General features: G+C 28.4%; 1 protein-coding gene across 5 annotated transcripts; it reads left to right on the top strand.

Moving 5' to 3' along the window:
• The first annotated feature begins 17118 nt into the window (after positions 1-17118).
• Positions 17119-40468, top strand: LOC111675057 (protein split ends). 5 transcript variants are annotated; one of them, XM_046952282.1, is made up of 10 exons: positions 17119-17595; positions 20778-20858; positions 20921-21009; positions 21079-21695; positions 25095-25319; positions 26745-27952; positions 28010-28301; positions 29890-30657; positions 31028-31152; positions 31218-40468. In XM_046952282.1, exons 2-10 carry the CDS (start codon positions 20831-20833, stop codon positions 39554-39556), a joined length of 11691 nt encoding a protein of 3896 aa, XP_046808238.1. In that variant the 5' UTR covers positions 17119-17595; positions 20778-20830; the 3' UTR covers positions 39557-40468. The 5 variants fall into 5 exon arrangements, with proteins under 5 accessions (XP_046808238.1, XP_046808237.1, XP_046808239.1 ...); XM_046952281.1 differs by having other exon boundaries at positions 17119-17587; positions 20588-20858; positions 26745-28301; XM_046952283.1 differs by having other exon boundaries at positions 26745-28301; positions 30520-30657.
• Positions 40469-72089: the final 31621 nt, after the last annotated feature.

The raw sequence follows: 72089 nt of genomic DNA, 5'->3' as shown, positions 1-72089 counted from the left end.
GTATTTTAATGTGGTGCTTAGCACCTCCCATATCCTTTTATCTGGGAAACTATTACAAAAGGATAGTGAGACAAAATAAACGAAAATTACATGGGAAGTGATACTATTTATCTGAAAGATGGATCCAAGTAGAACAAGAATATGTTTTTAAAATTTGCCAAACACCTCCAAAATCTTGAGTTACGGGTAAAAAAAAACGCGGTTTCATACCTTTAAGCACTTATAAGTCAATTACATTGCTGAATCTGAACCGATCTTAAGTTTCTCCACGAATTTAGAAAGCAGAAGCTGAAGCCTTTATAATAACATATATAACCTTTAAGTAACCTGGAGAGATATATTTATTATTTGAGTTTTGCACCGTTTGGATATGTTTTTTAAAGTACTTCATATAAGAACTGTATTACTTATAAACCCATATTAATGCATGAGTAAAAAGCAACTTTGATTTCAAAAATCCGTTAGCAACTAAAGACGTTATTGATCTTTTTCTTAATGCAAAATTTTTCCAAAACTGATTTTCCGAAAGATGTTTCATACAAGGACCTTAATATAGGCCAATCCTCCCTCATACAATTTGGTGCAAGGATTAAAATTTATACAAAAATTATTTACGCTAAATTTTATCGTAATATTAACATTAAGAGAAGAATAACACAAATAAAAGGACAGACGAACTTTGCTAAATCGACCAAGAAAATGATTCTGAGGCGACTTGTATACTTTAAGATGGATATAAGATCAACATGTATAGGTGTTACAAACATCAGCAACAACGTATAATACCCTCCCCCGCTATAGGTGAGTAGGGTATAACAAATTTAAACATGTTTTAACAAATTATAATTTTGTAAAATTTTTAATATAAAAATTTTCTATTTAACAAATTTCTGTATGTATTTATTAAAAAAGGTTGTTTCACCTTTCTCCTCTAACAAACCACGTTGCCATATTTCTTGCACAATTATTAACACATCATAAACAAAAACATGCGTTCGATTGTCGGCATTTTTCAACATTATTTTCTTGTCAAGACATTGATTTCAATTTTGCATGACGTTTATTATTAGTTTTAAATTGAAAAAAATAAATAAATAAACTTAAGTTGTTTTTATAGAGCGTCTATTTGATAAAAAATTAACTAAAACACTTTTTAAGAGAAATTTGTGTTGTTGAGATGTTTCTCATGTTAATATTGTGTTGAATTTTTGTTAAAAATTTAACATTTCTACTTACGTTTACTAGATACAATTTTATTTAACGGATCAAAAGTTAACGAACCTTTAAATTGTTATTATATGTATTGTGTTGTTATTGTTGTTAGTTGTTGCTTTCTTTCGCTTTAATTTAATATGAATTTTATTATTATGTTTTGATGGGATTTTTAATTTATTGATGTTTGTGTTACGTTTCATAATGGCAATATTTTTATTTTCATTTTTTGTTATTTTAATTTTGATAGATCAAAAGGTACAAAGAAAAATTTTATATTAAATAAATGAATCGACATCATCATATAACATTATATTACTTTAGCTTATAAAACTCCTGTCTATAAGTAGGGGTATTCACAGTTTTAGGAAATTTCTAAAAAGATGTTTGAAATGATGATAAGTATGACTTGTACTTAATTTTCAAATCTAAACAGGTAAGAAAGTAAAGTCGGCCTTGGTCGGCCTACACGATAAACAAATTTCTGAAAAAGATTTTATAAGGGGACTGTGGGTAAATATGGTCCGATCTCGATAAAATTAAATTATCAGATTTCTATCTGTATCATTATAGCCTACAACACTATAGTGGCGACGTCCTACACACTCCTTTAAGTATATCAATCGGCTCACTATCACTTTAGTTATCCGTCTTCTTTAGACCCAACGATGAAACCTATTGCAAATGGTTAAAATCTGTTTATTTATATAGCCTCCATACAAAAGTATCCCCGAATAGGGCTTTTAAGCTCATACATATGTTAATGTACTTGTATCACTTAAAAAATCGCTAAACTTAGTTTTATATCATGATATTGCTAATTTTCGTTATAATCGGACCTTATTTGACCCCATCCCCTTATTAATGTTTAAAGATTCATACAAAGTTTCTGTGGGGTATTAAAACTGTGAATACCATAAAATATATTAAATCTTTTCACTTTAATTCTTTTTCCAACTATTCAACACTTAAGCATCGTATCAAGTAAAAGAGAGAGAGAGAACTACAACCAATCGTTTACACCTTAAAACACTTTAAACCATGATTTACTATAAATAAAATTAACTATAAAACAAAATAAAGAAATTATGACAATAGGTTGATTTCTTTAATGTGGTTAGACATACGGTCTTTCGTTCATTGGGTCGGTCAGTTTATCCATACAAAGCTTTTATATGGTTATGTATAATGACATTGAGTTAGTTATAACATGTGTGAACGATGGATGATGTTAAAATATTATGAGGAGTTATGACATGCGTGCCTGGAAGAAATATTTCTTATTGAGCAAATTGTTTGAATATTGTTTAGTGATTTCTTTTTCGCAACAATATTTATTAATATTTACTATGGTTTTTGTTATAATTAGCACGAACGCCAATGATTGGTTTTGTTGTTTTATTTTTCTTTACAAACATTATTAATTGCACACTATTGATGAACGAACACACACACACACTAACACTCACATAAAAAAAAATTAAATATTTGTATAAATTTCATAAATTAATACGTTAATAATTGGGGACAATGAAATTAGCGTGTGTGTTGTATTTACAAGAGTCAATAACCAATTGGCCAACTTGTTTATAGTTTGGGGTGAAAAGCTAGTGGAGGGGAAAAGTTATTTCTTTGCTATTAATAATATTGTATATCTAAACTCAAGTATAATTATTTTATTGAAAATTAGTGAAAATTTTAAATTTTAGAAATTTTTGAAAAATTTTGAAAATTTCGATATTAACTTTGAATTTTAGAAATTAATTGGAATTAAACCAAATGCAAAAACTAATAAATTGTTTTGTCAATTTTGAATTATTAAATTCAAATTTACTTAAAATTTTGAGCATTTAAGAAATTTCGAAATTAAGTTCGAATTTTCGAAATTCCAAAATTATGCTCAAAAAACAAAAAAAAAAGTTGTTATAATTATATAACAATGAAATAAAAAATTTTAATTTTTAAGATTTTTATGAAATTTTAAAAATTTCGAAATTAAGTTCGAATATTCGAAATTTGAAAATTGTGCTTAAAATATAGAAAAATATTGTTTTTTCAATAAAATTAGCATAAAAATTAATTAAAATATATTTTTAGCTAATTTGAGAAATTTCGAAGTAAAGTTCGAATTTTCGAAATAAGAAAAGTAAGCCAAAAATTAAGAAAAAAAACTTTAGTTTTGCAAAAAGAAAAATTTTAATTTGCTAAATTTTTAGTAGTTTTAAGTAATTTCGAAATCAAAGTTCGAATTTTCGAAATTAGGAAATTGTACATAAAATGAAGGAAAATCATTAGTCTTACAATAAGAAATGAAAAAAATTTAAATTTATTATATTTTTTTCACCATTTTAAAAGTTTCGAAGTAATATTCGAATTTTCGAAATTATAAATTATGATCAAAATAAAGGAAAAATATTGATGTTTTAATAAAACAAGCATACAAATTACATAAAATACATTTTTCGATAATTTAAAAAAATTTCGAAATTAAGTTCGAATTTTCGAAATAAGAAAATAAGGCCTAAAATTAAGGCAAAACATAAGTTTTACAATAAGAAATTATAAAATTTTAATTTGCAAACATTTTTTGTAGTTTAAGGTAATTTCGAAGTTAAGTTCGAATTTTCGAAATTAGTAAATTGTATGTAAAATAAAGGAAAAGCATTAGTTTTACCATAATAAATTAGAAAATTTTATATTTATTATGTTTTTTAACCATTTTAAAACTTTCGAAATTATGTTCGAATTTTCAAAATTTGAAAATTATGCCTAAAATGAAGAAAAAATTATTGGTTTTAACATTAAAAGCATAAAAATATAATTTAAAACATATTTTTAGTAATTTCGAAAATATAACGACTTTTTAGGAAACAACGCCCTTGAACAACAATTCCTTTTTCTAAAAAAAAACAACGAACTAGAATTTATTTCTACCCTTAACCAATACTAATTAATGCCGCGATATTAATTTTCATTTCCTTGATAAACAATAACAACAAATTTATTATTTTCGTATAAAATATAATGTGTTGCAAGAAAAATCAATATAAATTAACGAAAAAATAAAACCAGAGCAGTTTTTGTTTTTTTTTTTTGTGTTTACACACAACAATCATATTAAACAAATAAGAAATGAGAAAAAAAATTAGAAATAAAATAGTAACAGAAAACTAATGAAACTAAATAAGGTTCATTGACTTGGATTGTTTAGTTTTCTTGTACAACAGCAATAGCACTTTTAAAAGTGGTTTAATATCCATTATTTCTTTATTTTTTATTTTTTTTTCTTATTAGATTTTTTTTGTTGTTAAATTTTAGTAGCAAAAAACAAAAAAAAACACCCAAAAAATAATTTAATTTTATTTTAAATGTAATTGTTGTTAAACAACCACCACAGTTTGTCTTTTAATTTCTATTACTTTTTATTTTTATTTTTTGCTTAAAACTTTTGTTTGTAGTTTTAAATGACGTCATTTGAAGTGTCTTGTTGTTGGGTGATAACAAACACTAAGTGTTTGTGGACCTTCCCTCCTCCATATGTTTCTTTTGTAATTATTTATCTGTGTAAGGGCGTTAAATCATTTGTTGTTGCTGTTGATTTTTTACATGTTTCTGTTTGCTCCTCTTAGAAATCGATTAAATTTAAAGCGCTTCCTTATATGATTTTTCTATTATTATAAATCTAGTAAAAAGTGTGATTAAAATCAAAATACAATAAAATTGTAATACAATACTCAACGAATCGAAAATAACTTAAATTTAAAACTAAAAACAAAATCACTAACTAAAAATGATATTTTTTATAAGAACAGTTCAATTAGTTGACGCAAACAATCAACTATTTTTAGTTGAAATCTTTCTTATTATCTACATCTATATGTATGTAGTTTAAAATCAACCATGTAAATTTCTCTTTTAATAACTGTAGAGTACATGCCAAATATAATTAAAATTGTCATTTATTTATTAATAGAAAAAATTTATACACACATAGAGACAGTTTTTCAAACATTTTATAATAACTTTTGCGGTTTACTACACTGTCGCAGTTGAGAGTATTAATCACATTTTTTTGCGCATTTATTATTAAAAATATTTTATTATTTATTTTTTATACTTATTATGATTTGAGATGAGATTTATCTTTGTGGCGGTTTTTATTATAATCGGTTCTATGATTTTGTTGTTGTTGAATTGTGTAGGAGAAAAGTTATTAAGTTATTTTTGCCATATTTGTGTTGCTACAAGTACTTTATGAATAATTATTAGAAAAAATGGTGTAATGTTAATGGTAGTAGTACCAATTCGGAAGGCAAGTAATTATGTAGATTTCAAAAAAAATATGTATTAATAACTTTATGAGAGTTGGGATATTTAATGATCTTTTTAACAAGTTTCAAATTCATTATTTTTTTGAAGCCTTGTTCTAGTTCAGTTCAGTTCTAGTTCAGTTCTAGTTCTAGTTCAGTTCAGTTCTAGTTCAGTTCTAGTTCAGTTCTAGTTCAGTTCTAGTTCAGTTCTAGTTCAGTTCTAGTTCAGTTCTAGTTCAGTTCTAGTTCAGTTCTAGTTCAGTTCTAGTTCAGTTCTAGTTCAGTTCTAGTTCAGTTCTAGTTCAGTTCTAGTTCAGTTCTAGTTCAGTTCTAGTTCAGTTCTAGTTCAGTTCTAGTTCAGTTCTAGTTCAGTTCTAGTTCAGTTCTAGTTCAGTTCTAGTTCAGTTCTAGTTCAGTTCTAGTTCAGTTCTAGTTCTGGTTCAGTTATCATTAAAAAATTTTAAAATTTATCTTCCCTCAATTATATTCCACTCAGGTTTAAACATTTTATAGTCTACAATTAATATTATATATATTTTTAAAGTCTAGACAACTTCTTTCAAAAAAATTATACCCACAAAACCTTTAAAAATTTTGCGTGGTTGTCATACTAATATCATTTTGTACCTATTTCTAAAATTAAACCATATTTTAATGTCGCATACCTAACTCAATAATAAAAAAAGTTCTTTCATAAAAATGTCAAGTACCTTACATGAATGTGTATTATTACTTTTACCTAGAATATTTATGAATGTAGGTTTCTTTGCCACAATTTATAGCATTGCACTTTTTTCATAAACTGCGTTTATATTTTTTGTAGATTAAATACCTCATAAAAACTTCATTTAACTATTTCTTTATCATTTAGTTTACTTTGTAAATGAAAAAAAAGTTAATCTTTTCTTAAACAAAAACTTTCTTTTAAAAATCATAAAAATTTAGTTTAACGACAAATAAATATATAAGTATGAAGTGAGTATTATTTGTATATTGTACAAGTATTATTTTAAGTTGTATATTTCCATAATATTTTAAACAAATACAAATGTCTATAAAAGTCTTCAATATTTTTGTTGTTGGGAAATACTGAGTACCTTATCATTCTTTAAAAAAATGTTTTTATAAAAGTCAACTATTTTTATATTAACAATATGCAATCTTATGTTTATTTAATAGAAACAATATCAAATCAAAATTCAAACGTATAAGAAATCACCACTACACTGAGAGAATTAAGTTTATTTTTTGAAAATATTGGAACTTATAGAGGGAATTGAAAATAAAATTAAACCATCGTCTCGTCTAAAGTCCTGTCTACAGTCTAGTAGACATTCTAGTAGCTGATAGTCTAATCTATAGACTAGTCCAGTTTAGATTATCTATAGTGTAGTCTATAGCCTCGTCTATATTTGAAATAATTCGTTAAGTGTATTTTCCTATCTCCTTCATATGTATTGTATATGTTTGATAGAATGTAATCCATTGTTCTACTTCAGTAGACATTTTTATAAAGAAAAATGCTGCTGCCTACTTCTTCTCCTCAGCCGTTTATTTTGTTAAATTTGATATAAAAATTTTGTTTTAAATTTATATTATAAACACATTATCAAATGTCAATAAATATTTATTCAAGATAATAATTCTTCTATTAACAAAAATAGTTAATAGATAGAATTTTGTGCAATTTTCTGCGGGATAATAGGGGTGTGTGTCTCTTTCTATAAAATTTCAAATTTAATACTTTTTTTAATAATCTTTTACACAGTTTTTTTAATTATCTGTTTTTTAATCTTGACACTTTTATTTGATTAGTTTTTTTGTGTTTTGTAATTTGTTTTAGCAGGTAAACACGACTTTTTGGGTGTGAACAATTATGTGAATGATTTATAGAGATGATCAGCTTAATTAATAGAAAAAAGTTGAAGAGGGGTTAGAAGTGTTGGGAATGATAAAAATATGTTTTTTCATAAGAGAAACTTGAAATTAGTTTTTTAAATAAATTTTTAATTTAGGCCTATTTTTGCTTTTATAATTTTGTGATGAATTGATTTTAGATTAAATTTAAAATTAACATTGTAAATATATAAAACAGCAGAGTTGATGAGGGTCTAGTTGGGCATTGAGTAAAGAGGAATCAATAGAGTGATCAAGGTTAAACATTTACGACAATTTTAAAAAATGTCAATATGTAAAAATTTTGATTTCCTTTAGATATATAATCTATAGTTTAGTCTATAGTCTGGTCTATTGTCTAGTCTAGTCTATAGTCTAGTCTATAGTCTAGTATATAGTCTAGTCTATAGTCTAGTCTATAGCCTAGTCTATAGTCTAGTCTATAGTCTAGTCTATAGACTAGTCTATAGTCTAGTATATAGTCTAGTCTATAGACTAGTCTATAGTCTAGTATATAGTCTAGTCTATAGTCTAGTCTATAGTCTAGTCTATAGTCTAGTCTATAGTCTAGTATATAGTCTAGTCTATAGTCTAGTCTATAGTCTAGTCTATAGTCTAGTCTATAGTCTAGTCTATAGTCTAGTCTATAGTCTAGTCTATAGTCTAGTCTATAGTCTAGTCTATACTTTAGTCTATACTCTAGTATATACTTCAGTATATAGTCTAGTCTATAGATTGTAGTATATATAGTCTATAATCTAGTCTATAGTCCAGTGAAAAATCTAGATGAAAACTTTTCGACAATATTAGCAATTTTTTTAATGTAAATAGTTAACTCGTACTGTTTAACCAAATTTTGAACAGATGCAATTTTCTTGAATTCTTCTTCGAAAGAAATGTGTTTCCCCTCTCAAACTTATTTTATAAAAAATAAACAAATAGTTCTGTATTAATCAATTTCATTACGTTCCCTTTATAGTCATTTAAATAAAATGTAAGTATGTATATCAAGTGCTAAAAAAATTATAAGTTTGCCAGTAAAAAAACGAAAACATTTTTTTGAAATGAAAACGAAATAAAATGTTTGTAATTTTTCTTTTTGCTACAAAAAAATTCAAAAAGGAAAAAAGAAAAACAAACATGTTAAAATGAAGCGAACAAAAAAAAATAACAAAGGGATGGTGCAAGTAGCACATGTTCAACATAATAAAAATGAGTCATACTCACTGACAAATTTGTAGACCCACAAACAAAAATTTTTGGAAATACTTTGTTACACTTACAGACTTTAGATTTTAAGCTTAAAAATGTATAGTGTTCCTTTGCAACCCCTTTCTTTAACTTTTGATATTTTAAAAACCTGTTTCTTTCCAATATTTTTTGCGTTCATTTAATATTATGTCTATTTATTGCTTATAATAAATATTTAAACATTAATATTAGATAGAAGAGTTTTTTTGTATTTAAATTAAGAAGTAGCCGAAAAATACTATACAAAAAAAAAAAAAAAACATGAAAAAGAACAAGAAATTATAAGCAGAAAGCAATTTGCAAAAAGAAATTTTTTTATTTTGCTAATTTTCAAGTAAAAAAAAGCATGAATCATCAACGTCATTATGATGACCAGACCAGTTTGTTGGCCAAAAAAAAAAAAGAAATATAAAAAAAATAAAACAAAAAATTCGTATACTATTTGTATCTATATAATTTATATTTTAGTGTTAGTAGTGATATTTAATATTATACAATAATTTTTATTTGTTTTTTGCAAACGCGTGTTGTATCGTTTAACTATGAAAAAAAAACTTAATTTAAATGTTTACTTTTTTATTTGTTTTCTGATTTTGACTTTTGGCTAATGATATGTGGGTCAATTATGGCGTGTACTTGAAATTAAAAGAAGAGAGTCTTTACATTAAACAAGTGAGAGTTTTTATGGGTAATAAAGTAAACTTTTGTTGCAATATTTTAAGGCTGGGTCAATAGTCAATTTAAGAGGTGTATAAAAAATATTATAGTTTTTTTTTAATAAGGTCAAGCCTTGTGATATATTTTTTTGCAAATATAAAAGATTTATTGAAAATTTTCAGAGAAATGAACAAGAACTTAACTAGAACTGAACTACAACTTAACTAAAACTAAACTAGAACTGATCTAGGACTGAACTAGAACTGAACTAGAATGGAACTAGAACTGAACTAGAATGGAACTAGAACTGAACTAGAACTGAACTAGAACTCAACTAGAACTAGAACTGAACTAGAACTGAACTAGAACTGAACTAGAACTGAACTAGAACTGAACTAGAACTGAACTAGAACTAAACTAGTACTGAAATAGAACTGAACTAGAACTGAACTAGAGTATTATAGTTTTTTTTTTAATAAGGTCAATCGTTGTGATATATTTTTTTTGCAAATATAAAAGATTTATTGAAAATTTTCAGAGAAATGAACAAGAACTTAACTAGTACTGAACTACAACTTAACTAGAACTAAACTAGAACTGAACTACAACTTAACTAGAACTAAACTAGAACTGAACTACAACTTAACTAGAACTAAACTAGAACTGATCTAGGACTGAACTAGAACTGATCTAGGACTGAACTAGAACTGAACTAGAACTGAACTAGAACTGAACTAGAACTGAACTAGAACTGAACTAGAACTGAACTAGAACTGAACTAGAACTGAACTAGAACTGAACTAGAACTGAACTAGAACTGAACTAGAACTGAACTAGAACTGAACTAGAACTGAACTAGAACTGAACTAGAACTGAACTAGAACTGAACTAGAACTGAACTAGAACTGAACTAGAACTGAACTAGAACTGAACTAGAACTGAACTAGAACTGAACTAGAACTGAACTAGAACTGAACTGGAACTGAATTTGAACTGAACTAGAACTGAACTAGAACTGAACTAGAACTGAAATGAAATATTTTTAAAAATATAATTTTGACACAATTTTTATAAAACTTTAAAAAGCAGTAAAATTAGTTTATAATTTATCATTAATTTTTTTTTTTAAATAAAATAAAGTGTATAATAAAAAAGAAGAAAATTTTCATAAAAAGAAAATTTTTTCGATTTTTTTAATATTGTCATTTCTCAACACTTTGACCCAACACACAAAATAATAAAAGTACACAACTATGGCTCCAATAAAATTGCTAAAATTATTAGTTATTTTTTTTAATTTGAACATATTTAAACAATTATAAAGCAAAAGTGTGAATTTATGTTTTTTATTTCACAAAAAAAAATAAACAAAAAAGTACAAGTGAATAAAATCCCAGACAAATATTGATTTTTTTCGCTCTCATTTTGGTATGTCAATTGCAAAAAAAAGCCGCAAGGAAAAAGAGATAATGACAGTTAAATGGCAAACAGCTGTTTTAATAAAATAAAAAAAATAGAATAATGGAAATTTTAGCAAATAAAAAATAAACAACTAAATATAATTTTATTAAAATGAAATACACATAAATAAAGAAAAAGTACACAATATTTAAATTTAATTTAAGTAAAATATACAATTAATACACAAATGTTTGAAAAAAGAGACAAAAATTAAAATAAATTAAAGCATCTTATTAAAATGTCCTTGACTTAAAGACATTCTCTTAAATTAAAACTACAAAAAACAACAAACTCATTAATATGTACAAAAATAAGAAAAAGAGAAAACACAATAGCGGTTTTGTTGTAATAAATATGTTAATACATATGAATGTATGTACATTATACATACATGTGTATGTTTACACATTGCTCTCAATGTACATAATGTAAATATGTATAAATTTTATGTAATTAACTGTTGTAGTAAAATAATATGTACATGGAAAAATTGCACTTGCTGATGTTTTTATTGCAGTAGTTATTTTTGTTGTTGTTTTATTTACTTTTAATGGGGGTTAAAATAATACTAAATGTACATTATGTGAGTGTATGTATGTGTTTAAGTTTTAGCTTTATTTGTGTGTAAATTGAATTCCATAAGAAATCAAATAGTTATATTCGTATACAAAATAAACAATATTTTCATTTTGATTCTACACATCTTAAAATAAAATAAAAAATGCATAAAATTCCAAAAAGAAATACATAAGAATGAAAAAAGAAATCTGTATTTGACATCATGACAAGGGATACAAAAGAGTTGCCATAGTAAAAAAAATGATGTTTTTTTCTTCGATTTCTATAAGATAATAAAAATTGGTTTTATTTCGGAAAAACCTAATATTTTTGAATTAATTATTATATTTATTTGTCGCAAAAATTTTAACTATGACATTTTGTTTACTATTACTGTTTAATAATTTTAAGTCTATTTATCACGCGAATATATTAAAAGCTATGATGTAGCTTTATCAACCTATGCGTCGAACAATATATCTTATCATCATATGAAAAAATAATTTCAACTTCAAACTAATTTAATAATAAATACAGTGATTATATTGAGCAATTGATTAAAGATTTAACAATAGATAAGGTTAAATTACCAAAAAGACCATGTATTTATTGTGCAAAAATTGAAAATAATAAAATAAAATGTATTAACTTTAAGTTGGCGTTCAATGTCATAAATCAAAAAATTTATACTTTGTCCACTTTTTGCTATTTTATCTATTTCTGGGAAAATTGTAAACTACTCTGATATTCAAATAAAAATGAACTTGAAGGGAACTATAGTTAAACTAGAACTGAACATGAAGTGAACTATAGTTAAATTAGAGATGAACTAGAACTGAACCAGAACTGAAATAGAACTGAACTAGGACTGAAATAGAACTGAACTAGATCTTATATAGAATTAGAACTGAACTAAAACTGAACTAGAACTGAACTAGAACTGAACTAGAACTAGAACTGAACTAGAACTGAACTGAACTAGAACTGAACTAGAACTGAACTAGAACTGAACTAGAACTGAACTAGAACTGAACTAGAACTGAACTAGAACTGAACTAGAACTGAACTAGAACTGAACTAGAACTGAACTAGAACTGAACTAGAACTGAACTAGAACTGAACTAGAACTGAACTAGAACTGAACTAGAACTGAACTAGAAATAAACTAGAATTAAATTAGAACTTAACTAAAACTGAACTAGAACTAAATTAGAATTCTCTTCCAAAATTATATTTTTTAAATTTCTAAAATTTTTAGAACAGTTATTTTAGGTCCTTGATTTTATGTATCTATGTTTTTTTATTTTGCATAACATATCTCCCAACAAACTTCTAAATAATTTTTAAATATTGCTCACATATGGTAATTTTTACTTGAAATTATTTAAATTATTGTTAAAATTTACAGGTTCATACATATGAATATATTAAAACTATGAATGTTTTTTATTAATAATTTTTAAACAATTCTAAAGTTGTATCTCAGCTTATTTAATCATCTACAATTGCATCATTTTCACATCACTATCTCATCAAAGTTTAATGTCAAATAAAAACTTACCAACCCTTAGAGGGGAGTTATAAAGGGGGTTATTTCTTTAAAATTTAAGGATGAAAAACATTTTGTAGTAATTGACAGCACTAATTAAAAAATAAATTTCTTGTTTAATTTTTTTTTTTGTAATTAAGGCATTTTGAAAAAGACATAAATATAGCAAAGACAACATCCAGCCACTTTCTTTAATAATATGAATTTATTAACTTTTTAGTAGTTGTGGTAAATTACAACAACATGTATTTTCCTTTTTTAAAATTCAGGTGTTTTTTACTCTCTCGTTTATTTTGTTGCTGTTGTTGTTTTTATCTTTTTTTTAGCAAGTACATACAAGTAATTAGTAAAAATTTCATTTCTTTAAAATTTTTTATGCTGCCGCTGTAGTTGTTGTTTTTGTTTATTTGCAAACTGGTTTAGTAACTGCAGCAGCAACAAAAACAATATGTATTTTTAATATTTCACTTAAATTTTTTCTATATATTATTTTATTATTACCTTTCGCTAAATGAATGAATGCAAAAACAAAAAAACTTATTTCGTTTTGCCTTGGTGCTTCTTTTATTTAATTTTTTTTTGCTGTTTAAACTTTATTTTTATTGTTGTTGTATATTGCTAAAAACCAGCAGGCTGGCAGATTTTGTTTTAATTTATGTTTTTTTATTTATTTATTATAATAGTGTATGAGGGGATTGTTCTTTTTTTGTATTGTGTTTTTGTAGTAGTATTTGTCACACCCGTTAGCAAAAAAAATACAGTATAAAAAAAGTCGTTAATACATATTAACACTTTTGTAAACACTTTATTTAAATAATATTTTATTTATTCGTTTATATTTTTTATTTCGTTATTTTCCACTTGTTTTGAGTTTTTTTATTATCTATTAAATATTTGACAAGTATTAATTCAATTTTTCCATTTATTGTATAGAGAAAAATTAGTAAAACTTTTTTGTTGTTTTTTCTTATTTTTTTCCTTTAATATACAGTGTGAAAATTACTTTTTTCCGCGTTATCTATTACTAACGTCGTTTTCCTCCGGCTTCTGCGTACGAAATAAATTATTTAGTTGTTGGTACGAAAAAATACTACCCTGTTATTGAGATAATTAGCTGCAGAGTTGTATAGGAAAAGTATGTTAAAACAAAGTTGTAGTAAATTGCAATGTCGCCAGATGTGGGGATTTTTTTTAGCAAATTTGAGATTTCAGGTTTTATTTGTGGATTTTCGTGAAATTTGGGGATTTTTATAATTTTGCGCTATTTTTTGGAGTTTCTATATTTTTTTTATTAATATAAATAATTATTTTCATTCTAGTTTAGCATTTTATAACAGAGATAATAAATTCAGAGAATAGTCACGTATATCTTAAAAAGTAAAGTAATTTCGATTTTTCTAATGCTAACACTCAAATTAGTTTATAGTCTCAGCGATCACATATAAAAAAATATAACAAATTTATAATTAATTACCGGCGAACAATTTATTTTTTGTACGAAATTTTGAATACTTTTTGTTCATCAAAATCAAAAATTTTTAAAGGGAGACCATTGCGATTTCTTGTATAACTCAATTTTGATAAAAGCATTATAAAATTTTTAAATTTTTAAGATATCATTGTTTAAGAATTGTTTTCGAATTTGTGTAGATGGGTAAAAATTTGCAAAAATGTTTTTCAAATTAATTTTTAACCAAAAAATCATTTAAATTTATAACAAATATAAAAAATTGCAACCATGAGTACTATAACAAATTGTATGTACCCAACACCACGAAAAACATAAAAAATATATATATTTTTTTTTTCATTTTCATACCAACGAGATATAAACAGCACTGTTTTTGAAACAGACAAACGTCATATCTATTTCTCGTGGCGTTATTTCCATTGATCCCACTGAGCTTAGCAATATTTGCTTGGAAAGACGCACGTACAAGTATTACCGGAACGATTTTGCTGAGATAATCCACCTCTAAGTAGAGTTCTATAAATCGACTTTCGAATAATCGAGCAATCGACTTTAACTCGACTATCGTTTATGAAAAAAGTCGACTTTGTAAGCAAAAGTCAAAATTAGTCGGAAAAAGTAGAAAAAAGTCGGAAAGAGTCGAAAACTCAAAAATAGTATAAAAAATTTAATATATAATCGAAAATTTCAAAAAAGTGGATAAAAGTAAAAAACTCTAAAATAGTCGGAAAAACTCGAAAAAAGTCGAAAGAAGTGGAAAATAGTCAAACAGCTAAAAAAATCGAAAAGTCGGAAAATGACGAAAAAAGTCGGATAAAGTCGAAAAGTCGACTATTTATAAAATATTAAAAGTCGAAAAGTCTAAAAGTCAACTTTTAACTAAATGAAAAAGTCGAAAAGTCTAAAAGTCAACTTTTAACTAAATGAAAAAGTCGAAAAATCGACTTTTCGTTTCAACTATAGAACACTACCTCTAAGTACATAGCATGATCAGTTCATATTAAAAACGGAAATTTGGCTACAGCTACAATAGTAATTAAGAAATACTGAATAAAGAAGCCATTTTGTGTTAGATTTGAATTATTCGAATTTTTAATCAATATTTATTAAATATAAAGTATTAATAATTATAAAGTATTAGAATTAAGATGTATTGAATTCTAAAGTATTAAGTATTTGCAAAAAGCTTTGAAATACCTGTTCAATGATATATAAAATAACCCCATTTATTAACCCATTGAGAACCAATCTCAATATTTCGTATAGGGTTTTTTTTAATAAAAGTGCCTAAGAAATCTATCGATAAAACTTTATTAATATAAGGGAAAATCCCTTTCAATTAATTTCATCAATTAAAATCCGAATGTATTAGAATTTACAAAGATTTATTTAACTTTACAAAATTTACCACTATTTCAATTTATAAAGATTTTGAATTTTAAAATAGTTTTAATTCATCACGATTTTTAAATTGTAATTTCAAATTAATTCGTTTTAAAGATTACATTTTAATCAATTTTACAAAGTTTTTTTACTACAATTTCAAATTCACCACAACATTTCATTTTTTAATTTTAAATAAATGAATTTTCAAACCCTGTGATTTTAAATTTAAAACAGTCAATTTTCTAACATACTCATAGTCATGATAAAAATAAAGAAGGTAGTGTCAATCAAAATTTTTTTTTATCAAATAAGGATTTTTGAAGTTTAGTTTTTTGTGAGCATTATATAAAGCGTTGCCACATTCTTAAAAATGATTTTGATTTTCGAGAAATTTTTTACAAAAAATGTGTAATTTAAAATTTACAATTTAAATAATAATGTATTTGGACTAGCAGTTTAGAAATTTCAGATTTATTTCCAAAAAAATTCGATTGTGATCGGAGATATGTATATACATACCTTAAAACTCAATGTTTGCAGATCAATTAGTATTTTAAAGTTACCTTGTGGTCATTGGCACAGCATTTTTATCCAATCTGACACGTTTTGCATTAACTGAAATATTACTTTTAAGGCAATGGTCGGAGCTCTTTTGGCAAACCTTCTTCGAAAATTTTACATATATCTAGCCAATGTTGTCGTTTGTTGTGTAATGTAGGGACTTTAAAAATATGTTTGCTTAAATTTTTGCAAAAATATTAGGTATTTTCGCAGTTGGGGACTCATTCTTGGTTATTCTTAAAATAATGTTCACAAATTAGCTTTTTAATATTTGAAAATTAAGATCTTCCCTTTAATTCCAATTTAAAAGTAAACGTTTTTATGTTTTTCAACAAATGAATGAAAATTATGTATTAAATTTTTTCTTAAACTTCAAATATATGGGAAAATTTTAAATTAATATGGTACTACTATTTTTTTGAAAACGTCAAAATCCTTAAGCATGTCAGATATAGAATTTTAAAAAATATAGAGAGAATGACACTACCTTCTCTATTTTTACCATGCTCATAGTATAACTTGAAAAAAAACTTATTCCAAATTTAAAGAAATAAGTACAGCGAATATTAGCAAAATACGATAAAAAATAACCCATCACTAATAATTATCGCCGCTTATATGACTACATAATAGCAAAGACAAAAACCAAATAATTTATATTTGGTTTTTGCAACCATGTATTTTCCCTCTTTCGCAAGAAAAACAAGACCAACATTATCCATATTACCATATAACTGTCTCACTCTAACACACTGTATTTACTATGAAAAATGAAAATGTTTCAAAACAACTAGAAAATTTCTTCAGTTTACAAATTGTTCTACGCGGATTCGGTTGTGTGGTCGTTAAAAATAAGTAATATAATAAGAAAAAGTGAAAAATAGTGAATTTTTGTGGCAAATAAAAATTAAGAGAAAAAAGAATCCGACACACACACACGTATTGAACCAATGTAGTGAAGAAAAAATCATTAAAATTGAAAGAAGAAATTTTTTAAATATTGAAAATACAAAAAAAGATAAAATGCTAAATGTTTTTTTAAAGAAAATCAATAGAAATCTAAATAAAAAATATTTAAATAATTTTAGTTTTTAAGTGAAGTTGTGCTGTAGTGTAAGAAGAATTAAACAAAAATTAAACGCAATATAAAATTTTTTCATACTTGCTAAAAGAGGAGTGTGTGTATTGAAGAAGAAGAGGAATAAAAAACAGCCCGTAGAAGAAGTGGACGACAAAAAAGTCAGCAACCTTTTAGACATACAGAGAGGGCAAGAAGTAAGAAGGTACAAAAAGTGTGATGTCAACTTTTGTGTCGGCATATGAAGAGAAAAATCGTTATTTTAACAAAGAAAAAGCTATTATTATTCAGAAATGAGTTTAATAAGATATCGATTTTTTTTTGTAAAATATTCTTATACGCTAAAATTAGCAATTTTAGTTTCTAAAACAAAAATGTTTTAGAATCTAAAGGATTAAGATAAGTTGAATCCGATATCAATATATCAAAATTGTCTCCAAAAATGTCTAAGCCTAAAGTGTAAAAAACAAGATTTCGGCATATTTGAGGCGTTGTTAAAGGAAGTCAACTTTTAAAAATTTGTTTTATCGAGTAGATTAAAACTAAAATGATCTTTGCTTTTTATGAGTTATCTTAAGTTTTAAAACTTGTTTCTTACGCTATTTTTCATTGCGCTATTTAATCCTTAAAAAATAATAATGAATAAAAGGAGAATTTTATATCTTGTCAATTAAAATTAGTTCCTATTGTTACGTGTAGTATATTAAAGTATTTGATAAATATAACCGAATCATGGAGAAAGTTAACAGATTTGTATTTTTTGGTACTTTTACTGTTTTGACTTGTTATTTTATAAAATTATAAGCTACGAAGAAGGAATTTGTGAAGTATATTTTTTAAAGCTTAAAAGAAAGCTTTATTTAAAGAAAAAAAAAACTATTTTCTTGAAAACAAATTACCATTTTACCACAATATACTGAAATTTCTATATTTTCAAAAAAATGTTAGTTAAAAACGCTAAAGTAGACATCACCGTTTTTTACATATATAAATGTAAAAAAAGTGGATATATGTTAAGAAACAAAAAAATGTATCCAAACAAATAAAGAATTAAAATATACTACAATAAAAACAATTAAATCTATAAATGAAAACTTATGGTTTAAAATTTGAGTTGAAATTAATGACAAAAAATATAATTGATTGCAGAAAAATTTCACTTCGATTTTTTTCAACAAACGGGAAACGAAAATATACCAATTTTTTCAATTTTCTTTTATGGCCAAGTGTGGCTCTCTTCACGCCTATTAATAACTTATGCAAACATATGTTTTTTTGTGTACTCTTGTCTAACCGTTTGCTCTTCAACCTTTTAATAATTTTGCTGCTCTATTTTGGTTGTTTATAATCGGCGAATAAACATGATGTATATATCTTTTCAACTCTTTCAATTTCTTTTAGAAAGAGATAAATATATTAATACTTCACCTATTACTTTGCTCTTCTATGTAGAAAGCAAAGAATAACAAAAAAAATACCGTATTGTTTTTGTATGATAAAAGAAAAAATCAAAACAATTCATTTTTTTCTTAACACTACTATGATAAACACATGTTTTTTATATTAAAAAGTTTGCAGTTTTGTTTCTTAAAAAATTACAGATAATTTTATTAGTTTTAAACTTAATAATATTAAACAATTTTTAAAATAATGATTATTTAAGCTTGTTATCAGTTGTATTCAGTTTTGTAACCTTTTGTTTTGTTTATTTTTATTGTGACCGCGAGTTTGTATGTGTGTGTGTGTTTGCATTTGCCATATGTTTTCATTTTGTGTGTTTGTTTGTCTAACTTTGTAACCCCCTTCAAACTTTGACGCCCCTTCTACCCACCTGTTGGATTGTGTACGTTTTCAACGACAATACTCTCATCGTACCTTCTATTGATAATTATATTTTTTCCCGCGCTTTATCCAATTAATAAGATTTTATATATAAATATTTTGCGCCAAATTCTTTTACATGATTTTCTGTTTTTTGTTTTCTACTTTTATATGTTTTATGTGGGGTGCTAAATGGTTGTACTACTTAAAAAAAAACACTTATTTTGAGAAATTTTGTTTTAAACATTTGTAATTGTTAAAGAAATTTGTGAATTATTTAATTTTCGAGAGTTTTTTAATATAAAAGATTTAGGTGTTATATTTTATTTTTAATTTTGATAATTATTTTGAATGTTTTGATGAAGTTGTAGTGTCAGATGTTACAAAGCAAAGTTATTTACATTGTTCTCAAGACAATTGGATCATATTGTGGTAAAAATTGCCACCTCAACCAACGCCAGCAATGTACAAAAGTTTTTATTCAAAAGATGAAACTTATTAACGAAATGTGTCCCTATTGTATATATCTTCGTGGAATGTCTTTATTTTTGTTAATACCAGAAATAATACCTGAAAATGTATAGTCGGGCTTGGCCAAACATATTCTGAAATATTTTAACAAAATTTTCATAAATGGAAGCTTTCTGGGAACATGAATAAATATTATGAATTTTCTTAGAGGAATTTAACTTAACATTAAAGTTATTTATGCCGAATTTAATCGTGATACCAGTGTTAATAATTGTATTATTGATTTTCGAGTCTGGTCTAAAGTCTAGGCTATAGTCTAGCTTATAGTGTAGTCTATAGCTTAGTCTATAGTCTAGTCTATAACATAGTCTATAGTCTAGTCTATAGACTAGGGAATAGTCTAGTCTATAGTCTAGTCTATAGTCTAGTCTATAGTCTAGTCTATAGTCTAGTCTATAGTCTAGTATATAGTCTAGTCTATAGTCTAGTCTATAGTCTAGTCTATAGTCTAGTCTATAGTTTAGTCTATAGTCTAGTTTATAGTCTAGTCTATAGTCTAGTCTATAGTCTAGTCTATAGTCTAGTCCATAGTCTAGTCTATAGTCTAGTCTATAGTCTAGTCCATAGTCTAGTCTATAGTCTAGTCCATAGTCTAGTATATAGTCTAGTCTATAGTCAATTCTTTAATTTGGTCGATTTTAATGTAAACATTTTTTGAAGGAAATCACAATGAACCTTAAGGTCTCCGAGTAGATATGCACCGCTTTTGTGGTGTATGACCCTTATTTTCCTAACCTAATATTGGACATTTTATCCTTCATATTCGATGCCTATAATATTAAACATTTTTTAAAGAAATATTGTCAATAACTTACTGATACTATTTATTTTCTTTGTATTTTCAGGTAATTTAAAAAAATAACATTTGCTGAATTTTAAAAAGAAAACGCTTTAAATGTAGACTAATAACATTGAAAAAATAACCAAAGATAATTTGATAAACGAAAGAAAATTTTACTTAAATTATAAAGGATTTATTATAATTGAGAGGCCTTTTTTTAATATTCTCATACAACACTAAACGTACACTTGCAGCTTAATAAGAAGTAAACACAACAGCAATAATAACATTGTGAAAGTAAACATAAATGGTTTCTACTTTCATAGGACTTTTGGGTGAGGCATTAAATAAGCAATTAATTAAAAGAATTCATAAAACTAAAATGAAATATTTGCAGATATACAATCATGGTGGGAGATACCGTGTATTTCACATTTTTGTTCATTGTTTAGTTCAGCATTTGATTTGCCAGATATAGATATTGAGGTAATTAATAAATTTTAAAAATTTAAAAATTTTAACAAATTTATTTAATTTGTTTTGTTCTTTTTGCAGGATTTAGAATCCGCTTTATTATCCGATGGTACAACAACAGATGATGAACATCATATTGCTTTAGTGCCTGAACTTATTGTACGCTTATTAAAAGGTTGCGATGCTTTACATTCGGTAGCAAAAGAAATAACCCATAGTAATTATCAAATGTTTTTAAGGCGTTTCCTACGCCAACAGTGTCGTCTTCATAATACCGAAAATCATTTCGATACCGATATTGATTTTCAATCTTTACCCGTACGCAAACGTCTTCTTATTCTCTACGATCTCTGTCATTTTCGCCTCGATTCGGCCGATGTACAAGTGATTTTAAATAATTTAGAATCGGACAGTTTACGTGTCGAGCCGTTGGGTTACGATTCGAAAAATTCTGGCTATTGGTATTTTTACGGTACACGTTTATATCGTGAAGATAAACCAGCCGCTTCAAATAGTTTCAAATCGAATTCGGTTTGGCAAGTGATCTGTTTCACCGAAGAGGATTGGCAAAATTTGGCAACGAAATTTAAGGCATCTACGAATGCCAAAGAAAAGGAACTCTATCAGATATTAGATGAAAATTTTCTACCAAAGTTGCCGCAATTATTTCGTGAACGTGAACGGTTAAGGAGGAGAAAGTAAGTTTCAAGTGTGACATCATTAATAAACTGAACTGAACCAAAAGTGAACTAGGAGTGAACTAGAAGTGAACTAGAACTGAACTAAAACTGAACTAGAACTAACCTAGAACTGAACTTAAACTGAACTAGAACTAACCTAGAACTGAACTAGAACTAAACTAGAACTAAACTAGAACTAAACTAGAACTAAACTAGATCTGAACTAGAACTGAACTAGAACTAACCTAGAACTGAACTAGAACTGAACTAGAACTGAACTAGAACTGAACTAGAACTGAAATAGAACTGAACTAGAACTGAACTAGAACTGAACTAGAACTGAACTAGAACTGAACTAGAACTGAACTAGAACTGAACTAGAACTGAACTAGAACTGAACTAGAACTGAACTAGAACTGAACTAGAACTGAACTAGAACTGAACTAGAACTGAACTAGAACTGAACTAGAACTGAACTAGAACTGAACTAGAACTGAACTAGAACTGAACTAGAACTGAACTAGAACTGAACTAGAACTGAACTAGAACTGAACTAGAACTGAACTAGAACTGAACTAGAACTGAACTAGAACTGAACTAGAACTGAACTAGAACTGAACTAGAACTGAACTAGAACTGAACTAGAACTGAACTAGAACTGAACTAGAACTGAACTAGAACTGAACTAGAACTGAACTAGAACTGAACTAGAACTGAACTAGAACTGAACTAGAACTGAACTAGAACTGAACTAGAACTGAACTAGAACTGAACTAGAACTGAACTAGAACTGAACTAGAACTGAACTAGAACTGAACTAGAACTGAACTAGAACTGAACTAGAACTGAACTAGAACTGAACTAGAACTGAACTAGAACTGAACTAGAACTGAACTAGAACTGAACTAGAACTGAACTAGAACTGAACTAGAACTGAACTAGAACTGAACTAGAACTGAACTAGAACTGAACTAGAACTGAACTAGAACTGAACTAGAACTGAACTAGAACTGAACTAGAACTGAACTAGAACTGAACTAGAACTGAACTAGAACTGAACTAGAACTGAACTAGAACTGAACTAGAACTGAACTAGAACTGAACTAGAACTGAACTAGAACTGAACTAGAACTGAACTAGAACTGAACTAGAACTGAACTAGAACTGAACTAGAACTGAACTAGAACTGAACTAGAACTGAACTAGAACTGAACTAGAACTGAACTAGAACTGAACTAGAACTGAACTAGAACTGAACTAGAACTGAACTAGAACTGAACTAGAACTGAACTAGAACTGAACTAGAACTGAACTAGAACTGAACTAGAACTGAACTAGAACTGAACTAGAACTGAACTAGAACTGAACTAGAACTGAACTAGAACTGAACTAGAACTGAACTAGAACTGAACTAGAACTGAACTAGAACTGAACTAGAACTGAACTAGAACTGAACTAGAACTGAACTAAACTGAACTAGAACTGAACTAGAACTGAACTAGAACTGAACTAGAACTGAACTAGAACTGAACTAGAACTGAACTAGAACTGAACTAAACTGAACTAGAACTGAACTAGAACTGAACTAGAACTGAACTAGAACTGAACTAGAACTGAACTAGAACTGAACTAGAACTGAACTAGAACTGAACTAGAACTGAACTAGAACTGAACTAGAACTGAACTAGAACTGAACTAGAACTGAACTAGAACTGAACTAGAACTGAACTAGAACTGAACTAGAACTGAACTAGAACTGAACTAGAACTGAACTAGAACTGAACTAGAACTGAACTAGAACTGAACTAGAACTGAACTAGAACTGAACTAGAACTGAACTAGAACTGAACTAGAACTGAACTAGAACAAACTGAACTAGAACTGAACTAGAACTGAACTAGAACTGAACTAGAACTGAACTAGAACTGAACTAGAACTGAACTAGAACTGAACTAGAACTGAACTAGAACTGAACTAGAACTGAACTAGAACTGAACTAGAACTGAACTAGAACTGAACTAGAACTGAACTAGAACTGAACTAGAACTGAACTAGAACTGAACTAGAACTGAACTAGAACTGAACTAGAACTGAAACTAAAACTGAACTAGAACTGAACTAGAACTGAACTAGAACTGAACTAGAACTGAACTAGAACTGAACTAGAACTGAACTAGAACTGAACTAGAACTGAACTAGAACTGAACTAGAACTGAACTAGAACTGAACTAGAACTGAACTAGAACTGAACTAAACTGAACTAGAACTGAACTAGAACTGAACTAGAACTGAACTAGAACTGAACTAGAACTGAACTAGAACTGAACTAGAACTGAACTAGAACTGAACTAGAACTGAACTAGAACTGAACTAGAACTGAACTAGAACTGAACTAGAACTGAACTAGAACTGAACTAGAACTGAACTAGAACTGAACTAGAACTAGAACTGAACTGAACTAGAACTGAACTAGAACTGAACTGAACTAGAACTGAACTAGAACTGAACTAGAACTGAACTAGAACTGAACTAGAACTGAACTAGAACTGAACTAGAACTGAACTAGAACTGAACTAAACTGAACTAAAACTGAACTAGAACTGAACTAGAACTGAACTAGAACTGAACTAGAACTGAACTAGAACTGAACTAGAACTGAACTAGAACTGAACTAGAACTGAACTAGAACTGAACTAGAACTGAACTAGAACTGAACTAGAACTGAACTAGAACTGAACTAGAACTGAACTAGAACTGAACTAGAACTGAACTAAACTGAACTAGAACTGAACTAGAACTGAACTAGAACTGAACTAGAACTGAACTAGAACTGAACTAGAACTGAACTAGAACTGAACTAGAACTGAACTAGAACTGAACTAGAACTGAACTAGAACTGAACTAGAACTGAACTAGAACTGAACTAGAACTGAACTAGAACTGAACTAGAACTGAACTAGAACTGAACTAGAACTGAACTAGAACTGAACTAGAACTGAACTAGAACTGAACTAGAACTGAACTAGAACTGAACTAGAACTGAACTAGAACTGAACTAGAACTGAACTAGAACTGAACTAGAACTGAACTAGAACTGAACTAGAACTGAACTAGAACTGAACTAGAACTGAATTAGAACTGAACTAGAACTGAACTAGAAATGAACTAGAACTGAACTAGAACTGAACTAGAACTGAACTTGTACTGAACTAGAACTGAACTAGTACTGAACTAGAACTGAACTAGAATTGAACTAGAACAGAATTTTTCACTCAAAATTCCACCTTTCCCCAAAAGTTGCATTGTTCATCAAAAATCGCTTTTTTATTAATGTTATTTTTAACAATAAATTTAGATTCTATCAAAGACTATAATTTTAAAAATATTACTTTCTCTAAATAAACTTTTTTATTTCAGACTCTTTCAAGTTCGCAATTCCAGTCGTATTCGTAATCTGGTCGAGTTGAAAGCTCGTCAAGAACAAGAACGTCAAGAACGCCAGCAAAGAGAACGTCAACGTTATCCTTTCGAACAACCGCAACCTACTAAAACATCACTGTTGCCTCTAACATCTTCTTCAACTGCAACAGCTGCAGCAACCACAACAGCAGCAACAAGCTCTCAAACTAGAGCACGCAGATGGTTAGAACGACAAAATAAACTCTCCTAGAAAACCATAAAATTAAAGCCAAAAAACACCCAAATCAAAGAAAAAAAAAACAATCAAAATTGTGTACTACAAAGAAAATACATAATTTCATTCTTACATACTCAAACTCAAAACCACACTCACACACAAAACATTACATTTCTTAAAAAAAAAAAAAACAAATGAACTCAATGCACTTTAATTTTATAACAAAACTGCATATAAACTTGAGTACATCTTTTCGATCAGTTCTTTTTATTTGGCTTTTCTTTTTATAAGTTTTTCTTTATAATTTTCATTAAGAAAAAGAATACATGCCCGCCACCAGCAAATAATTTATTAAAAAATTTATCATAAAATCACATTTCATTCAAAATAAAACAAATTAATCTTCAATAACAATAATTTAATTAAAAGAAACAATTAAAACAAAAGGATTTAAATAATTGTTTAATTATTTTTTTGGCAACATCTACTATCCTAGTCTTCTGAACTAAAAGTGGTTTAACCAACAATCAACAAGTGTGGCCGGCGTTTAATTTGTATTTCTTTGTCTTACCGCAAAAAAAAAGATATAATAAATTATTAATTAATTTTATAATTGTGTTCTTAACATCATCTTGTTTCGGCTTATGATTGGATTGATTGATTCTCTACAGTTTCAAAACATTTGGTTTTTAACAAATTATGTAAGCATGCTTTATTTATAATTATTTTTATAACTTTTTTTATTTACTTATTTATTATTTTATTTATTTATATTTTTGTGCAAATATTCATTTAATTTGTGAGCATTTTTAATTGGTTTTATTTTTTACTTAATTTAAGTTAAATCATGTTAAAGGCTTCATTTAAAATATACTTTCACAATGTCAGAAAGAAGTTACATTTTAATTGATTAGTTTAAACGAGTTAAGAAAATTTTGAAAAAAAAAAATGTCAAAGGAATCCTCATAATATAAACCATGTAGGATCTAGTACAGTAGCAGCTTTTTTAAGAAATAGTTTAATACAACTTTTAAACTAGAGTTAAAAGAGCAAAACTTCAAAAAAAAAAAAAAAAAATACAAAAAAAAAAACTTTGAACTTTTGTGATAAAGTTTTTATTAAGCGAAAATAATAATGAAAAGAATTAAGGAACTTTAAAGTAAAAAAGCTTTCATAATACTTTTTCTTATAAAAAGATTTTTACAAAAAAACTTTTTAAATAAACTTTTTATAAAACTAGTTTTTTCTCTCGAATATTTGTGGTGAAGCTATCAGAACCCATCATAAATTTTAATCTTCTTTTAATTTAAACACCTTCATCATTCATAACACTAAACGCATGTTGACATTGAGTTATAAAATATCACTATTAATCACATATTTAAACAAAATTAAAACATTTTCCATTTTTCTAACACAACAACATTTAGCTCGCAATCCACCTCAACTGCTAGTGGCATTTCGACCTATGCCAGTTCTTTAAGACGCACTATAACCACTAATTCAAGTGATTTTTTGGGACATCGTGAGACCTTCTGTCTAACACCCGAAGACGAGGACGAAGAGGAAGAAGAAGACGAAGAGGCCGAAGAAGAACTAGATAACGAATATCGACAAAATCGCAATTATCAACAAGAACGTGATTACGTTTTAGAAGATCATCACAAAAGACCAATAGACGATACATCTACGTTATTGACCGATGAACATTTAAATCTTTTAAAAAATATCAAATTAGAACCGGCTGACAATTTAGACGAAGCGGCGCCAGTAACAGAGGAAGACGAAGACGGGGATATCGAACAAAACATATTAATAAATAAATATAAAGCTTTACAACAAAATCATAAAAATAATCAAAATAAAGACGACAACAATACAACAATAGCAACAACAGTTACAGCCGATAGAAGAACTCAAATAGTCGAAGTAGTTGAACAAGAAGAAAACGACGAAAAACTTGTAGAGGAATTAAATCAAAACAAAACAAATAGAAAATCTCATCACCACCACCATCATCATCATAAAAAGAAAAAATCACAGAAAAAACAAAAGAAAAAATCTAAAGAACATCGCAGGAAACACAAACACGCAGATAAACATCAAAACGAGCTAATAACAGCAGAGACAACAACAACAACTCAACCACAACAACAAGAAACAGAAATAAATCAGCAACAACAACAATCTCAAACACAACCGCAACAACAGCAGCATCAGCCGCAATCTCAAGATAAACAACAATTGCTCACACGTTCTTCTACTTCTACTAAACATACAAAATATCCTACAATCGATGAAGAAGAACCAGTATTAAGTCCAGAAGATAAGGAAAATTTCTGTCGTGCTATCGGTGTAGTGCCCACAGAAAGTCTTTTACATTTACACAACAACAATAATCAACACAATAATACTATTGCTAACGATTTGGAAACAACTGGACAGGAGCATCATCATCATAATCATCACCACCACCACAACAACAACAACAACAACCATATCGATTTGCAATTAAATTCTGCCGTTGTAAATATAAAAAAAGAAAAAGATTGTACGGTCGTAGTTTATGATATGGCACCAGCTACAAATATGAAATTGCCGGGACGTCAAACTAATAATTCTCTCTCTTCATTAACGGGTAATATTTTCATACCAACTACTTTACAAGATTCCACTACAGCCACCTCAACTTCAGCTACATCATCTTCCACTTCAACGGGTGCCACAACAACAGCCACAACACACCACCAACAACAACAATCCCTCAAAGATACAAATAAAACAAAAAATTCCACAATGGCAAATAGAAAACAAAAATCCACGGATAGTCATACAAATTCTGGGGGAAAACAAGCAGGTGGCCCTAAAAAGAAGAACTCAAGTACAGCCTCTTCGGTAAAGCAAGAAGCGGCAAGTGATCGTGATGATTTAACAATGACCAAGTCAAATTCAAATTCATCACAAAATTCGGAAAAAAGTGCTGATGAGTGAGTTTTTATTTATTTTATATTTTTAATAAAGTTTTTTATATGTATATCGTAGTAGTAGTATTAGTTTAATACAAATTCCAATTTTTTCACTCCTTTCTCTCTATATTACCACCTTAATCATGTTGAATTGTTGCTATTTTCTTTTTGCGTTGCTATCTCTCTCTATTGGCTTTTAACGTTATTTATTTCAAATGACATTCGTATGCATGTTTAATTATTTCTTTAACATTTGTTTTGTTGTTAGGAAGCTAAGATTAAAGTTGTGTGGACCAGGTATAAAATAAACTGAATTTAAAATAAATTTAAACTGGAATCGAACTGTCACATTGATCTTGATTTCTTATTCTGTTTGAAGGCGATAATCTTATAGAATAAAATCGTTATCACAGCAAAGGTTTAAAAATGTTGCATAGCGGGCCATGGTCGTAAAATAATTCTACTTTAAATGTTAAAATTACTTCTTAAACGGATTAAAAACAACTTAAGAGTAGCAATATTTTAGGGATCACTGGATTTACCCTGATGGGTTAATTAGTTACAAATTCAAAACTTAAACACAAAAACAAGTTTTTTGGCGCCAAAAGCTTACTTTTTAATAAAACTGGTTTCTGAAATTTGTTAGAAGCTATAGAAAAGATATTGAATATATTTTATGATAAACAATTCCGAAAACTGAAATTTTATTGATGAAAAACGCTTTTTCAGTGAATAGACTTGTATTAGCTTTTTTGAAAAAGCTTTTCTTCAATCAAAAGTTTTTAATTGAAGAAGCTTTTGTTATTAAAAAGCTTTTTAAAGCTTTTTTATAAAAAATCTTTCCTACAAAATAAAGCTTTTTAATAAAAAAGTTTATTTGGAAAAAGCTTTTCTTTAATTAAAAGCTTTTAATTGAAGAATCTTTTCTTACTAAAAAGCTTTTTAATTGAAGAAGCTTTTTTTACTAAAAAGTTTTTCAAAAAATAGTAAAAAAAAACTTGTTTGTAAAAAATACTGAAAGTGCTTTTTTAGGAAAAAGCTTTTTAATAAAAAGCTTTTTAAAGCTTAAACAAAATACCTTGCAGAAATGTTTGAACAAACGAGAAGCCTTTTAAAGCTGTTGGTATATGCGGGAAGATCTTCTCTACAACTAATACACATTCCCTCCTATAGCTTATCAGCTTCAAATTCTTCTAATAACAAATTGATTTGACTGCAAAAAAGTTTATATGCAAAATTGAATTTTATTTTTTTTAACTTTGGATTAAAAACTTTAATAAAAATGCTTTTTAATTTTTATTTATTTTTTTTTATTCTGCCTCAAATCATTTAAATAGAAAATGCATGCTTTTTTTCGTAATTTACTTTGACTTTTATATATAAATCCATTTGTAAATAATCAATCATTTTAAAAAATACCAATTGTATTTTATTGCTCCTTCCCTTTTGAATTTTTATTCCACATTTAATAAAAAAAATCATCAACCAACAAAAATCAATGTATAACAATTTGCAAAAACCAAAATATCTATGTTCCTCTATATAAAATAAATCAAAACATCCCCTCATCCACACCATAAAAATCAAATATCAAAAAAAATCCGTGTAGAAATGTAATATGTAGCAACAACAGCAACCAGTATCAACCGAAACAACAACAAGACCAAGAACAACAACACTATGTCACGATCAATAATCATAATAACAACAGTAACAATAATAATAATAATAATAATAATAATAATAAAAATAATAATAAGAATAAAAATGTCAATGAAACAACAACTACAGTTGCCGCTATACCACCAACCAAACGTTATTTAAAACATAATACTAACAATCACACTTACAACAACAACAGCACTACTACTATCACTTCTCCCACTAGTACTACCAATCACAAAAACAACAACACTACCTCTAATGATAATTATTTCCATAATAATACTAATAATAATGCACATTTTTCCCAACACAATCACCAAAACCAAATCCAACACCATCACAACCACAATTCCTCTACAACTATATCCTCTGATTCTTATGTACATAAAAAATCATCAACCTCTTATCATAAATATCAAAAACAACAACAACAACATCACAATCTAAATCATCACAACCATATGCCACCACCACAACCAACAACAAAATCATCAACATCCCATCACCACCAACATAATACTTTCTACAACAATTATTGTTTGAACAAAAAATCCATCACACCAAATGTTCTTAGCTTTACCGAAACCGAAGAAGTTCTACAAATTGGTATGCACAAGGTACTGGTCTATGTTAAGAATCATCGTGACGCTTGGCCATTTATGGATCCAGTAGAGGAAGATATTGCACCCAGATATTATTCCATTATAAGAAGGTAAGTTTGTGAAGTGAAAATGTTTATTTTTTTGTTTTAGGAAAAATATCTTTTTTTGTAGTTAAAAAAAAGCTTTTTTAAGAAAAAGCTACTAGATGAACAAAAATGTTCAATTCTTTTTTAAAAAAGCTTTTTAGTCTCAACAAAGCTGTTAGTAGGAAAAACTTATTAAAAAGATATTTTAGAGAAAAAGCTTTTTAAAAGAGCTTTTATTTCAAAAAAGTATTTGTTTTTCAACAAAGAACTTTTTTGTGAAACAAGTTGTTTTAAGAAAAAAGATTCTTTAAGTAAAGAGCTTTATTTTTCAAAGAGAGCTTTTTTATATTAAGGAGACAAAGTTAATTTATTTTTAATTTGTCCACCATTTCAGACCTATGGATCTTTTGAAAATGGAAGATAAACTTGATAACGGTGAATATCAGAAATTCAGTGATTTCCGTAATGATTTCAAATTAATTGTTAACAATTGTCGTTTATATAATGGCAATGACAATGGTAAGTTGTCACTCGAAAACAATTCCTAATAAGATCTCATAAAAACCTTTGTTTTCTTCTTATAGAATATACCGAAATGGTGAATAAACTGCAAGAAGCCTTTGACAAAGCCACCAAAAAATATTTCGATCATTTGTCCGATGACGACGAAGATGATCCGAATTTAAGTTATCCGGCGGCCGATGCAAAAATGAATGTTTTCCGTGAGAAATATTTCAATAAAAAGGCTAAAGATAAAGAAAATCAAGAAATGGCCAATAAGAAAAGCAACAACCACAAATCCGCAGATAAAAAGAAACATGGCAAGAAAGATAAAACAAAAGAGACCATGATGACTAGCGATGAGGAGGAGAATATCGCTGGTGTTGGCAAAGAGAGTGAAGATGATGAGAAACTAGATGAAGAGGAAAGTGATCATAAGAGCTCTAATGCCAAAAGGAAACGTAAAGATAAGGATAAAAAACGTAAGAGAAAATCAAAAACACAGCGTAAAGATGATAGACAGAGTGAGGAGGAAGATCAGTATGAATTTAAAGATGATGACGAAGATTTTGAAGACATACAGGATTTGGAAGAGAGTAGAAACTCTTCGAAAAAGTCCAAAACTTATAAGGACTCTTCTACGAAGAAGGATAAGAAATCGAAACATGATAAGAAAAATTCTAAATCAAATGCCAAATCTAAAAAGTCATCAAAAAAGTCGACTAAATCTAAGCAAAAAGCTGAAGAGGAAGATATGGATTTAACCGAAGAAGAGGAAGATTTCATAAATGCCGAATCTGAAGAAGAGCCAGATGATGAAGATGATGAGAATTTTGAATTAAAGTCTACGAAAAAAGGAAAATCAAAAGCAAAAGACAGTAAAGCAGGAAAAACTGCAAATCAAAAGAAAAAAGCAGCGGCTAAAAAGAAAAAAGACAATTCCAAAAGTAAAACAAAAACGAAAGATGCCACAAAAGCAGGAGGTAAATATAAATCGAAAGCCGAAATCTCAGAATCCGAACAGGAAGACTCCAACTCGGAAGTAGACGAAGAAAAAGATCTAAAATCTGAGCCTGAAGAACCCGAAGAAGATCCACCACCACCTCCCACACCCACGAAGGCTCCAAACAAGAGAAAAACCTCACTTTTAACTAATAAGGATTTGCCACCACCCGCTATAGCTGCCTTAAATGCTTCTGCCTCGGAATTGGAAGAAGATATACTAGATGAGGATAGTCGCAGCATGTCGCCCTTCAAAGTAGATTTACACAAAAAATACTCAAAAAGTGCCCTTAACGAAGATCTCTCTGAACTTTTGACAACCGTAAAGAAAGTGCAAAGCACTTCTTTAAACAATTTGCAACCGCAAACAACAACTGAATCCGATAATGAAGATTTAAAATCCACTTCTAGTCATACAACCGAGGAATCTAGAGAACCCTCACCCGAACCTGTGAAAAAGAAAGCCACACCAAAAAATAATAAAAACAATAAAAAGGAAAAAGAAAACAAACGTAAAAGATCGACATCTTCATCATCCACCGCCAACACGACAACAACAACATCAAGTGATAAGAAAAAACTTACAGAAAAAGAGAAAGCGGCTGCTGCAGCAGCTGCCGAACAGGCTGAATTGGAAATGTTGCTGCCTTTCTTGGATAAATACGAACTCATAAAATACCGCCGTAGCAGAGCTTTACTCAATCAACAAAATTTGGCTGCCGAAACAAAAACGACTACTAAAACTCAGAGCTCTAGAAAACGAGACTCATCTAGTAAGACAGTTTCAGAAGCCTCCGATAAAACCCCAGAAAAACCGGCTACAGAAACAACAAAAGGTAGAAAATCGCGTGATAATAAAAAAGCTAAAAAGAATTTGGAAAAAGCTTTGGAAGTACCCGAAACCAAACCAGAACCCGAAAGAATTTTGGAGGAGCCAAAGCAAGAGACAAAGAAATCTACTGAAATAGAAAAACCCTTAGAAAAGCCAGCAGAACCTGAGGATGTAATAATGGCCGAAGAAGAGCCAGAAGATGAGGAAAAATCATTTAAATTGCCACCAACAGCAGTGCCTGCGTTAAAAGAGAAAAAATCTGTTGCGATTGATAAGTTACCACCAAAAAAGAAAGAAAAATTAAAAGCGGCTTTAATAGAAGACTCGCCACCTCTCTCACCGTTGGCCACCACACCACAATCTGTGGCCATTTGTGAGGTTATAAAAGAAATTGTGGAAATTAAAGAACCGCCTAGAGTTGAAGAAAAGGAAAAAGAAAAAGAAAAAGAGAAGCCACAAGCTCCTCCGCCACCCAAAAAGGCTTTGCAGAAAAAAGCTACCGCGAATCAAAATAACAATAAAAAATCAACTAAAAACAATGCGGCAAACAATTTAAATAATCAAAAGCCATCTGCCAATAATAATTCTGCTAATCTAGAAGCTCTGGATGTGGAAACTGAACAGACTCTTAAAGATATCAATCGCTGGCTGGAACATACACCTAGATTCTCTGAATTCTCATCCGCCTCTAATTCACCTTCTCGCTATATGATGGATGATTTTGATCCGGCCATAACTGCTAAATTGGATGGTCCAAATCCCAAAGATGACTTAATGCCAGTAAAACTACAAGAGGCCTTTGATGAACTAGTGGCGGATAATAATTCCTCATCAGACTCGAACTTACCAAAGAAAGACATTATAAGTGAATTGCTGCCAGTAGCAGCTGCAGCTAGACTTAACACCTCACCACCTCATTCAACTACTTCAGGCAATTCAGTGGGCAGTACTTCGGTCAATGCCTCCTCGAATTCATCCACAATAAATGCGCCTTCTATTGCTTCCTTAAGTTCGGTAGCTGTAGCGAATACTCCTCTACTCATACCTCCACCTACAACAATAGCTCCTTCTTTGACAACGGTTACTATGCCCAAGCCAAAGGAACCCACCACCACCCAACTTTTGTTACATCCTCCGCCACCGCCTCACATCAAAAAACAAATGGCAAAGGAGGACAAGAGAAAGTCCTTGAAAGAAAAGCTGCAAGCGGCCTCGAATACCAGAAGAAAAGATAATTTATTGCGCACTATTGATCGCTTACAACCCGGCAAGGCTAAGGGAAATCTTATACAAAATGTCAACAAACCAGATGAACTGTTTCCCTTGGGACCAGTGGCAGCTAAAACTAAAGAAATTAAAAATTCTTTAATAGTGGAAACTGCAGACAATGTGCCAAAATTAAGTTTGGGCACTGTTATAAAAACTGACGATTTTGCTATGGGATCGACGCCTTCGTTCATAGATGAATTGGCTTCGAAGACGGTAAATAAAGCCGCATTAAGTCCAGCTTTGAATAGTGAAAAAGAAAAGGAATTGGAAGAGAAATCGAAACCAAAAGAAAACGTGTTGGAAGGTTTATTGCCATTCCCAAAAATTGGCTCCTCATTAACTAGTTCAACACATTTGCTAACAAACGAAGAAAAAGACAAGAAGTTAGAGGAAGATATGAAGTCCACTTCGTCAGCTGAAAAGCCGAGACCTTTTGAGACATTAACAGCAACATTGTCTGCTTTAAATGCAACAACTTTAACCTCTGCAAACTCTCCCGCAACAGTGAATGAAAAAGCAGTTGATTCAAATAATAGCGCTTCTACAGCGGTAGCTGATGCTGCTAAGGAAAAACCTAACTTAAGTGCGTGGTTTAAAGCTTTTGGCGCACCTAAAAAGGCAAAAAAATCAGAGGAAGAAGAAAAGCAACAGCAAGCCGCGGAAAGTAATGAAAACTCCTCGGAGAAGTCCCAAGAAAAAAGCTCGTTGTCTTCTGTTTCAAATAATGCTACAGCTGCCAAAAGTCCCACTTCTAGCTCTTTAATAGGAGAAACTTTTTCACTGCCCTCTGCACCCAGACAACGCAAAGCCAGCACTGGAAGCACTATATCAGAACGTTCAAGTTTTTCACAGGATCCTGATTCACCACGCATAACTATAGAGGATCGTTATGGCTCCTACAATGCCGGGTCTTATACTTCACCAATTGGTGCTTCACCTATTGGAGCCTCGCCTATAATGGTCTCACCAAAACCGGACGACATAACCAAACCGGCCTCTCCTTATCCCTTAAATGGCACGATTAAAGTTAATTTCTATCAGGACACCACCACCAAGAGTAGTCCCGATAAAAGTTGTAGTCCCAGAGAAATGCCTTCTCCCTATCCTCAGTACTCGCAGCACATATACTCCTCTGCATCTTCACCAAATGTTTCGACGCCCGAGTTAAGTGGTACTTCTCCTTATGGGGGAGCGAATAGCTACAATCCATCTGGTTCGGAAGCCTCTAAGACACCAGTATACTCTTCTACTTCGCCTTTGCCAAATCTATATGATCAATATAAACAACCCAAATCACAAGAGTCGGATTATAATAGTTCTATGAGTCCAAGTACGCCCAATCCCCACTCACCTTACCAGCAACCGCAAAATTCTCCCTATACCACGCCTCATACTACACCACAGCCTCATCAAAGTCCCTATCATCCACCGAATTCTCCATATCAACAGCCGCAACAGTCGCCTTATACAACCGCCAATCATGCCCATAGTCCGGCGGCTCATACACCTGTTGTCGGATCGGCAGCCTCCAGTGTTCACTCTCCTTTGAATCAGCAGCAACACAGTCCTTTGGCCTGCATTGACTCGCCAGCCTCATCAGCAGCCACACAACCGCCCACTCCTCTGGCGAACTCTCCAGCCGAACAGCCACAGCAACATTCACCATATCAACAACCAGTTATGTCACCCTATCAACAGCAACCTCCTAGTGTGGGATCTCAACAGCAGCAGCAACAACAGCCAATTATACCGCAACCCCAACCGCCCACATACAGTCAGACTTCATTGTCAAATACAACGCCAAATTATCACAATACTACTGCGGCTGCCTCTGTAATGGGTTATGGAGAGCCTAATAAGAGTTCCACCACAAATCCACTACAAACACAATCTTCCACATTGGAAGAACAACAACAGAAACAGCAGCAACAATCTACAGGAATGTATTCCTCACAAATGGCGGATAATGCGGGAAATTTGGGACAAACTATGAATGCTAATAGCAATTCATATGTGCCACCAATTTCTAAGGTAACACAGCAGTTACAACAGCAACAACAACAACAGCCGCAACAACATGCTAAAGAAACACAACAACTGCAAGCAAATGATACATTGCACAATCTTTACAATCCTTCTCTTTTGAACAACAACAATAGCAAAACAACAACAGAGACTAAGCCTAATGATTGGAGGGATACAACAATGACAACGGCAACAAACCAAACTACACAGCAAGGTCAAACACATCAACGTAACCTTTTAACAAATCCAACACAACAACAGTCATTAATAACAAAACCGTCATATCCCACTTACGCCCAATATCAAGCAGAGGCTGCCAGTAAACAATCAGCAGTCACCACCTCAACCATCGATGAATTGAATCGAGAAAATAAGACAAGTAATAATAGCCTTTCCTCCAATTCCTCCTCATCAGCGGCAACGGCAGCCTCATCTCCGGCTGCACAAAGCTATAGTATGCAGGCGAATACTCCCACTAGTTTGAGTTCTTGTTCGAATTCCGGTGATATGGCTGCATTTATGCAACACATGCATCAACAGGCACATGCACAAAAATCTCAACATGTTGCAAATCCTTTAAAACGAGCAGGGGATGATCTTTTAGGAATGGATTATAGTGGGGGAACTGCTAGGAAAATGCAGAAATGTGATGAGACACAAGCAACACAACAGCAGCAACAACATGTTCAACAACAACAGCAGCAAATAACACAACAAAATAAAGTTGCAGCACAGCAAAATAATCAACAACATCAACCTTCTCAACAGCAGCAACAATCTACACTTTCGGCTTTGTTAAGTCAAGCGCCACAACAAACTCAACAACAACAACAGCAGCAACAGTTGCAGCAATCCCAGCAGCAAATGCAACAACAATCAACACAGTCCCAACAACAACAACAAACTCAAACTGTAACATCCCAACAAGACCAACAACAACAACAGCAACAATTGAGTAAATATTCTCAAATGTTCGATTCATTCTTGGGCTCAATGGCATTTGGCAAACAATTGGGTAATATAGCACCTGAAAAAGCCTTTGCCATGTACAATCATGCTGCTTCTCTGGGTTTCCCTAAAGACTATACCAAAGATACACAAGCGTGTCAAATGCAACAGCAACAACAAACGTCGCAGCAGCAGCAACAACAGGCGCAGCAACAGACTCATAAGACCCTGCAGCAGGAACAAAATAAACATTTGGCGGCACATTTAATGCAACAACACCAACAACCACAGCAGGCTGCAGCAGAACAACAGCAACAGTCGTCGTCTCTACAACAAAATCAAACTATGCAACAGCAGCATCAAAATAAATCAACTTTAGATATGTTAAATAAAAACCCCATGGGTTATGCAACGTCAAGTGCTTCAGCCAGTAGCAATATAATGCAGCAACATAATCAACAGCAGCAGCAACAAAAATCGAGCGAATCCTCCCTACAACAACCTTTAAATATGTCTAATACAGACAACACCTACATGGCACATCAACAACATCATACAATGCACTCACAACAACAACAGCAGCAGCAACAGCATAGTTTATACAATAGTAATGCAAGTAAATTAGCACAAAGCTCACAACAGCAACAAACAACACAACAGCAGCAACATCATCAGCTGAGCCATAATTATGGTCAACAACAACATCAGACACAAAACCAAAAACACTCTACCACAGCAAACGATAAAAACTCAGCTACTACCGCCAACAACAACTCTTCTGTAAACACTCATGAGTCTTCTACATCTTCAAATTCGGTGTCGGCCTCCAATAATCCTTTACTAAATGCCATGACAGCCTCCCATCATCTTACGCATACACATCATTTGTCGGCCTATAACAAACCCACACCACCACCTCCTCCAGCGCAAACCTACAATAATCCTGCAGCTTCTCTTTTACACCCCTTGGGAGATCCCTCTTTAATGGGTCTTACCGGACAATCGGCGGCCAGTAATTATTATGATAAAACTATGCCACCAGCTGCTCACACATACAATTCAGCAACAGCAGCGTCTACAGCCTCCAAAGGACTTACCTCAGCAGCCTCACAACTTTATTTGAATTCTATGCAATCGGCGGGTAATGCGTCCAGTGCAGCGGGTGCCAGTATTTATGGTAATCCACATCAAATGCCCTCTGCCTCTAGTTATTTACACAATTTGGCGGGTAATAACGCGCAGTCCAATGCTGCAGCACAACAAGCCCAACAACAGCAACAACAACATACACAACATGTAGAGCCTCAAAAGCCAGCACCCGCTAAAAGAGGACGCAAGAAGAAAGCCTCTACTATAGCAGCGGAACAGGCAGCCGCCGCAGCTAAAGCTCAGCAACAACAGGCTCAACAACAAGCCCAGCAACAGGCCCAACAATTACAGCAACAACAGCAGCAACAGCAACAACAGCATCAATCACAACAACATCAACATCATCAATCCCAAGCGGCTCATCAGCAGCAGCAACAACAACAGCAGCAATCCCTACACTCCTCACAATACAATCCCAATGCACAAAATTCCACGGCCTCCGCTACGGCCCATCATATGCAAGCTTTGCAAAGTTTTCAACTTTATGCCGGCCTCAAATCGACCGGCGTTGGTTCGCCTCTATCCACCTCGAATTCTTCTCAAGCTACTGTGGGATCACAAAACTCCAGTACAAATGCCAACAATAATTCTTCATCGACCACCTCATCTTCGGCTACATCTGCTTTAGATGCAGCCGCCATTTCATTAAAAACTGCCGCTGGCATGGTGCCAGGAAGTGCTTTCAACTTTGGTCATACCGCCAGTACTTTGGGTTTATATGGAGAACAAACTGGTTCCAGTTACTTAGATCAATTTAGAGATGCCTCAAATCCCTATTATATGCCACCTGCACCCGCCCACAGTAGAAGCGCCGCAGCCAATGATGCTACAGCTTCATCAGCGGCTGCAGCAGCCAGTGTTATGGATAAAACCCAGGCCGCGTTAAATCCAGCAGCCACTCCAAATCCTTATAGTTTTCTAGCAGCACATCCCTCAACCAGAGCCTCGCCTTACTTTATGAATGCTGCCTCACAATTGGATGCTGCCAACTCACAGTTGTATCAACAATATTTACGACATGATGACTATCATACACGTATGATATTTAATCCATCTTCATTGTTAGGTGGTCCAGCTACTGCTGCAGCAGCAGCTGCTGCGGCTGGTTATGGTCAACCGCCTCCATCAGCGTATAGATCTTCATCGTTGGGTATGCCAAAACCATATGATGCTGCAAATCCTAGACCATGGTTCTAGCAGTGCGCCCAAAATGGGCAACAACAACAACAGCAGCAACAACAACAATCAACATCCTTAGATGCGGAATCTACAGCTGATCAAATGAATAATATGATGACAACACAACAACAGCAACAGCAAGATAATAGTGCACATGCTCATCATAATTCTCATCAAAACAATCAATTACATTAAAGTAATGTTGAGGATTTCAACGCTGGTCGTGGGAATATTTTCTATATAATTAAAACATTCACACATATACATACATATACATATATATTTTTTTGTTTTGCATAATTTTGTTAATTATGTTTTTAATTTTATTAAAATATATTTGAAACAAATATTAATTAACATTCTTCATCATTATTGCTGTTATTGTTTAAACGCCAAAAAAAACCAACCAACCGCCTTTTACTAGACAAATTACAATAAAAACTAAAAGTTTTTTTCTTTTGTTCACTGTTACAACTGAGTTATAGAAATCATGTAAATTATAAATATATATTTTTCTTTAGGTTTCATTAGAATTACAAGAAAAATTATAAATTTTCAAATACTAAAAGTAAAATTAAACATTTTCAATATTGTTTTGTTTGTTTTTTTTTAATTATTTAATATTTCCAAGTGCAATTTTTGAACTGAAATTCAAATTTATTTCTTTGTTTTGTTTTATTATTAACTTTACTATACAATAGCTCATAATGACTTTAACACACAGTTACATACAAATACATATATACATACATATATAGGATTTTATTATTTCTTTTTTAAATAAAGAAACAAAAAAATATTTAACATTAAACTTACGAACTAAACATTACAAAAAAAAAAAAAGAAAACTTTAAAATTTCATTAAAACAAATATTTAAAGTTCAAAATCTAACATTTTCAACTCATTAGCTAAGAAGACAAATACAAAAATCTAAAAAAGAAAAATCTAAACGTATAGAAAGAAAGTAAAAACAAAAAAAATATAGAATATATATATTTGTAGTTGTTTTTTTTTATATGATTAATTTTATTATTAAGTTTTCTTCTTTTAAAAATTTAGTTTATAACAACAAAAAACAACCAAAACTTTAACCATTTAAACTAAAAATTAAAATTTACGCTTTAAATTTTAAGATAAACATAAATACAAACATATTTCTTATTCACTTACACGTAAGTTATTTTAAGTAATTTTGAAGAAAAATCTATAAAAAAACTAAACTAACTATGATTTAGATTAAATTAAAACTATTAAATTGTTGAATTACAAAAATATTATAAAATAAAATGTGTTTTTAAGATTAGCAAGAAACTTATAAATTATTTGTAATTAAAAGAAAAAAAGTAAAAAGCAAAAGTTAAATAATTTTCTTTTTGATTTGTTATTATTGATAAAAAAAAGTTAAATATTTCTTCACCAAGTAATGTACTTGTTCAAAAGTTAAAAACTTTTTACAAAAATGATTTCGATTTTCTATCGAAATTTCAATCATTAAACAAACATTATCTTAATAAAAATGTTCATCATATTTTTAAAAATGAAAATTTCTAACAAAATTTCGAATTTCTTTAAATCTCTTTCGAAATTGTGAATTTCTATCAACATTTGGAATTTAAATAAAAATCTCGAATTTTTAGCAAAGTAACGAATTTCTATTGAAATCTTGGATTTATATTGAAATTTATATTGATTTTTCAAAATTTTGAATTTCTTTTCTGAAATTTTCAATTTCTTTTCTGAAATTTTGAATTTCTTTTAAAATTTTGAATTTCTTTTGAAATTTTGAATTTCTTTTGAAGTTTTGAATCCTTTTCGAAATTTTAAATTTTTATCAAAATTTTGAATTTTTATCAAAATTTTAATTTTGAATCGAAATTCTATCAAAATTTGAAATTTCTATCAATTGAAATCTTGGATTTATATCAATAGAAATCTTGGATTTATATCAATTGAAATCTTGGATTTATATTGAAATTTAGATGTTTTTTTTCAAAATTTTGAATTTCTTTTCTGAAATTTTGAATTTCCTTTGAAATTTTCAATTTCTTTGGAAGTTTTGAATCCTTTCGAAATTTTGAATTCTTATCAAAATTTTGAATTTTTCAAAATATTTTATCGAAATTCTATAAAAATTTTGAAATTCTATTAAAATTTTTAATTTCTATCGAAATCTTAATTTTTTATCCGAATTTTGAATTTCCATCGAAATTATGAATTTCTCTCCAAATTTTTTAAAATATGTTCTAAACATTGAACAGCTGTTCAATACAAAACCAACTATTGTGAATGAATTGTTCACAATAAGTTCACGAAGCAATTTTCCCTTCGAGGGAAATAAAAATTTCATGGCAACAAACTTTTCACTTCTATTGGCGATATGGGTGATAAATTTTTTATAAAAAATTTATGTTTAGATCAAAATTAGAATTTCTATTTGATTTTTAATTGAAATTTCTCTGAAAATTTCGAATTATATCAAAGTTTTTTTTAAATTTCTATGAAATATTTGATTTTATATTAATATTTCAAATTTCGAATGAAATTTTCAAATATCTAATGAAATTTTCAAATTTCTAATGAAATTTTCACATTTCTAATGAAATTTTCAAATTTCTAATGAAATTTTCAAATTTCTAATGAAATTTTTAAATTTCTAATGAAATTTTCAAATTTCTAATGAAATTTTCAAATTTCTAATGATATTTTCAAATTTCTATAGAAATTTTTAAATTTCTAATGAAATTTTCAAATTTCTAATGAAATTTTCAAATTTCTAATGAAATTTTCAAATTTCTAATGAAATTTTCAAATTTCTAATGAAATTTTCACATTTCTAATGAAATTTTCAAATTTCTAACGAAATTTTCAAATTTCTAATGAAATTTACAAAATTTCTAACGAAATTTTCAATTTATTTAGAAATTTTGAAATTTCTATTGAAATTTTTATCAAAATTGTTTATTAATATTTCGAATTTTCTATTAATTTTTTAAATAAAACTTAAAATTTCTATAAAATATTTGATTTTCATTTCTATCAAAAAACGAAGTTTAGATCAAAATTTTGAATTTCTATTATAATTTTGAGTTTTTGACAGAAATTTCTAATTCGAAAATTTGTATTATAAGAAATTTCGGAAATCACAAATTTCAATAAAATCTTTATGGAAATTTGGAATTTTTAAAGAAATTAAAAATTTTTAGTGAAATTACAAATTACTATTTTCTACAAAATCATAAATTTATTTCGAAATAATTTTTTTTTTGAAAGTTCAAAATTCTATTAGAAAATTTAATTTCTATGAAAATTTTAAATTTCTATCAATAATTTAAATTCCTGATCGAATAAAGTTATCAAATTTTTCTTGATATTTTTAGTTCAAATTTGGATTTTGTTTTGATAATGTTTTTTGAAATTTCACTCGAAATTACAAATTTCAATAAAATTGCTATTGGAAATTTTTGATTTCGATTTCAAAACGAAAAATTGAAATTTTGTACAAAAATCTCAAACATTTCTTTTAAACAAACTCAATCACAATTTTAGATTTCGATTTTCTTGTTCCATAACAAATACCAAAATTCAAAATTTTAAATAATACATATTTGAAAAAGTACGAATTTCCAAATTGTAAACTTAAATTCGAGATTATAGACCTGTTTATCGAAAAGACTATAAATGATTCCATAGACAAGTTTAAATATGAAAAATTTTCAAAATGAATTCAATTTACAGTTTTTTTTTCAATTACAAAACATAAAGTGAAGTGATTAATGTTATTACCCCCCGTCTTCTATTTTTAATAAAAAAATATTAAATATTTTTTCTAAAATGTTAATTTTGAAATACAAAAAAAAAAAGAACTATTAAACTAATTTGTACAAAATAATTTTAAATTAAATTTAAAACTAAAAGAAAAACAATTAAAATATTTTGTAAATTTTATATTTTATTTGTAATTTAAAAAAAATAGTTTATTTTTTTATAAACAACAATGTACATAAACAAATAAGTTTGTTATGGTTTCATATGATTTTCTTTTTTTTGGGAAATATTTTTGAGTTTTTGAGCAAATAAAACAAATAAAGTTAACATTCCTGGTAACATATTTAAATAAAAAGAAAACAAAAATATACTTTGTTAACTTTAAAATACGGTTTTATAATAATAAAAAAACTACTTTTTAAATAAATAAAAGAATATTTCATTATTGGAAATATTCTAAATAAAACTCATGTCATATTAGTAGCTTTAGCTTAACAAACAAAAAAACACACAAAATCTACATTTATTATAAACATAATTACAAACATAATAAAATCCTCTTAATAATAAGCTCTTACAAAAAATAACAACAACAACAAAAAAGGAAAAATCATTTTAAAAAAAGTGTCTTAGTTTTCGTTATTTATATAAAATTTATAAAAAAAGTCAATAAAAAAAATTATAAATTAGATCTTGTGCTTCATTCTTGAAAAAGTTAAAAAAAATCTAAATAAAAAAGCAAATACATACATAGTACATAATATGCTTTTTATGTTTTACATAATCTCTAACAAACATAATACATTAAAATATAAAAAAAATATTTTATTATTTCAATTGTTAAATACTTTTTAATATTTTTAATTTTAATATTCTTTAATAAATTCATTATAACTATTGTAAACTATTAAATTTTTTATATTTTTTTTTGTTTAAAAACGTCTTTTAATTTTTATAAATGTTTTATTTAAAATAAAAACAACTTTTGCAAATAATCTCTATAAAATAATAATTATAAATAAAAAAAAATATAAAACACAGTAAAAAGTACCTTAGTGTAAATTTAAATATAATGGCAAACAATTAATTTATAATAAAATAACAAATATTTATATTTAATAAATTTAAACACAAATTACTCAAAAAACAAAAAAAAAAAACAATTATTATGATATACATATTAATCTAACATTAAAAATTAACAAAAAGATATAAAATAATTATTAAAAAACGTATAAGTATACACACATACACGAGTACATACCTAGTTGGCTTATATTAAAAATACAAATATAAAAAAAAATACCACAAACAAAAATAATGCAGTTTTATTCTGCATCATATCAAATAAGTTTAATTAAAATAAATTATAAATAAAAAAAACAAAATGTAATAAAAATAAAATATATATTGACATATTGAAAAAAAAATATATATAAAAAATTTGTAAAAAAAATAAATGTGTTTTTATGTTTATTTTAAAAGGTAAAAAGATAAAGCGAGAGACGAGTTAATAGACAATAAACTGTACGGTTAAAAGTCGGTTTATGACCGAGATTTTAGACGGCCTTTAAGGCTATAATGCAGGTGAGTCTTTATACTAAATATTAAACATGTTTTTTGACGAGTTTATAGACGATACTGTAGACGAGTTAGGGATGAAATTATAGACGAGTTTGCAGGCAAGACTGCAGAACAGTTTACAGAGAAAGTTCGTTCTCACGACACATGGATCTCCGCGCTGATTCTCAATCGGTCAAACATTAGCGGAAGTTTTTTTTCGAAGGAAGAACAACCAGATAGATAGATAGATAGATAGATAGATAGATAGATAGATAGATAGATAGATAGATAGATATATAGATAGATAGATAGATAGATAGATAGATAGATAAATAGATAGATATATAGATAGATAGATAGATAGATAGATAGATAGATAGATAGATAGATAGATAGATAGATAGATAGATAGATAGATGGGTAGATAGATAGACAGACAGACAGACAGACAGACAGACAGACAGACAGATAGATAGACAGACAGACAGACAGACAGACAGACAGACAGACAGACAGACAGATAGATAGATAGATAGATAGATAGATAGATAGATAGAAAGATAGATAGATAGATAGATAGATAGATAGATAGATAGATAGATAGATAGATAGATAGATAGATAGATAGATAGATAGATAGATAGATAGATAGATAGATAGATAGATAGATAGATAGATAGATAGGTAGATAGATAGATATATAGATAGATAGATAGTTAGTTAGATAGATAGATAGATAGATAGATAGATAGATAGATAGATAGATAGATAGATAGATAGATAGATAGATAGATAGATAGATAGATAGATAGATAGATAAATAGATAAATAGATAAATAGATAGATAGTTTGTTAGATAGATAGATAGATAGATAGATAGATAGATAGATAGATAGATAGATAGATAGATAGATAAATAGATATGGAGGAGTTTAAAGATGAGCCATTAGTAGAGCTTAGAAAGTTTTAAGGCGATACTTTAAACCGGTCTTTAGGCAATTCTATAGACTACATACGATACTAAAGATCGGTTAATAGACAAGTTTAGAGATGAGCTTTTAGAAGAGCTTACAGAGTTTTTAGGCAAGTTTACAGCGGAGAAGTTTCAAGATGAACTTTAAAAGAGCTTGAAGAGTTTTTAAGCAAATTAGTGTTTTATGTATTGAGTTTATAGGCAATTCTTCAGACAACTTTTTAAACTTTTTATAAACTATATGTAAACGAGATTTAAAATCAGTTCATAGATTAGCTTTTACAAGAGCTTGGACAATTTTTAGGCGAATACTTCAGACCAATTTTTAGGCGATTTTTTAGACTACATATATAAATACAGACAGTTAAGACAAGGGTTTAGAGATGAGCTTCTTGAAGAGGTTGGATAATTTTTATTTTTAATTATTTATAGAAGATACTTCACACCAGTTTTTAAACGATTTTAAAGACCATGCGCGAGACTTCAGATCAGTTTATAAATGAGCTTTTACAAGAGCTTGTAAAGTTTTTAGATTAATTTAGTGCTAATGAGTTTATAAACGATCAGTTTTTAAACTATTTTATAGACTTTTATACGAAATAACAGTTTATTTATTAGAGAAGTTTAGAGATGAGCTTTTAGAAAAGCTTGGATAGTAATAGGCTATACTTCAGAGCAGTTTTTATATGAATTTATAGACTACATACAGATCAGTTAATAAAGGAGTTTACAAGAGCTTAACGAGGTTTTAGACAAAATTAGTGTCGATGAGTTTATAGAAAATACTTCAGACCAAATTTTACATACGATACTAAAGATAGTTTTACAGAGAAGTTTAAAGATAAGCTTTAACAAGAGCTTAAAGAGTTTTTAGGAGAATTTAGTGAATAGATGAGTTAAGATACGAGATTATAAAGACAAGACTGCAATAAAGTTTATATAAGATTTTAAAGACAAGCTTATATTGTATTTTAAATAAAATAACATGATTTAGTCAAAAGCAATCAATAAAACTGCTGAAGTTAACACAATTAATCTGGTAGCTTTTTAAAAACAAATTTAAACCCTCCCCAAGGTATGCTTTTAATTTAACGAGTAAACTCTTAAAATTAAACTTGATCTTTAATGATCATGTATTGAATAAAAAAAATTCCTTTTATTTGAAGAAAATAAACAACTAAAATTTATTAACAATTTAGCATTTCAATAGTTTTAAAAATAAAACAAACATGTTTTATTTTATTTATTTATTTATAAAAAATAAGCATTTTGTGTGATGCTTTGTTATAGTAAATTGTATTTGGCAAAAAAAATTTAATAGGATTAAAAATTTTAACATTTAGCTAAAGCAAAAAATTAGAATAATATTATAATTAATTAAATAGATTTTTTTATTAACTAACATTATAAACATAATTAACAGCCACTTAGAAAACAATAATTTATTTATGTGATTTATTTAAACGATTTCATTTAACAATTTATCAATAAATAATACATATAATATGAACTTTTAATTATAACATGCTGTTTTTATTAAGATTTTATATGAAAAATGAATCTTTTTATTTTATAACAAATGTTAACACCTTATTATAATTTGTTTTTTTATTTTGCTTTTATACGCTGATTTTTTCTTTTTTTTTTGATACAATAACAATAGTATTATATAAAAAATTAATAATAAAATTACGTAGGAAATCGTATAAAAAATAGCAGTAAAAATTCTATATTTATTTTTATGAAATGTGAAAAGAGTGTTTCTTTTATGATGATTATTATAATTAAAGTTTATTGATCATGGATCATAAATCAAATTAATGGTTTCACAATTGTTATGAATTTTTTTTTTTTTAATTTTTTATAACAAATGAAACTTGTATTTATTGTTTAACTATAAACTAATAATATTTTATTGCTTAAACATGTGTAAATATAAATAAACATTAAAAAATATATACATATTTATACAAACATAGTAAATATGTTTGATTATAAGAATATGTGTGTATATGTATGTTTATTTATAAACGGATATCCTTATATCAATTGAAATAATTTAAAATCCAACATTTCTATAATGTTTTATATTTGAGCTCTATTTTTTAAATTTATTTCAATTCCATTTTTATATCTACCTTAAAATAAAGTGAATGGTATATTGTTTTTATCATTCCATTTGTAACATATTGAAATATGTACGAATATATATACATACCTATATTCTGGATCCCTATTCAGTTCTAAAATGATATATCCATGTCCATCCGCCTGTCCGTTACTCTTTTGAAAGCACGATATAGTTCGAACGAAGAGAGTTTGTTTGGTATACAAAATGGGCCATATCGATCGATAATTAAACATAGTTCACATACAATTAGACCGTCATAACTGTTTTAAAAACACCTTTGCTATGAAACTTGACATAAACAAGTTTTATATAAACCAAAATCTTCGGGTCCGAAATTCCCATACCTCCCATACAACATTTTCTTAAAACAATGGCTTTAAAGATCAGTTACTGACTTAACAGTAAAAGTACTGCGATGAAATTCGTCATAAACGTGTTTTATATATCAACCAAAATCACGCTAACAAATTTTATGAAGATATATAGGTCCTCTTAAGAATTTGACTTTAACGCTTATTTTTGGCTTTAAAATACGAGTACAGGAATGAAATTCGTCATAAATTAGGGTTCTATAAATCGACTTTCGAACAATCGACTTTTTGTCGAAAAAATCGAAACATCGACTTTGGAAATAAAAGTCAAAAAAAGTCGAAAATAGTCGAACAGTCGAAAATAGTCGAAAAGTCGAAAAAAGTCAAAAATAGTCACAAAGTCGGAAAAAGTCAAAAATAGTCAAAAAGTCGGAAAAAGTCGAAAAAAGTCAAAAATTGTCACACAGTCGAAAATTGTTGAAAATCGAAAAAAAGCCGGAAAAAGTCGAAAATTTGTCGATGATTTTCGACTTTTTCCGGCTTTTTTCTGAAAATGAGAATAGTCGGAAAAATTCGAAAATAGTCTAAAAAGTCGAAAAAAGTCGAAAATAGTCGAAAATGGTCGAAAAGTGGAAAAAAGTGCAAAAAGTCGACTTTTAACTAAATGCAAAAAGTCGACTTTTACCTAAATGCAAAAAGTCGAAAAGTCGACTTTTCGTTTCAACTATAGAACCCTATCATAAATATGTTTTATTTTATACAAACCGTAATTTCTCTGGCAAATTTTATGTGAATCGGCTTCAAGTTGATCTTATCCACCCCCAATATCAGGACCACCTTCAGAAGATTACTTAAAAGCTTAATACTTTCTTGAAAATACCAATACAGCGATGAAATTCAACATAAACAAGTTTTATTTACAAATCGTAATCTTTCTTCAAAAATTTATACCGATCGGTATATAATTGATACTATCCCCCAAATAAGGTCCCCCTTTATTACCCATTTAACATTGTGATATCTTTAGTGAGAACCACTTAATCTGCAACATGGTCCGATGTAATGCAGGTTATAAACATAATCCTTGCCTATATAACATAGGACTACTGAACTGATCTATAATGTTTACACGGGAATAGTTTTTGGTTTACATAAATAGAGCAAGTAAACCAATAATTTTTGAAGGGAAAATCGGTCTATAATTGATCTTTCACCCCAAAAAATATCTCTTTCAAAAAATAAGTCTAACGCTCAAGTCTTTAAAAAGTCGATATAGCTATAATATGTATACGATACATACAAGTTCAATAGAAACCGAAACCTAAATAAGAATTGGGACACATCCCCCTATAAAAAATAAATAAAACATTGTATGAGATAGGTTTTTAGCTGACCCTACAACAGAGATACAATCCGATACGACTCAAATCGGCGGCAGCGCGGCTTGCAGAATATTAACGGCGGTGTAAGGTCTGACTTTTTTTGGCACAAATACAAACCCCGGCCGCTGATAGAGCTTCCGAAAATCCCTTAAAGTGTATGGCTCAAGCATTGATGGTGGGCATATAAGATTCGTTATTGCCGAATACATATAATACTCTTACTTATTTTCTATTTAAATTGTAAGTTTTATACAATAACCTTTTTTGACCTTATAGCTAATATTGAAAAAAAATTGTAAATAAAATATTCTTTATTAAAAATTAATTTAAACAAATTTATGATTGATTTGAGTTTTTTGCGCAAAATTGTTTGCATTTCTAATAATAAACAAACAAAAAAAATTGTATACCAAATGAAGGCCAATTATTTTACCTTTTTTGTAGTCATTGTATTTTATTTTTTTCAATTAAAAAAAAAAATGTTTGAAATAATTATATTGTTTCAATTGTAAATAACTATAATAAATTAAAAAAAACTACAGTTAAATTATTAAATTGTTTAGGGAACCAATAGAAAAAAAAACACACACACACATAGAACAATAAAACAAAAGTTAAGTTGAAGTTTATTTTGCAATTGTACATGTCAATCCCAAGGAGTTAAAAAATGAGTAATAGTAGTATTTTTTCAAAAGTTAATAGAAAGTGTTTTAAACATTTCATTTTTTCCAGTGTTAACAGATTTTGTTATTAATATTTAAACTGATTTACTACTTACGCTAATGATGTTTATGATTAATATTTTTTAAAAACAAAAATAAAAAGAAACATTCTAATTAGATGACTTTATTAGTTAAATATTTTAATGACTACTTAAGTATTGATTAATTATTGTTTTTAAAACAATATTTTACTAAAATTAATGAAAATTTCTTAAAATGTATTTTTACGTACAGGCTACACTATATAGACGATGTTGTAGATGATTTAATAAGCTAAATTTTGGACGAGTTTTTAGACCAGTTTGTAGACGAAATTTTAAGCGACATTATAAAAGAGTCAAAGATGGTACTATAGACGAGTTACAGATCACCATTTAGATAAGTCTCCTGATGAACTTATGAAAATATTTCTAGAGGACAGACTCTATAGTTTATAGACAGGACTGCAGGCGAGCCTATAAACGAGTTTACAGATGGGATTAAAAGCGATATTAAGGACGAGTATATAGAAGGAGACTTTAGACGAGTTTATTGTTGAGTTTATAGACCGTCTAGCAAGGATTAGAGATGAGTTTATGGACGTGGTAAAAAGACTTTAGCTGAGTCAGCAAAAGTGTTTTTTAATAAGTTTATAAACGGATTATTTAGGGTTTTAGGAGGATTATAGACGAGACTATAGAAAGAACCATAAAAGTGTTCATACACTATATCTTAGACATTTCAAGACTATAGATTAGTTTATAGACAAGAATGAAGATAAATTTATAGATGTTTTTTTTTAAGAACCCACAGAAAAGTAAGTAGTCGACTTTACAGACAAGTTAAATAATAGACAAGTTAAAACCTACTATAGACATTATAGATAACTTTATAGACAAGATTTTATAGACAAGTACATAGATGATTCTATAGATGATTCTTTAGACGAGACTACAGATGGGTTGGTAGAAAAATTTATAGCCAGACGGCAGACGAAACGAGTTTCCAGGTGGGATTAAAAACGGGATTATGGGTCAGCTCCAGACGTGTTTTGTTTTTGATTTGGGTTGAATTTTCGACGAGTTATAAATACAACAGGCGAGTCTGAAGACGTTAGTTAAATTAGATGAGAATATATTTAAGATTTTATGTAGACAACATTTTAGATGATTATTTATTCAGAATTTTTAGATCAGACAGTAGAAGAGCCTATAAACGAGTTATAGACGAGTTTATAGAAGGACTATATATGTTTACTTTAGACCATTTTATAGACCCCATAATCGTGATAATTTTTAGATAATTTTATGGAACTAATTATAAATAACTTATATGTGGACTTACGACTAGTCATTCAAAAAGTTTATAGTCGAATTTTAGATTGTTATTGAGACTACAGATACCATGGACGAGTCTAAAGATCTTTTAATTCGCGAGACTGTAGATTTAATTATTAGATCAAGCTAAAAGTTTATAAAAAACTATAGATAGAGTTTTTAGACGACTTTATAAACGCGATGCATATGCATTTAGACGAGTTTATAAACGATAAACGAAATTATAAAGAAATATTTAGACAAGTTTATATAAGATATTAGAGACAAGTTTACAGACGAGTCTATAGTGGAACTTAGTCGAGTTAATACAGTTTATAGATGTAATAGAATAATAACAGGCGACTTTGTAAACCAGGATATAGACGAGTTAATAGAGGTATTCATATATAAATTGAAGAAGAAAATTTTAGATGAGTTTACACACCAAACTGTAGAAGAGTCAACAGAGTTTGTAGACGAAATGAAAGTCAAGCTTATAAACCACATGTAGATAAATTTATTAACTAGAAATTAGACGAGTTTAGGGACGAGACTATATACGAGTTTCTAAAAGGTTCTATGATGAGAAAAAAAGATATACACAAAACAGTTGCATCGTAATAGATGTATTTAGAGTCGAGAGTACAGATATAGTTTACCGAGGTTAATTCATATATGTAGATGTTACTTTTAAGACACTATTAGTTCATTTTAAGATGATAATTAGCAAATATCCTTAGCGGAAACCGATCTAGAAAATCGTCCCTTGTTTATATATACATACATTTACAAATGTGAAGATTAATTTAATGTTCCCATTAACATTATATGTCAAAGTCAGAAAGGCATATTTTTTTAACCCACAATATTTTGTGCTATTTTTAGAATTCCATTAAGCTTTAGACATACACGACATCAAAACTTATAAGAAAATTATACAATTTTGCAAAAAAATTTTATATAAAAAAAGTAATTACAGCAAAAAAAAAAAAAACGTGCAGCCAAATGTCTATTGTTTAAGCTAATGTTAAACAAATATTATTATTTAATTAAAAAAGATTACAACTTAATTGAAAAAATAAGTTATATCAATAAAAATTAAGTAATTTTTATACAAAAATTCTAATTAGACATACAAATCAAGCGTTACATTAACTTTCCACAATTTTTAACAGGTGATTTAATATTATTAATATTTTTCGTCATGGTAGGAAACAAATTTTAAAAGGTTTATAACAAAAATCAATTAAACCATTAATAAACATTTCAAACGTTAAGAAGAAAAAATGATTTAATAATTATCTAATAGCCGTAATATTTCGTTAAAAACCGCATGAAATTCAAGTTTAATAATTAGATCCTTATTAACTAACTATCGACTAAATAAAAATATAAATGAAATGTTTTGCATAGACATTTCAAAGATTTCCGTAAACATTTCAAAATTCATTTGTTTTCTCACACATACTACACATACATATTAACGTATGTACCTATTAATCATGTATGTAAATGTTTTAAAAACCCATTAATAATTACTAATTTTGTTAATTGTTTTACCACTTGTTTTTAGTGGTGTTTTATGCAACAAATTGTAATTTTGATTTGTTGATTAATCTTTTCTATATTAAAAAATCGTTATAAACATTTTCACTTTAATTCTAATAACGGATAAAGTATAAAAATAATAATTAACATTTAAGTTACTATTAACGCGTGAATAATGTAAACCACGCGCGGTTTTTCTTACAAGAAAAAAACCCAATAAAACTAATTGCAAAAAAAAAAAAAGAACTTACATCTGTTCGTTATAGCAATTGTTGTTACGTTAAACTATAAATTTTAATATAGTTGTTTTATTTATTTCTGAAACATATATATTTAACAAAAAACTAAAAAATAGTGATACTGGTTTTTGTATTTTAACATTAAAGGTAATAATTATAGGTACATTATTTAAATATTTAATCTCGTTACATGTCTATAGTATAGAACAGACTGAACCATTCTATGGACTATATAATAGACTATAATATAAACAACTCTATAGACTAGAATATAGGCTAGACTATAGATTAGAATATAGACTAGACAATAGATTAGAACGAAGACTACACTATGGACTAGATTATAGACTAGATTATAGACTAGACTATAGACTAGACTATAGACTAGACTATAGACTAGACTATAGACTAGATTATAGACTAGACTATAGACTAGACTATAGACTAGACTATAGACTAGACTATAGACTAGACTATAGACTAGACTATAGACTAGACTATAGACTGGACTATAGACTAGACTATAGACTAGACTATAGACTAGACTATAGACTAGACTATAGACTAGACTATAGACTAGACTATAGACTAGACTATAGACTAGACTATAGACTAGACTATAGACTAGACTGTAGACTAGACTATAGACTAGACTATAGACTAGACTATAGACTAGACTATAAACTAGACTATAGACTAGACTATAGACTAGACTATAGACTACACTATAGACTAGTCCGTAGACTAGACTATAGACTAGAATAGACTATAGTCTAGACTATAGACTAGACTATATACTAGACTATATACTAGACTATAGACTAGACTATAGGCTAGACTATAGACTAGACTATAGACTAGACTATAGACTAGACTATAGACTAGACTATAGACTAGACTATAGACTAGACTATAGACTAGACTATAGACTAGACTATAGACTAGACTTAGACTTTAGACTAGATATAGACTATAGACTAGACTATAGACTAGACTATAGACTAGACTATAGACTAGACTATAGACTAGACTATAGACTAGACTAGATTACTAGACAAGACTATAGACTAGACTATAGACTAGACTATAGACTAGACTATAGACTAGACTATAGACTAGACTATAGACTAGACTATAGACTAGACTATAGACTAGACTATAGACTAGACTATAGACTAGACTATAGACTAGACTATAGACTAGACTATAGACTAGACTATAGACTAGACTATAGACTAGACTATAGACTAGACTATAGACTAGACTATAGACTAGACTATAGACTAGACTATAGACTAGACTATAGACTAGACTATAGACTAGACTATAGACTAGACTATAGACTAGACTATAGACTAGACTATAGACTAGACTATAGACTAGACTATAGACTAGACTATAGACTAGACTATAGACTAGACTATAGACTAGACTATAGACTAGACTATAGACTAGACTATAGACTAGACTATAGACTAGACTATAGACTAGACTATAGACTAGACTATAGACTAGACTAGACTATAGACTAGACTATAGACTAGACTATAGACTAGACTATAGACTAGACTATAGACTAGACTATAGACTAGACTATAGACTAGACTATAGACTAGACTATAGACTAGACTATAGACTAGACTATAGACTAGACTATAGACAAGACTATAGACTAGACTATAGACTAGACTATAGACTAGACTATAGACTAGACTATGGACTAGACTATAGACTAGACTATAGACTAGACTATAGACTAGACTGTAGAATAGACTATAGACTAGACTATAGACTAGACTATAGACTAGACTATAGACTAGACTATAGACTAGACTATAGACTAGACTATAGACTAGACTATAGACTCTACTATAGACTAGACTATAGACTAGACTACTATAGACTAGACTATAGACTAGACTATAGACTAGACTATAGACTAGACTATAGACTAGACTATAGACTAGACTATAGACTAGACTATAGACTAGACTATAGACTAGACTATAGACTATACTATAGACTAGACTATAGACTAGACTATAGACTAGACTAATAGACTAAACTATAGACTAGACTATAGACTAGACTATAGACTAGACTATAGACTAGACTATAGACTAGACTATAGACTAGACTATAGACTAGACTATAGACTAGACTATAGACTAGACTATAGACTAGACTATAGACTAGACTATAGACTAGACTATAGACTAGACTATAGACTAGACTATAGACTAGACTATAGACTAGACTATAGACTAGACTATAGACTAGACTAGATAGACTAGACTATAGACTAGACTATAGACTAGACTATAGACTAGACTATAGACTAGACTATAGATTAGACTATAGACTAGACTATAGACTAGACTATAGACTAGACTATAGACTAGACTATAGACTAGACTATAGACTAGACTATAGACTAGACTAAATACCTTACTACAGTATACACTATTGAGCAAACTATAGATGAGCTTTGAGACAATGCTACGGTTAAGGTAATAAAGGAGTTTACAGACGCTTTTTAAGCTAAAACGTCATATTGTACCTATTATTATTTAACATACAGCTTATCTGTCAAAGTGTTAATTAATTTGAGTTCTTGTACACCTTTCTATAAATATAACGCTAAAAAGTAAAAAAATAAAAACATAAAATTTACATAAAAACAATAACAAATATAGTTCGCTATTTAAATCGGAAATTCCAGTAGTCTAGTTTTGGTTAAACCTATAATAATTTATTATTCAAAAAAAAAAAAAGAAATACTCATACAGGATGACGTTTTTATGACGGGAAAATTAGACATTATGATATGACGATTTAGAAAAATTTGCAATCTGTTTATAATTTGAAAGAACCCTCAGTACTTCTAAAGAAGGTTATTTCTTGTCAACTGGAAATTTATCAGTTTGGCTTTAGAGAAAACACAACACAGATAACCATGTATTCACATTGTTTAATTTGTATTCTATGCCAAACGTGAGTGTCAAAATTGTGCATAAATTAGAGAAGTGATTAAACAATTGTTTGTTTTTTGTAAATTTTATTACTAAAATAACATTAGTTTTCCAAATATATATATATATTAAAATTTGTATACATTTTTTTCGATTTTCATATAGAATGAAAACATGTTTTATAACATAAAAGTTTATTAAACATAAATGTCAAAGACGTGTGTCCAGTTGACAAGTGATTTGACAGTTAGTTACTTAGAATGAAATTTGTACTGGTAAAAATGTCAAAGTTAATACATGTAAACATACATACTAAATGATAGATGATCTCCCACTTTAAAATACTATTGGACTTTGTATTTGATATTTGTTAGACAGACTTTTCTCAACAATTATAAATTTCCTGAATATTTATGTTTTATATGAAAGACAATTTACAGCAGCATTGTGTTAGTAATTCGAAAATAAACTCCATTTTAAATAAGTGCCGGTTGTAAATTGTATTGAAAATTACAACAAATAAAACATAATTGTGCTTGTTTCTTAAGTCTTTTGTTTTATAAAACGTGTGCAATTGTATTTGCCCATAAACCAATCTTAATATGACGTCAATTTTTTTTGTTTGTTTTATATGTATATGCAAATATTACGGTAGTAGATATTGGAACGGAATTACAACAACATTTTCATGACTTACTTTCTGCTTGAAATTTGAATTTTTTGCTGTTGACTGCTTTAAATTTAAAATACATTGTATTTATGCAGTTTTTTTATTGCCGTTTTCGTTCTTTTGATCGATCAGTTAACTTGTAAATGTAAAAAAAAAATTAAAAGAAAAGTTCTAACATTTAATTCATTGTTAAATTAAATAATAAATCGTGAGTTTCTGGAATTATTCAGTTGATTATTGTTCATATTATGCCTTCATAATAAAATGCAATATTAGAGGGAAATAGTTTGATACGAAAAACAAAAGTTGCATGATATCTCAATACATCTAGCACAAGTTACAATAGCAGTTCCCTTGCTGTATGAATAATATTAGAGAAATAAAACAAACGATCTAAACTTCAGTTAGAAACATCCGTCTGTCCTCGTTAGCGTCCGTCCTTCCGTTTAACTTTTATTCTGAATTTAAATATAACATTTGAAAAACGTCGAGTAAGCCGTTGAGTTAGTGAGTGAGTAGTAATGGGTGATTGTAGTTTGCCATCTGGAGTTTTATTCATAGATTTTTTTTAAATTTTCTATAATTCATGGATATTGTTGTTGTGTTTTTTTTCTCAGTTAAAATATCATGTTCTAATGGCGGGAAACAAGTGTTTATTTGTTGTAATTTTAATAGAAAAAAAATTTAATAAAAAAATATTATACAATTTCAGACAGATGTGGTTGGTTTGTTGCTTGTAAAGTTATTTTTTTTCTCAATAAAGTCAATGATTCCGGTGAGGATTTTGCTTAAACTTATTAAATATTCACTATTTTAAATAATCTATTCTAGGTTTTTTTTATTCACTTTTAGTTTGTTTATCTAACACTCACTCACGCCCGTTTGTTTTCGTTTTCATTAAATCATTTTCAGATTATTTAACAATTTAGAATTTTATTGTTGTTGTTGCTGACTGCCTGCTGTTGCTTTAATTTAAATTGCAATTATATGTTAATAAGTTTAATAATGGCAAACTATTAAATTAAACTTTAGTTTTTGTTTCAATAAATTTATTAACATTTTTTATTACATAAGGAACAACTTTATTTAAACTAAAGTTTAGTTAAAATATTGTCGAGTATTTTATAAAAAAACTATATGAGTAGTTTTTTCAACAAAAAAAAAAATTATCCACAAACAAAAGTTTTATTTACTAATGTTTGCTTAAGTGTGTTGTTTTAAATTTGAATTTAAAATTTATTCACGAATTTATTTAATGGAATATTTATGTGATTAAATGATCACAATTTGCTGCTGTTGATTTAAAACAAATAAATTCATAATTAACATTTTAAACCAGATAATATCTATTAGTAATTAATTAATAAATAAATAATTACTTTCACTATTCTGACACATGGCTTCTTAGATAGTTGAGTTAGATGAATGCATTTTTTTCTGAAACTACTTAAAAGTTTTACAGGGTGTGTATTTTCAATTAAGGATTAACTTAAAATTATATTTAATTTTAAAATTGTTCAAGTTATATACAGACAATGAAAAGTATTAATCCTAAGGATAAAAGTTATTGATGCAGGAGGCTGTAATTACTATTGTACTCACCTAAAGAGGCTGAATGTTAACCCAACAAAGAAATCTGTATACTGAAGATCCGGTTTCTTACGAGAACAATATCAGTGATCGATAGGGTAAATGTCTGGAAGTAATTTTTGATCGGAACCAAAAGTGGAAATTCTCAAAAGATATCAATAGTCTATATAATCTAGTCTATAGTCTAGTCTATAGTCAAGTCTATAGTCAAGTTTATAGTCTAGTCTATAGTCTAGTCTATAGTCTAGTCTATAGTCTAGTCTATAGTCTAGTCTATAGTCTAGTCTATAGTCTTGTCTATAGTCTAGTCTATAGTCTAGTCTATAGTCTAGTCTATAGTCTAGTCTATAGTCTAGTCTATAGTCTAGTCTATAGTCTAGTCTATAGTGTAGATTATAGTGTAGTCTATTCGATTCATTCGATACACTTATAGAGAACAACATCCGACACATTCATTCTAGGGTAAGGTTTGTATAATCCTAAATTCATCCCGTACTTATACATTTAGCATCAACTCATTGTCTTTGGTGTTGCTGTTGTCTCGACAACAGCATCAAATTTATACAGAATTTTAAACTTTATTATGCAGCAGTCTGTTAACAGACATTTCTATCCCTAGAATTTGGGTTTAAACCACAATCATCACTTATATCCCAAAATAACAGAAGAACAAAACCCGAAGATTTAAAAGGCATTAATGCATTTTAATATAAAGGAGGAGTTTTTTTATAATCCTACAAAAATTTAAAATAATTCTATTTAGTTGTAAATTTCAATCTATTGTGAAATTATTTTAAAAATTGTTCTGTGTTATTCAATTTATTTTAAATGCATTTTTAATGAATTTGTTGGTTTTTTCGTGACTTTTATTTAATTAAGTCATATCAAAATTGACAAGTTGTAATTTTAATTAAACTTGTATTTTAAAAAACTTTTTGTAGGAAATTTTTTTTTTAAAAATTTAAATAAGAATCGAGTGACACACATAAACATTTTTATTAAATGTAGAATATTGAAATTATTTTTTAATTGTTTTTGCAACTGAAAGGCCTATTAAATATTATTTAATGAATCTTTAACAGGGTAATCCCTTAAAGTTTTACTAATATCGTTATTAATTTTCTATTTAGATTGTAAATGACGCGTTAAAAAAAATCGAATTAAATTTTAATTAGTGTTATAAGTATTTAATAAGTGTAAATCTTGTATGAATTTGCAAAAATAGTTATGTTTAGTAATAACTAGAATAAGTTTAAAACAGAGTTGTAATAAGGGCAGGGTAAACAGAGAACTTTACAACGTTTCCCCATTAAAATGCATTTAACAGTCGAGCGGATCTCAGGATAATTAACAAAACCGGTTAGAGAAAATGTCATTTAAGTGATCGAAAAAATATAGACTAGACTATAGACGAAACAATAGACTAGACTATAGACTAGACTATAGACTAGACTATAGACTAGACTATAGACTAGACTATAGACTAGACTATAGACTAGACTATAGACTAGACTAAAGACTAGACTATAGACTAGACTATAGACTAGTCTATAGACTAGACTATAGACTAGACTATAGACTAGACTATAGACTAGACTATAGACTAGACTATAGACTAGACTATACACTAGACTATAGACTAGACTATAGACTAGACTATAGACTAGACTATAGACTTGACTATAGACTAGACTATAGACTAGACTATAGACTAGACTAAAGACTAGACTAAAGACTAGACTATAGACTAAACTATAGACTAGACTATAGACTAGACTATAGACTAGACTATAGACTAGACTATAGACTAGACTATAGACTAGACTATAGACTAGACTATAGACTAGACTATAGACTAAACTATAGACTAGACTATAGACTAGACTATATACTAGACTATAGACTAGGCTTTAGATTGGACTATAGACTGGATTTAAAGCTAGGCTATAGACTAGCCCGTAGTCAAGACAAGACTATAGTCTGGACCATAAAAAATTTACTTTAATGTTGAATAAATCGTTCATATTTACCAATTGCATTTTGTAAATAGAGAAACAAAAGACTTAAGACATAAACTTTAATTTAGCAAATATAAACAAAAGACTTAAGATAAAAACTAGAATAATGTTAAAATTAATTTAAATGTTTACGCACAGCATTCTAATAAATTTATACTTTTCAGAAAAAAACTATTTTAAATTTTTGCCTTTAGGCCAACATTTTGAAATTTGAAGCCTGTCTATTTTTATCAACTCGATGATACCGAATGTGTTCAATGAACTTTGTATTGTTTAATTAAACAGAAATTGTTTAATGAACACAACGTACATACACATATACGTTCTAACATATTGAAGTAATATATTAATTGTTATTGAACATAAAAATAAAACAAAATTTGTTTATTTTTATATTTCTTTAATAGATTTAGCATAGTGACCAAGTAATTAGAAAGAACAAACTCTATAAATAAATAAACTTTTAAAATTGATTTGATTTTAAAGGTGTGACCAAAGGAAATAATTGTTATTGGCTAAATAAAAAAGTAATTTAAGGTTAATTGTTAAAAAAAGAAACAAAAATATAGAGAAACAATAGATTTTAAATAATTAAGAGGATGTTAGATAAATAGTGCAAAAATTAAAACAAATTTAACAATGAAAATCTTATGAATGAATATAATAGTTGCGTGTTGTTTTCCAATATAAAACTAAAATCCCTTACTGTCTGCTTATTACCGAGAGATTGCATGGGAATAAAGTGTGTATGTTCAGCTTTGTCTTTGGTTTCCATTGACATTCACTTCTAGTTGTTAACCTCGTTGCGTCCAACATTTTCGTTTTTCTTAACTGAACTTGGAATGAAATTATCAGCAGTAGCTGCTATAGCAGCAGTTAATTAATTTTGTATAAACTAATTTTTATTTAATTTATTTTAATTATTTTCAATTAAAAACAACTTCCATATTGTTTCATAAATATTTAAGTTAAAGCTTCTAATAAATATTTAAAACATTTCTCATTTATATTACTTAAAGAAAGAACAGCAGCAACAACCTAAAAAATCCAAACAAATGCAACATGTTTCTAAGCAACTTGTTTTTTATCTAAATTGTAATAAAATTCCAACACCAGATGTTTAATAAAATGTATATTAAACGCCTGCAACTAAACTAATTTGAATTGAAATACTCGCTGTCGAACTCGTCTAAAATCACGTGTTATTTATTATTTTTAAATATGCAATTTGTTGTTATTATAATATTTCTATATTTTTTGTTATTAATTAATTTATAATATATTTTGTTGTTGTTGTTGCGAAATATGCTAAATTTATATGAAATCATAAACAATTTAAATAAATTAAGCTGATTTTATGCAATTTTTTAAGTAATAAATAATTGTTTTATATTTACTAGTTATTAATTTTATTTTAATTTTTTTCATTGTATTTGTTTACAAAAAAAAAAAAAAAACGAGAAAGTTTAAATATACATTTTACATTTGTTTATTAAAAGGTAAATTTATTTTGTTGTTGTTTTAACGTAACAAATTTACAAAAATTCAAAAAAAAATTTGTACTTTGTTAATTCATTTTGGATTAACGTTTGTTTTAACAGTGACTAAATACGTGTAAATAATTATTAACAAGATTATGATCTCAGACAAAATGTAAATATAATTTGGAAAACTTAACATTAAACAAACTTTTAGGATTTCAAGCTAAATTACTATAATGGGGTTGTAAATGGCATTTTAGTACACCTTGAACTGTACAAAATATCTCGAAACTATTCAACTTCCTTTAAACAAGCTTTAATGGAATATTGACCCAACTTTGGGCCACATTGTAGTCCAAAAAATTCAGCAGATTAATGACAAGATTTTTATTTCGACTACACTTCTGAATATGTCCTGACTTTAGACTTTAGTCCAGATGTTCGTCCAGACTATAATCCATATTATCCAGTATAGACTGAAGACCTCTCTATTAATCAGTCTACAAACCAAAATAAAGACTAGACAAGACTATAAACAGGACTATAGATCAGACTATAGATCAGACTATAGATCAGACTATAGATCAGACTATAGATCAGACTATAGACCAGATTATAGATCAGACTATGGACAAAACTATGGACCAGACTATAGATGAGACTATAGTCTGACTATAAACGAGGCTATAAACATGACAATAGACCAGATTATAGATCAAACTATAGACAAGATTACAGACCAGAAGATGTGTCAGCCTATGGACAAAATAGAGTATAAAACAGACTATAGATCAGGCTATTAACCAGACTATATATCATATAAAAGTCCAGGCTATAAAATAGAATATAGAGTAGACTATAGACCAGACTATAGACCAGACTATAAGCCTGACTGTAGACCAGACTATAGACAGGACTATAGACCAGACTCTAGAGCAGACTATAGCCCAGACTATCGACCAGACTATAGACAAGACTATAGACAGGACTATAGACCAGGCTATAGACCTGACTATAGACAAGACTATAGACCAGATAATAAACAAAATTATAGTCAAGAATTTAGACCAGGTTATAGACTGGACTATAGACCAGACTATAGATCAGTCTTTAAACCAGACTATAGACCAGGCTATACCCAGAATATAGATCAGACTATAGACTAGACTATAGACTAAAATATGGATCAGACTATAGGCCAGACTATAGACCAGACAATAGACCACACTATAGACTAGACTATAGACCAGACTATAGACCAGACTATAGACCAGACTAAAGACCAGACTATAGACAAGACTAAAGATCAGCCTACAGACCTGACATTAGACTAGCCAGTATCAACCTGACTATAATTAAGTATATAAATTATACAGTAGGCGAAACTGTGATGTTGTTATGTGATGTTTAGTTAATAGACTGTAATTTATACTATAGACCTCATGATAATCCAGATTATACATTATACAGATTTTAGTCAAGATTACAGACCAGACTACAATCCAGTCTACAATTCAGATTATAGACCAGACTACAATCCAGTCTATAGTCCAGACACAAGTCCATTCTATACACAAAACTATAGTCCTCTCCAAACATTTGTCCACTTTGCAGTTAAGTTTACATACCGGACTGTATACCATACTATAATCCAGATTATAAACTTGAATTTATTTCAGATTATAGGTCCGACTATAGTTCAGTCTATGTATATAACTAACTAGTCCAGACTATTGTTTCGTATATAGTCCAGCATGTAATCCAGTCTATAGCTTCGTTTTGTTTATAGTCAAATTAATAGTTCAGAATCCAAGTCCAGTCCAAACTTTAGTTTTGAATAATGAACAAAATTAAACAAACAATTTTAAACACAATTAGTGAAATACTTTAAACTACAGTGGGCTAATTGATAATTAAAACAATTCTATGAATTAAAGCAAATTATTCATTTATTAATTACTGATCATTTAGTACTAGTTAATATATTTAACCAGATATAAGCGGACATCTTTAAATATTTAACGCAGAAATTAATTATAAATTGTAATTGAAAAGGAACTTATAGTATTTATTAATTATAATTATCTAGTAAATCATATGATATCTTAAACAATTAGATCATATGATTGAGTATGAATATAATAAATATCTATTAAAACAATCAACTAAATCCTCCACAAGATACATACTTTCACTTCTTAATAATTACACTTAACAAATGTTCTATGCCAAACAAAAGAAGCAACAAAAACAAATTATACAACAAACAATAATAATTATGAAAATAAATTCAATTTTTAATTATTTATTAGTAGTTTCATTTTTTTCTTAGTTGAATAATGAATTCCTATTCTTAAGTCGAAATAAAAAAACAACAAATTGCTTATTTTTTTTCTTAATAAAATTCACACTGCAGGCACGAGAGAATAAATCTGCTGCTTTTACATGCAATCACTATCATAATTGGCGAAATAAAAGTGGGAATATGAAAAAGACTTGAGTGGTAAAAAGGGTAAATTCTTCATTATAATTGAAATATAGAAAAAACATTCAAAATTTAAAGACCGATTGTAAACGAAGGAATAAAAGTTACAAAAAGTGGGAGACAATTCATGTATTCTGTAAATTTACAAATCATGCCTTCTGTAAGCGATTAAGAAAGCATCAAACAACATAGAAAGAGATGGAGAATGAAAATTAGTATTAAAAAGTATGTTTAGATTTTTATTGTTGTTAAAATTTTCGACTCTTAAGTGTTTAAGCTTTTCCCCCGTTTTCCCGTGATAATTAAACATAATAACCAAACAAACAGTTGTTTTAAATAGAAACATTTTATCTTTTTGCATGTTTCTTTTTTTTTAATATTCAATTTGTTGCCGTGTTCTTTATTTTGCATTATATGGCTAAAAGTACTTGTATTATTTAAACGCAATTTGTATTAAGTACCAAATGTTTGTCCGTCCATCTGTCTAGCTAGTCACTTTGTTAGTCGCAGTCATAATTGTATAATCAAGTAATCCATAAGTTAATATTGGTTAAAAACGAAATGCTACTAAATATATGTATAAAAAATATACTATGTTTAAAATAAAGTATTGAATATTATTTTTTTCAAATACATTTAATTGAAGGTCAAACACTTTTTCCATTACACAATTGTTTTCTGTAGATTTTTGTTAAAGTTTAATTGTTGTTGCAGTATTATGTTCTATTCAATGGTAGGTTTAAAACAAAAGCAACCATTTTTGTTGTTGTTGTTGTATTAGCAACAACTTTAACAACAACAATTAATACAAACTATAATTTGATGAATAAATTGCGGTAGAATTTGTTACTAATTCTCCTTTTTAGCTTAATGATTTTGTTTTAAGAAATTATTATTAAGAATTATTATTAGTAATAATAGAAAAAAATATAAAGTTTAAATTACTATAAATTATTGTTACTTTTTTGTTTTACTAATTAAATTAATTGCTGTCACATTGAATTTAATAATATATTGTAGTGTTAGTTTTAATTTTACTATTACTATATCTGGTTTATTCCAGATTTTAAGGGAATTTTATTAAAAATTCTAAATAAGTTTTATTGGGATTGATTTGAAATAAAAATCCCAAAAGAGAAATTGCAACAGGTGACTAATGTTTGCAACTAGAACTAATCATTAACTAGAATAAGACTTAAACTTAAACTATAACTAGACATAAACTGAACTAAAAATGAACTAGAACTGAACTAGAACTGAACTAGAACTGAACTAGAACTGAACTAGAACTGAACTAGAACTGAACTAGAACTGAACTAGAACTGAACTAGAACTGAACTAGAACTGAACTAGAACTGAACTAGAACTGAACCAGAACTGAACTAAAACTGATCTAGAAGTGAAGTGGAACGTATATAAACACTTATTTGAGAGATCAAGCTTATAAACTGTAAGGAGAATCAACTTTTTTAAATGCAATAGAGTTGGTGAATAAATTGCCAACTAGTATAAACGAGAGAAAACTACCTACAAGGTTCATAGATTTGATGAACTCTTTTCCAATTTCAATTAGTTACATTAAAACAAAGAAAAACTTAAATATTAAAATGTCTTAAATAGTAATATTGGAAAAATACAATTTTCTTAGTAAATAAAACAAATCTATTTCGTAATTTGTTTATTATAAATATATTGCTGACATTAACATAAAGTGAAAGTGTAGTAGGAGAACGTGATCAATAACATTACCGTTTCCACTGACTACGAATGACATTTTCATAACGCACTTTTTTTCACAATGAACAAATGTGTAAAAACCTTGATTTTCTAAACAAAATATCCGTGTTAATAACACACACTACTTTAGTTAGTTAGTTAGTCTTTTAAGTCTATACTAAGTTAATAAAATTCTTTGTAATGTACTAGTATGTTACAGTTTACAGATAATATTTAGATAGTTATTAACTTCCCTTTTTATTTTTTATATATTCTATATTTTTTCTACTCACAGATAATAACAAACAACATTTTTCTTTTCAAAACGAGACAACAGGTGTGTTGTTTGAAGTTTTAGTTGCAAAAAAAAACAAATATTATATTAAATTTCTATGCACAAATCAAACAACATGTGGAGGATTTATTTTTTTTTTAATTTTATTTTAAAAATAAAATAACATTTTTCTTAATATGTTTTTGAAACTAGTTTATGGTATAATTAATAAATAACAACAATTATAATAAATATTTATTTAAAAAATATTATAACTAAAACTAAACTAATACGAGTTATTAGATATCAAAACAAAACTACTCAACTAATTCATTCATTCTATACAAAAATTAAGAAAAAAAAACAAAAATAATATTAAATATTTTGCATAAATATTGTAATATGAAGTTCGTTTTAAATTATAAAAAGAATACCAATTTTTTAAAAAATTTGTATAAAATATTGTTATTATCATTTAGTCCTTCAAGTGTTAAAAACGCCGGTTTTTGTTTCGAATAACCAACTTGAATTAAAATGCTTAAGAAATTTTTAAATATTATTGCTAAATTTTGAATTTATTTAATATTATTTTTTTAATCAATTTATTAAGTCTGCGTTGTTTAGAACATTGACCCATAAATATTGTTTATAAATTATAAATTCAGTCCAAAAGTCTGTCGAAAATAAAAGTAAAAAAATGCAAAAATGTTTATGAATCTTTGTTCTTTGATTTGAGCTCTAGTATTCGTTTAAAGTTTGTCTAAGCGTTCAATATTCATTGAGAGTTCTTTTTTTTTAATTTTTTGTATCTAAGCAAAAAATTTATTTTTGAATTTTATTAAAAAGTGTTAAATATTAATTAAATAAGTGTTAAAAAATATTAATTTTTAAAAAAAATTATAAGTTTTCTATTAACTTGATAAAAATTGATAACATGGATAATTAAAGTTTTAATGCAGCTGGGTTTGTGACTAGACTAAACTGTATACAAGGAAATAAATTGATCTTATATAGTTTACTATGGATTAAATATATATTCATATATTCTGGAGTGTATTAAAACCGATTTTTCAAAAATTATTGATAACAAGTTTGATTTTTATCAACACTTTTAACTTTTATAGAAATTTTGAAAAATTAAATAATTAACAAGTAATTGACAGGTCCAGTAAAAGTGTAACGATATGATTTGGATTGTGTACAAGACATATTCGTTAAGAATTGTATGCCGATATAATTTTTAACTCATAAGTTATTTACAATTAAATGACTTTCAATGGTCAATTGTAGATCATTCTGAAAAAAATTGCGTACAACGATTTGAATGTATAAAGAAAATATTAATACTTGAGTTTTTCATAATTCAGAAATATATAGAAGTTCTGAAAAATTATGATAGTAAGCTTACCACGTTTGTTAACATTAAAACAACGGATGTGTATAAAATGATAGATGTCGACAACGAGTGTTATCGCTTGTATACATATACTTTGACAACGTATGTTATTGAAACATTATAAACACTTTGGTATCAATTTGGTACCAGGCGTGTATATTTCGTTTTTCCCTCTGTGTACCAAACATATTAACTCATGAGTTCTTTAAGATTAAATGATTTTTTTTTTTAAACTTTATTTGGAAATTTTTGATTTAGTAATTTTCACCAGAAGCTTTAAAATGGGAGCTGTGATCTATTATGGACCGATTCGGAAAACATTTACAGAATGATTTGTCATATGCAAACCTTATTAGTGTATATTTCTGTCCCGATAGCATTAATAATCTTTTATTTTCTTTAACTATTAAGCAATTTTCGAAAGTGGACTTTAGTTGAAAGCTATGACTAATTATGGACCGATCTGGAAAAAAATTTCTTAGAAATATGTGTATTTAGTTGTTATACCGATTTTCTCAAGGAAATTGTTAACAATAACTTTTCGGCAGAATGTAAATTTGTATAAAATTTTTTAATCGATTCCTTAAGAATTATAATCTTTTGAAAACAGATACAACGGATAGACATACGGAAATCGATTTTGTTATCTGTAAGAACTTGAAATTTATATATTTCAAAAGGACGGAAAGTTATATTGTAAAAATTATAAACAGAAGAATTAACTGAAATATACAATTTCCCCTGGAACATTTCATCTTGATTAACTTTCACCATGTTGGTATGATTGCAATTTCAGGTAAAAGAGCTGCTAACATTAGCTATAGTTCTATCAAAATAGAGTTACTGATAATACCTCATTTTCGCCCGATTGCAATCACACCAAGATAACATGACCCGAGAATGGGTGTAAGTAGTATACATTTGAGTTTCTATTTTCATTTGCAATTTCTATACTATTATATTCCGACTCTATAAAGTATTTTCGATATCGGAGTCCATTCAGTTAACAGAAGATTCTAGATACCTGCGAAATTCAAACCATCTATAATTTTATCAGTTTGTCGGCACTATAAACTGGTATCCTCCTCTCTTCTTTGCAAAGGTTTGACAAGGTGTCGAACCAAAGAGCCATATAATTTGGCACTAAGAGATCCGTTAGATCACAGGGTAAAGGTCCATTTGTGGTGCACGTGGTAGATGTCATTTAAACTCAAATTCACTGTAAGAGAATTTTGGTCTTAAGTAAAGTCTATAAATCGGGTAGGTTCAGATACAACAGTTACCCCGCAGACTTCCACTTCTTAGATTGTGGGAAATGAGATGGTGTCAAGTGTTATCATGATACGTGATGGATACAGTTTTCGTATATCAAAAGTGAGTGTATCAGATTTTTTCTTAATGAATGTGTAGAATGGAATAAGAACTGTGCTGGGTTCGTATTTCGGTCTACCGATTATGTTTCTTAGTTCTGTTGTCGAACCAACACCACCCCATATGCGTGTTTGTAAACGGAAGTGAAGTTTATGCATCTCTCAGCAATAATCAGAAAATAGATAACTCAAGTACCTACTTGAGCACCGAAAGAACATGTACATGACATTGTACAAAAATTGTTCAATGTATCTTCTTTGCAAGGCAGTTGTATAACAGCTCATCCTGTGGTTGTAAAATAAGATCGTCATGATAGATGTAGAACACTTAAAAGGAAACGAAGCTAAAGGTTATAAAAAGATAAAGAAATACAATTTCCTGGATTACTCTAGCACAGTTGTTTTACAGAAATTAAACTAATCCATCAGTCTTGCATTCTTTTCTTCATTCTGCCAACAACTGATGACAAGTTTGTGTCTTAAGTCTTTTGTTTTATTAACAGATTTTTCTCAAATCATCATACACAATTGCATATTGAAGATTTAATAATAGCGGACTTGATGTATTTGTGATTTTATTTTAATTAATAATTGTTATTGAATGATTTATACGAAATGAATGAAATAACAACAATAAAAGTAATGAATAACAATACAAAAACTTTGTAATAACTTAATTACAATTTTTACTATATAAACACTATTATGCAATTTTGTATTCACGTAATTTTATTTGTTGTTGTCGTTACGTTTAGTGGAACTTAATCGTTAAGAATCTTTACAGTTTACCAGATATTATAATTGTTTATATATTTAGTAATAAGTGTGTGAACATGTGTGTTCACTAAAAATAAAATTATAAACAAAACATTATAAACAATTAATCTTAATTAATAAATCTACATACATATTACTTAAATTAATACTTAAAGTAATTAAGACATGTTTTTTTGCTTGTTTTATATTTCTGGGATTTTTTTTGGAATTTATTTTTGTATTCCAGTGAATAAGGGCTTTTTTCGGGTGAAGTTTTCTTTAGCCTTTCTCTTTGGGTTTATTTTAAAATTTCAATATGTTTTCTTTTTGTTAAAAAAAAGATTCCTTTTTTTGTAAAATTTTTCCATTAAGATTTTTTTATTATATAGTTTTAAAAATAATCTTAATAATTTGTTGTTTTATTTATGGAGTTATAAAATCTTTTTCTTTTTTTTCCAAAGGTTTGAAGTTAAAAACAATAAAAATATTAAGAAAAAGTTTAGCTTAAGTGGGATTGGCAACATTTTGTTTTTGGTTTTTTTTTTTAATTATATTTAAAACAAACAAATGTTTAAGGCAGTTAATCCAGTTTAACGTTAAATGACTAATGTAAAGTGAACAGTTGACCATAATTTATTTGAACGTTTCTTTATCAGCAGGAGAATGTTGTGGAACCAAAGTAATGGATTTCATTTTAGGATCTTATTGTTAATTTGTGTAAACAATTTTAATAATTTGTTCCGATTTACCCAAATGTTGTTTGAATTTCATGATTTATGTTCAAGATTGAACAAATAATTGCTTATTAAACATTCATTTTAATTTTTAAACTAACATGTAAGGGGTTAAAATGCAAAAATTTACTTACACAATACCATTTAAAGTCATTGTTTTAACACAGTAATGTTAAGCAAGTATACTTAACACAAATGCTTACAAGTAATTAAAATTCTATAGATTCATCTGCAAGAGGACTAATGAATTAAAAAGTATTAATATAACACACTATTAGTAAGATCTTATTAGACTACTTCTATGTAATTCAGACGATATGTAGTAGTCAAGTTGTTAAGTAAGTCATTACAATTCAAAGTTATTATTTAGTTTTTGCTAGGCTATAATCGATCATTTGTTGAACTTACATTCCAATAAAGAACCTTTACATTTTTCATTGTTGTTATTTATATGAAATTTTGTTAGACAAGAATGTTTTGAATTTTTTCTCATTTATATATTTTTATAAAAAATTAATTTAAGTGTCACTTCAGAGTTGCAAAAACATCAAATCCGTTTACAACTACGCAGGTGGATTGAGGTCTGTTGATAAGTTAACAGTTCCTAGAGATGTAATAGGTAGATTGAAATAAGATTTCATCAAATAAACCAAAGACAAGTTCTCTCTCACACTCACACAGATATTGCATCATTTCCAACACTAAGTCCTTAGCCATTTCATTGCGGTGAATTTATTGCATTTTTTTTTGCGATATAAATTTCACTATTTATCGTTTATCTCTTTCCGCGGGTTTAAACCACATCCACAACGTGGACTCCGAAGGGACCTCGACAATAACCGAAACAAGACAAAACATAAAACTCATCACTGTGGGTCATTGGTTTCCGTGGTTCCAAATTGTATGGTTCTATATTAATTTTGTCAAGGAAAGGTTAAGCATACATTCAACACTACCGGTTTATAGTCCTCAGAGACAAGATGTACAGGTAGCACCACGATTTTTTCGATTTCAATCATAGAAAGAAACGTTTATCATGGTAATATGCCCTTTTGGTGGAAGTAAAAAGGCTATGTATGAGAACTTGCAGACTAGAGGAACCATACGATTGCAATGTTATAAAGTTCTACAATATAATATTACGACTCTTATCAAGTCT

Source organism: Lucilia cuprina, chromosome 5 (assembly GCF_022045245.1).
Source record: "Lucilia cuprina isolate Lc7/37 chromosome 5, ASM2204524v1, whole genome shotgun sequence".
Taxonomy (NCBI): domain Eukaryota; kingdom Metazoa; phylum Arthropoda; class Insecta; order Diptera; family Calliphoridae; genus Lucilia; species Lucilia cuprina.
This window is presented reverse-complemented; position numbering and strand designations above follow the sequence as displayed.

Coding starts and splice junctions, on each gene's coding strand:
- LOC111675057 (XM_046952281.1), top strand. CDS start 20,831: ATGGTTTCTACTTTCATAGGACTTTTGG. Junction 21,696..25,094: donor GAACGGTTAAGGAGGAGAAA/GTAAGTTTCAAG, acceptor TTTTTATTTCAG/ACTCTTTCAAGTTCGCAATT. Junction 31,153..31,217: donor ATATAATGGCAATGACAATG/GTAAGTTGTCAC, acceptor TTCTTCTTATAG/AATATACCGAAATGGTGAAT.